General features: G+C 44.0%; 1 protein-coding gene and 4 long non-coding RNA genes across 6 annotated transcripts; 3 read left to right on the plus strand and 2 right to left on the minus strand.

The window, feature by feature from the left end:
- Nucleotides 1–15,342: 15,342 nt before the first annotated feature.
- Nucleotides 15,343–19,984, minus strand: SIX2 (SIX homeobox 2). The gene is made up of 2 exons (XM_041476882.1): nucleotides 19,110–19,984; nucleotides 15,343–16,543 (listed from the first exon to the last, which is right to left on the minus strand). Exons 1-2 carry the CDS (start codon nucleotides 19,667–19,669, stop codon nucleotides 16,240–16,242), a joined length of 864 nt encoding a protein of 287 aa, XP_041332816.1. The 5' UTR covers nucleotides 19,670–19,984; the 3' UTR covers nucleotides 15,343–16,239.
- Nucleotides 19,554–40,838, plus strand: LOC121358576. Of its 2 annotated transcripts, XR_005955908.1 has the most exons (8): nucleotides 19,554–19,670; nucleotides 26,152–26,388; nucleotides 27,089–27,144; nucleotides 28,491–28,667; nucleotides 38,143–38,458; nucleotides 38,687–38,803; nucleotides 38,964–39,096; nucleotides 40,208–40,838. It is a non-coding gene; the product is annotated as an uncharacterized LOC121358576 (long non-coding RNA). The 2 variants fall into 2 exon arrangements; XR_005955909.1 differs by lacking the exons at nucleotides 38,143–38,458; nucleotides 38,687–38,803.
- Nucleotides 20,159–23,070, plus strand: LOC121358578. The gene is made up of 3 exons (XR_005955911.1): nucleotides 20,159–21,281; nucleotides 21,404–22,013; nucleotides 22,477–23,070. It is a non-coding gene; the product is annotated as an uncharacterized LOC121358578 (long non-coding RNA).
- Nucleotides 23,224–26,134, minus strand: LOC121358577. The gene is made up of 2 exons (XR_005955910.1): nucleotides 25,550–26,134; nucleotides 23,224–25,165 (listed from the first exon to the last, which is right to left on the minus strand). It is a non-coding gene; the product is annotated as an uncharacterized LOC121358577 (long non-coding RNA).
- Nucleotides 31,055–32,502, plus strand: LOC121358579. Its single transcript, XR_005955912.1, has 2 exons — nucleotides 31,055–31,090; nucleotides 31,756–32,502. It is a non-coding gene; the product is annotated as an uncharacterized LOC121358579 (long non-coding RNA).
- Nucleotides 40,839–71,590: the final 30,752 nt, after the last annotated feature.

A 71,590-nucleotide genomic window follows, 5' to 3' on the forward strand; every position in this document is an offset into this window, starting at 1 on the left:
CAGCAAAAGATCTTTTTCCTCAGAACTCCCCATTCCCTGTTACAACCATCTCATGTCTCACCTCCAGACCAGAAAACCTGTGGTTTTGCTTTCACCCTGGTTTAAATGATGAGCAGCTCTGCTGGATTTGATTCAGCTGAGAAACTCAGAATTGGAGAAGGCGAAATGAGAACTGGAGGAGGCAAAATGAGAACTGCAGCCCTCTCATCTTCCTTTGTAGTCGTTTTGCTTCTCGCTGTTTCTACTGAGACACACTGAAGACACAAGGGGCATGAGCAATGTGTGAGCCTGAGGCCACCACGGGCCAGACCCCTGCAGTTATTAATCTGAGGTGTCTAAGTCATACAGGGACAAAGTGGCTGGAATGTGACACCTTCGCTACGCTTTGATGGATCCTCAAGTGTCATAAAGTATCATCATATCATAAAATTTGCGGTTTACTAACACACCAGAAGAACGGGAATCGCAAAGTTTTTCTTCTTTAGAATCCCACTAATAATCTTAGCTCCCAGCCGCCTGTCCATAAGGGTGTGGAACCCTCGTTAGCTGATCAGCGGCTCTGACAGCAGTGGAGCAGAAGCGACTCTCCGTGTCCCGCCGTGCCCGCGGAGCAGCGCGGGGGCGCGCCCGGGGCCGCGCCCGGNNNCGCCCGCAGGGAGCGCCCGCGGCGGGGAGCGCCGGCCGGGCCGGGGTGGGGGCACAGCGCGCCGGGACACTGCGCTGCCACCGCCACCCCGCCGGGCCACCGCCACCCTGCCCGGTCACCGCCACGTCTGGGAGCGGCCCGGTCGGGACACGGGCTGACCCCGCGGGCCAGAATAGGTGTCGGAGAAGGGTTTGCGGTACGCGTTCTGCATGAACATCTTCGCGGCCGCGCGTGTTGCTCCGTGTGAGGCCCTGCGGCAGCAGCTGTAAAAGGAGCTGAGAGGGAAGCGGAACGCCGCGGCCTGGAGGGGTCTCCTGGAGGAGGCAATGCTACGGCTCCAGGCAGCGCCAGAATCCTGGCACTGGTTCTCTCTTCCCAAAGATACAGCTGGAAACTATGGAGTAGCTCCCGACCCGGGGGACCCCAGCCCAGAGCAGGCTGAGCGTGAGGCGACTGGGACAGGCAGGAACCCCGCTGTAAGGGAATGGTCTGGGGAACAGCTCCACGGCTGCAGGTTCCAAGGCTAAAACCGGCTTGGAGACTGATGGCCCTTGTTAGCGTGCTTGGGGAAGTGGAGAAGGGGCCAAACTCTGGCACTGGAGGCCCAGGCCCCCTGACGGTGTGCTGTGGAAGTCAGAGCAGCTGCACAAGAGGCAAGCAGAAGAGGCTCATAAGAAAGCCTATTGACCAGTCTGACCTGTAACTGTGGCAAGTGGACTGCTATATTTTACGGCAGCTGAAGAAATTAAATGTATTTTTGTCAAATGATAGAAAGTGAAGGTGCTAGAGGAGAAGAGATTAGTTTTTGGTACTAGTAAAGACCATTTTTTTTCTAAAATGTGGTTGATAGGTGCAGAATTGATGTCTCCACTGACACACAAGCCAAACCGAATTAAAGATTTGGTTTACTTTGCTTTTGATGCCTAGATTTCATAGCTCCAGAGTCCATTCAAATCTCTGCAAGTACCCTGCTTATCATCAACACTTCTCCCTTCTTTCTAACCTAGGATTTCTAGTTACTCCAGGAGGCTTCTCCTAGCCTACTATAAAAGAGATTTTTAGAGTCACATCATTTTGAAATCAGTACATGAAGAGATAAACCTCTGATGTTGGGAGGAACAGGATTAGATATTCACAAAAAAACCCCAAACAAAACAGGTCTCATCGAGAATTTGTTCCCCTTCTTTCCCCAGGAATTTGGTCTTTCTTGATTAAATGATTCTGTACTTTCAGATAGAAAAATATTTTTATTGTGAATTCCTCTTAGTTTTGAGCACAAAGTTTTCCACTCTGAGGTTGCCTTGCTGACTGTATGCAACCTGCCATGGATGTGCATCCAACCCAAACCTTGTCCTGGAAGCTCCAAGTGTCTTATCCTCAATATGGCATTAGTCATGTGAGGGGGAAATGCTGAAATCCTCTAGGAAAAACAATGACAAGGAGTGGCCCACAGCAAAACAATTCATTCAGCCAACACACTCTGCTCCTTCCTTGAGCTCAAACTGTTCCAGGAAGAAGGAAAAAAAAAAAAAAAAAAAAAAAAAGAGAGAGAAATTACTTGTTTGGGAGTACACTAAGTTAATTATTCCTCATGACAGCTTTCCCTCACTGCTGTCACCCTTCCTGGATCCTCCTCACACCTGGGGCTTAAAGTTAGTCCTTGTTTTATACCACATGTGCAATAAATTCATGACTTCAGGGAAGCATTGGACCACTTTTACATGTGCAAATTGATTACAACAGGGTTGTCAAGAAAAAATCCTGACATTAAAAACTAATCATTCATTTTTCTATCTAATCACAAAACTGGATGTTGAAAGAGATACAATATGTTCAGGTTATTAGACAGTTGCATAGTAAAAGCTTACCTGGAAATTAATTTTAAATTCCTGAGAGAATGCATGAACTTGCAAAGGTGCCTGAATGGCTCCAAAAAAAAATTTAAAAAAAAATCATCAGGGTTAATGGTAGTGTATGAAACAAAGAAAGGAGTATTTAGTGAGAGCAGTATTTGACATCATCTTTGACATCTTCATTAACAATCAGAGAGAATACAATGCATATCACTGACACTTTGAAATGACACTAAGTTAGAAAGTGTTGCTGAATTGAGAATGAAGCAAAGAAATCCAGAAAGAAAAAAATGTGGGTAAAAATTAACTATATTAAATTTGTCTGAGGAAAAAAAAAAACAAACAAAACCCCAGCATAAAGATGTCTATGAAAAGTAATTAATAGATAGTAAAAATAAGGCAAGCTAGTGAATGTTGGGATGGATATCCCCCTTAATTTCATTGCTGTACAAATCCAGGCTGTGGTAACTCCTTTAGATGTTTGTTGATCTCATAATAGAGTTGAAATAGCTCTCATGTGATCCCACTCCACTGCCAGGTTATGTTAAATTCAGGACAGTATTATTTGAACTGTAGGGACAAACTGCCAAAACTTTGGGGAAAATCAACAGAAGCAGTCTGAGGTGTAGCAAAGAGATGGGTATGAATTTGTACAACACTACATAAAATATAAGATATATTTAAGGGGATTTATTCTTCAGCAGGGTCAAATCAGGATATGTGTCCTTTCCTTGATAAAGACAGAGAAGTGTAAAATATCCTATATGGATAGAACAGATACCTAGACAGTTTTCAAGGCTGTGCCAACAAGACTCACAATCCAAGCACTGGACACTATTTCTTCTAGAGCTCATTGTACCTTATGTTTATGGGTGCCTCCTGTTTAATTTTGGAGGTGGACAGTTCCATCACTGATGACACTGAAAGGTAAAGTATAAGTTTATAACAGGAGACTTCAGTCTGTAAATTCCATGCAATAAAATGAGAGAGGCTAAACAAATTCTCCTCAGACCCATATTTGTTTCCAGAAGGAATAATTCTATCAATAAATAAAAGAAAACGAGCACCCGTTAGAGACCATGTGCATCAACTGCAAGATTTTTTCATCACAGAAACGACAGCATTTTGCCACTGAAACTCTGCCCAAATCACCATTTCTTTGGAAATGGTGGGGAATTCTGGAAGAACAGGCTCTGATGAAATGTTAACTGTACACTGTGTTATGTCCTGTCAGATCACAAAACCTGCACTATTACTGCATTGTGGTAGAGAATGTTGATGGTAGTGAAAGGTAAAGGTAGGTAAAGTACAGGGTTTTGGCTTTGCAGTGTGAGAGAACAGAGCTGTGTAATTAATAGCAGCATTCTTCAGAGGTCACAGCAATGCCAGCCCCAATGGACAACACTAAACTTGATGGGCAGAGGGGGCAAGACTTGATGGAGCACATGGGAAAATGTGTCAGTGACACTTCTGCCTGTCTTTCTCAGATGCTCAGGGAATTTATAAGGCTGTTTTGGCTGAGAGTTCTCGTCTACAAGTGGGTCTTAAAAGGTGTTTGTGATAACACCGGGCTATCAGGAGATTGGAATTCCAGGCTTGTTAGCCAGTTCCCTGTCCCAGATTGCTCAGCTGTAAAATGCTTATTCTGCTTTTGCTTGCAGGTGCCTGTAGCCGTACCAGTATCCTGAAGCACACAGGTCACACTGTGTGTTCTTCTTGCTGACCTTCACTCTGTAATGGACAGTCAGATTAGCAGTTTTGCCTGTTTTGAAGAGTTGAGTGTGGGTTCTCAGAAATATTTTTTCTCCCTTTTTTTAAGCATTGTCAATTAGGTCTACACATCCAGTTAAAAAAACCCAACTCACTGTATTTGCATATCTGCCGTTTCAACACAACCATAGATGAAATGCAGCACTGCCTTCCACCACCCATTTCAACTGGATAAAACTTACCTGTTTGTAAATGAAAGAATATTTAAGAAATATCAGTGTCACTGACCTGCTTGTACACAGTGATTTTCTTTCTGGTTGAATGTAACCAGAGACTAGATACAGTTGCCACAAAGTTAAAAGGTGAGATTAATTGCTATTATGCCATAAATAAATGCTGTGTTCTATAAGCTCTATCTGGCTTTTGTCCTCACTTCTCCTCTAGTCTTCCCCAGCCAGTACTGCTGCACCAGCTGGAGATGCTAGTGATTTACACCTGAGCAGGAAGCACCGGGACCAGCAAACACAGGTTTCCAAGTCAGTATTTGAGAAATACATACAAATGTAGAAATTCTTCCCACCTACTCAGCTTTATTCACTCCTTGGACAGCAGGGATTTGCAAGAAATGAGGAAACATTAATTATGACATTGTCTCTTCTGGACATACATAAACACAAGCAAATTTTGCAGTTGAAATGTCAGTGACTGCTGGCGGCAGTGGGTCCATGTGCAGGTGTTGGTGGATAAAACCCAGCCACCTGTGTGTTCCTCCCTGTGGCCTCTTGACTTCCCTGGGCTCTGCTCTGGTTGCTGGGTCACTGATGGTGCTGCAACGCTGACTTGCTGACACCATTTCATTTCTGCATGACACAACAAAACAGGCCTCAGAGATTTCTTTATAATGCCACAGATAGACGTAAACAGATGCTCCAAACAGATGTAATCAAACACAGATGTGATCTGAAGAGTCCCAGGCGGGCTCTGGGGTCCAGCCAAACTGTACGGAGCACAGACTGACAGCAAGCTGAAATTGCAGCGAGGGACTCACCTTTCCCCCCTGCTGAAGCTGGCTGAGCAGAGAGAGACAGGTATGGCCGATAGGAACATGCACCAGCTGCTGGGGAACAGCTGGGGGCGGCCAGGCCGCAGGAGGGACCTATCATCCTCCGGTAGTGCCTGCCCTTGCCCGGTGCTGGATGAATTTTTGTCCTTGGAGAATTTGGCAGTAGATGGCTTTGTCAAAGTCAGCAGTTTTAATTACCAGAATCTACCCAAACAACCTGGTCTTCCAAAGGGACTGCATCCAAAGAGACCCTGACTCTTTCCTTTTAGTTGGTGAGTGGCAAGGGATGGATGAGTTTTCTCTAACTTGCAGAGGGCATTAAAGTACCTGACTTTTTCCTTTTAGTTGGTGGTGAGTGGCAAGGGATGGATGAGTTTTCTCTAACTTGCAGAGGGCATTAAAGTCATTCCTACTCACGTAAAACCCCTTGTCTGGGGCATATTCATTGAAGGGAGGTTGGGGAGATTGCAAAGTGAAGAAAGTAGGGGAGTTAATGCCAGAAATGAAGAATGGGGAGCGTGGGTCTTTTTTTTTCATGCCGTCGTGTCTGGTGCTGCTACTGGGGCTCCATTGACTCCCTGCATCTCCCTATACATTTGCTGAAGGATTATGGGGAAGACAGGTTAGAGGGCAAACAGTGACAAAAATAATGGGTTTGTGTAAGAGTGGTGCCACCTAAAGAAAGTCCCAAACTGGAGATGAGTACCTGGGGGGGAGAGGGTAGAGAGAGCTGGATCCATTTCAGGGAAATTCTTACCAAATAATTTCTTCATCTAGGACCGTAGAATATGGGGGTGGAAAAATCCTCAAGATGCAGTTATCTAAGCAAAGGCAATGTGCATTTCTATGAGGAAGAATTAATAATTTCTAAAATTGACTCATGCTATGGGCTTGATCCAACGTCCATGGAAAAACTGTGACTGACTTCACAGCTCCTTGGGGTGTAGGTGGGAACTTTGCCACTGTCTTCAAAAAGAACAAGGCCAGGCTTTAGCCCGTGGCTGAAAAACAAATCAAGGAAAAGACACAAATCCTTTTCAAATACTTTAGAAAGAATTATTATTTTAATTTCTGTAGCTATACTGTTACTAATAACATTAAGCATGCATGAATCTATGTTTTAAAGCATATTGTACCTAAATAGAAATTGTACACATATCCTCTTACATGTTTGTTGGACATGAGTCGCTTAATAGAAAAAGTAGCCATAGAGATTGTATAGACTGAAAGTAATATGTTAAATAGCACCTTTGAGTACTTCAGATTTAGTATAAACTGTTTTCTGCTTAGTGCAAATTACTGCTTTTAAGAATAGCTATTTTACTTAACTTCTCTTACAGAAATGAGCTGTGACAATAGCTATGATTTCAGCAGACCAGGCAGGTGGAGATTTCTTTCAAAAGCTTATACTAATAAATTGATGACAATGCAAAAAGTATTTATAGGAAATATTTTATATTTGTCAAAGTCCATATCACCTGCAGAAAAAGAAATTAGAATTTTAACAAGCTTTCTATGTAAAAACCTCGTGAGATATTGAAATGGTAGAAAAGTTTTGGAGATGTCTTTTGAAAAGAAGTAGTGATTCTAAATTTAGATTCAGATTAATATACAGTGTGCACACACAGAAAGATTTTTAGAAAGAGGTTGAGGTTGTGTTCCTGATTATGTAAACAAAGAAAAAATAGATTGACATTTGCAACACTTTCTGAGATTTTTGTCTATGTCCCGTTTCTTTAACTTCTTTTAGATTTTCCATATCTAAAAATAGGTGACACCAAACTAAACTGGTTTTGACCCGAGCTGCCCTTGCCACCAAAACCGTCCTCGGAAAGCACTGACTTTCACCGGCTCCACATTCATCTCGGGATGATTTGAGCATGTGGTTTGCGTTCAAGAATGCCCTGTAAATATAAACAACTATTACTACTGGAGTACATTTAATGACAAAAATGTGCTAACGCCGCTCTGACGACATTCGCCCTTGAATTACATTCCTTATAAGGGCGATGCTGCTCGGCCCGGCCGGGCGGGCTGCGGGGCGGCCCCTGCCGCACTACCGTGTCCATCCTCTCATCTTTGTCCGCAGTAAAATAACCCAAGGCAAAGGTGTGTGCCCCCACCCTCCGAGGGTACCCCCTCCCAGCGCCCTGCTGGCACGCTCACCGGCGGTGCCCCACGGTCGGTAACAGAAAATACGGGGAAAAGTGAGAGCAAACCCACCTCTCACTCTAAAACTCTTACTCCTCCAAACTGTGAAGAAATAATAAAATGTTTTTTGGGAAAAAATAATAAAAGAAGAAATCCTCGGCCGCCGCAGGACCGAGAAGGGTAGCTCGGGCAGCGCCCACGGGTGTGCGGACAGCGGCCACGCGTGTGCTGTCCTTCCGTCGCCCAGCTCGCAGGGCAGAGCCAGGTGCGGGATGGTCCCTCGGGCGGCTTTTGGGGTCAGAAGCCGTGGTCGCGCTTGGCAGCTCCCCACCCCGAGGTCCGAGCGGTGACACGGAAGGGCTGGGGAGGGCCCGGGGACGGCCCTCCCGTCCAACTCCCGGGTTAGTGCAAATGGGAGGCACCCGCCCACCGAGGAACTGCTTTTAATTAGGCGCGGTAATGACCTTCTCCTCGGCCAGGGGAGGCGAGTCAAGTGCTTTCGCACTCCCGGCCGCTGTCCTGCCTTCGACGACGGCTTTGCCCGAATTGCTCTGAAAGTTGCGGCAACAGAAGGGTTAAAAAAGCCTCCGGAGCCCCGGTGGCCGGAGGGGACCCCGCCGCTTCACCGACCCCCGATGGTCCCACCGGCAGCGGGCTGCGGCAGAGCGGGAGACAGGGGAACCCCTTTGTCCCACGTCTTTGTCACCCTGACGCCGCTTCAGGGCGCAGATCCCTCTCCTGTCTCTCACATCACTCGAAATGACAGAGAGGATCAACGGGTTTGTTCTCTTGTTTTCCCATTTCGAGGGAAAGTTCCACTTTTCCCGGCGTTAACAGTTCCTTCTCCCCCTTCTACGTCTTCCCTGATGGAAAAAGAATGCCGGCGAGGCCCCTGGGCCGGCCGGAGGCAGACGGGTGGGTTACAGCAAGGCCGCCGCCGCGGCTCGGGGCTGACGGTCCCTCAGGAGCAGCCCTCGCCGATGTCCCCGCCGATGTCCCCTGCCTCAGACCCACCTCTGGCCCGGGCATGCCGGCGTTCGCCCGGCCACAGAGCGCCGGAGCTAGAGCTTGTCCCTGCTGCTTGCGCAGCCCACAAGCTGTTTCGGGAGGTGCCCAGGGCTTGAGGAGCGAGTGGGGAACCCGCACCCAGGCGGGTTAAGCGGGGCCACGGCAGCGGTCGGGACCTGCCCCCGCCAACATCAAACCGGCACGCGGGGCTTTGTCGGCTCGACTGGCCCCTCTGAGGGGGCATCTTTCGAGAACTGCAAAGAAAATACTGTATTGCAGTCACTATAATCCACGGTTTTCATTTACTATTATTCAATCAGGATTTATCTCTGTTTTTTTTAGGAGGCTACTTTTCCAGGGCTGTTACTCGATACTGATCCATTAAATCATTCCAGCTGAGAGATTAAATGTATGATTTGCAACCAGCTGGATTTCTTAAATGATGTCTTCGCCTCCCTTCAGAGTATGAGCAGACCCGACAAGAAAACACTTCGCTTTGGCATGGAAACTCGCACATTTGCCCGAAAATTACCACACGGAGTTCATTCAATGCCAACAGTATTCTCTTCCTTTCTCTTCACTGGATTAGATTTCCCCCAGCCATAAAATGACTCCAAAAGCAGATACCATCGAAATGGCAACGCATGCCAGGCGAGAGGGTAGGCAGCCGGCTTAAGCCTTCCCTCGTTCTGCCGCCGCAGCCGCTCTCTGCGCCTCTCCGGGCTGCCCGGCTCCGGCGAGCCCCTTCAAGCAGCGCCGGCCCAGGGGAGGGGGAGTCAGGGCGCGGCTGGGCACTGACGGGGGGCTGCGATCCCCCCGCCACGCAACCCTCGGGGCCGATCGCAGGTACATTCTGTGCCCTCGCAGGGTGACGGGGATCAAGGGTAGGGTGGCGGGGATCAAGGGCAGGCTACGTCCCATGGACAGAGCTTCCCGTTGTGCCCCAGCGGGGCTATGCGGAGGAAGGAGTGGCCCCTTCCCACTGACACTAGGCCAGGTAATAAATACACTCGATTTAGGGTAATTACGGGAGGGCGACTGGCTGCCCTCCACCTACGGAGATCCCTCACGGGGACGGCATGTCGGAGACGGGCCATTAGATCTCAAATACCCGATACTGTAGGAAACACTGTCGCTGTGGCTATGCCAGTCTCGCCCGAAAAAGAAAAAAGAAAAAGACTCCTCTAAGCTAAAAGGGATCTGGGGCTTTTTCTCCCACCGAAACCATACCGTAGAGACAGCACACCTGGGGGGATTTGCCGCACCTATGGGGGAGAAAGAATTTTCTGGGCACGCTCGGGGAGACGGAGCCGGATCCGCACACAGCCGCAGCAGCAGCAGAGCCCCGTGTCAGTCAGCGGCTCCTCTTCCCTCTGACCGCCTTGGTTTCTGCTAAAAGTGCCAGTGAAGTGGGATCATCCACTAATTGGGGCAAGCAGTGAGGTGATCTGCTCAAGGACAAACCCCAATGCCATCCCACTCTCTCCGCGGCTACCCGTGGGGCCCGCGCCGCCCGGTTCCGCGCCCCACTCAGCGCTGCTAACGCATCTCTGCCCCACGTCTGGTTTCGTTTGGATCAGGGAGGTTTCCTAAGTTTCCTCCTGACTTTCCAGTTGCTGATATTTTTGTTGGGTGTGCGCTTGACCCGCTCTTAAAGAACGGTGTCCCAAAGTGTTCATAATTTTTCTATGTCTCCTCCTTTCCCCAGCTCCAGCCGTGGCCTCGCTCGGAGCGCGGTGCATTGGGCTCGTGGCTACCGAGTATGTCACGGAACGGAGAGAAACCCAGCCGTCCGTGGCCCTGCAGCACCGGGGAGCCCCGTTCACCGGCTCCAGGAGCCCCTGTGCCCAGGGGAGGCCGTGCCCTTCTCCGGTCTCCCGGCTTTGGCGTCGGGCGGCGAAGAGGAGCGGGCCAGGTCCTTGTGAAGGACAGAGTGTCCCCGCGCGGCGTGGGTCCACCCGCTGCCGAGGGAGCCACTTCCCCCGGGGCACCTGCTGCCGGCATGTCCAAAGTGCCGCGCAAAAGCCGGGCCCCGCAGCGGGGAAAACAGATGCTCACCTTCCGGAGGAGGTGGGAAAGAAAAGGAAGAAAAGTAGGGAGCGGGATCAGATGTCCCGTCGGAGCCTGCCCGCGCCGTGTTCGGCTTCGTGGACAGGGTGGTCGGGGTTCGGAACGGTGAAACCTTTACTGCTAAAGTGCTCTCTGATCTAGTTCCCTGCTCTCTCCCTCGACCTCCAGCAAGTCTACATCGCTCTGGAACGGCGCGGCTGAGAGTATCTCTGCCCAGACCAAAACTCCTGCACGTCTAGATATCGCTCTTCCAATATCATTCATTGGAATTTGTCCAACTTTGCAGAAAACTGTAGACTTGATAAAGCCCCTCTTTATAACTCTTCACACACCCTGTTTTTTTCCTTCCTCCGTGTTGCCAGTCAGTCTTGCCTGGGTTGACACCCAGACGAGCTCCTGACAGTCACTTTTCAGACTCAGATGTTCGTCTCACACGCGTTAGCTCCAAATGCTGCCTCGGTTTTCACGCTGCAGCCTATTCTTGGAGAGTAGGGCAAAGTAAATGAATATTCCTGATGAGGGTAGCTTTCAACGGATTCTTTACAAAATCTATTCCTCCTTCCTCCCTCCCACCCCCTGGGTACACACGCACCATACCGAGGTTTGCATTTTTCATGGCGGGACAAGTAAGTCTATAAAAGGCATGTTTGTTTTTCCTGGCTGTTTCAAATATGTATTTCCTGGAGGACTTCGCATCTGATGGGGTCATCAGAAGCACATGTGCGATTTTCATCTTTCCAAGTGATTTCTTCTCTCCTACAGTCCTTTCCTTACCAGCACTGTATGCTGATTTGACATTTTACCTGTTCGTCCACCTTATTTCTACTAAAACCACCCTCTCCGTCCCAGACCCATGGTGAGGTCCCAGTTTGTTTCGGTGTGTCTGACTTGGTTTTGTTTGTTTGTGTTTTGGTTTTATTGTTGTTTGGATGGGTTGGTTTTTTGGTTTTGTTTTTTTTTTGGTTTTGTTTTTTTTTTGGTTTTGTTTTTTTTTTGGTTTTGTTTTTTTTTTGGTTTTGTTTTTTTTTTTTCGTGTGGGCTTTTTGGGTTTTTTTTTTTTTTTTTTTGGGTGGGGGGGGGTGGTGGTGTTTAAAAGTAGTTCTTTTTTTCCCTACACGGCTTGGGCTGGAGGTGGTCTGCCGGCCAGCTGCACACGGAACTCCGAATAAAGGTGGATTTGATATTAGACCTGAAGATGGAGTGTTGGTACCCAAACCAGGGGAAAAAAAAAATAAAGGAAAAAAAAAAAGTCGTTAATAAACGATCCCCTCCTCCAGTTTATTTGAATAGTAAGGAGATGGACCTTCTTCCTGAGCAAGGAGGCGCCTCCTCGATGCACGGAGGGGAAGCTTTGAGCACCGCTCCCCGCAGTAAAATAGGAAGAAGGTTATCCCACAGCCCAGCTCCGAGGTTTATGTATTTTTTCCAAATCCCAGAGCTACTCTCCTTCAGACAAAACCCTCACCTTTTCCTTGTGTACTGAAGCACTGAAAGTTCCCTTCAGTATATTTTTCTTGGCTGCCTGAGCCTCAGCGTTTTGATTCACTAAGCAGAAGTTAAAGAAATCTGCAGTTAGGGCCAGTGCCCAGTGTTTTCATCACCACCCCCCTACATTATTTGTCATGCTCAAGTGAGGGTTTGTTCAAGGCAAAAGCCTGCTTGCTCATACTGGGCTGCATTTGTTTCTCCTAAAGAAGGCAAGAGATTTTGTTTCCGGGTCTGGTAACAGGAGCTCCAGTGCCTTACACAAACACGGCTGGGCAGGCAGGGGCACTCCCAAGGCTTTTGGTTCCGGGGCTGCAGCAGCCCCCCTCAAACACATTGAGACATTGGTTAGGCCCGAATGCTGCACCGGGTCTGGGGAGAAGAGGCAAAGGAGCTTTCTCCGGGGTAGCTCACAAAAATATGCCAAGCGGGCGACTTTTCTCGTGTAGATCACGTCGAGTGTCTCCAAAATGGCTTATATTATCCAAAGGAAAATGCAGCCACTCAGCCTTGTAGATGAGAGTCCTGATTACCCCCAAGAGCCTGGAAGGGCTCGCAGATGGAAGGTGTTCAACCAGCAAGTTTGGCATACGGTCTCCTATTCATAGGAAAGGCTCTTCGTCCTATAATCTTGCTACCTGTTCCCAGAAAAGTGGCAGAATTTGTGCCGCATATGCAGTAGTCTATCGGGATGCTCTCTCATCGCATCCATCAGTATTTCCCCGTCAGAGTGATGAGCTGCACCTTGTCAGGAAGGACAGAACTGTCTTCTGTCTCAAATGAGCTATTTCTCTCATGGCTCTCCTCAGCACAGCACCGTGTCCATGAATGCTCACACAATAAAATACAGCAGAAAAAACCCTCTGCCCTAGCACATGTAAATATTCAGCACCCTGTTATCTAAAGGACTGACTCCATTTACATTTTAGGGGCCGCAAATGCTGAATGCATTGTGTAATTTGGTAATACTATATTTTTAAGTCAAACACTGCATATATATATTTTACATATACACATACCTAGATGTATATGGGTGTGTATGTACATATAGGTATGTGTGTGTTCCTATATGAGAGAGTGCCGTTCTTCCCAAATTGTCCAAGCTATAGAGCATCTGCCGTGCAGTTTGCCTGCCACATCCTGGCCTCAGTGTGAGTGTAGCCAGGGGAAGTTTCATGGATAAAATCTGCCGGAACCGAACTGTCTTTTTATTTATGCCCTGAGACCCATGCGGGTACCCCAGGAACAGCCAACCCTGAGATATGTCCCATGAAACCTAATGCTAGTGAATCATAACTAATCTGTTTAAAACCAAGGATTAGTCACGTCAGTTTCGGCATATTCCTCTATCGGGAACTTTTTTTTGTGCGTGGAAAATTGGAAGGATTTGGGCTAATTTACCAAACATCAGTACTAAGGCAAGTACGGTCTGATAAAATGAGTCTTAACATGTTCAGGGTTTCAGGTTGCATTACACACGTCCCATCATAGGGGCTTTGAGCTGTGTGCATCCTTAATGCCAGATTGACCTGCAGAATTCTTTTCTTACTACAAGATTTTTGTTTCTAGCCATCTTAAGTGGCTTCAGCCACTCGCCATCTCTTAATTCATCCATATATAAGTGATCCTCACTGAAATGTGCATGAGTTTTCACAGACCCCACTCTCTCAAAGGGCCTTTCTCACCGTGTCAGCTCTTCATTTACTTTCCCCGATCGAATTCTGCCTCCTCTGTGCAATATGACCTTTTATTAATCACGTAAACCCCATCCTGTTTTCATACTGCCTCTTTAAATATTCCCCATCTTGGCTTTACTCTTTCTCATTTTTTCTTTCTCCAGCGGGCAAAGCCTTAAAGCTTTATTTCGATTTCGAAGACATGTTTTATTAACCCGACATTCTGTTTTCCTTCCCAAACTCATTTCTATCTACAAAAATATAAAATAATTACCTATCAAATTAATTAATTCTTTGCCATATTGCACCACTGTGTGTGTTATTTTACAGAGAGCAGAGATTTTCTGTAGCTCTAGGAAGCAGTGATTCCACTATTTGCAAAATGTTTATTTTCAAAGAATTAAAATCCATAGCTAAAATTATTAGATGCCTCTCAGCGGAAATAACAGGATCCTCTGTTTAGACCCTAATGCACGTAAGGTCACACTGGTACGCTCCCACAGCACAGGCATCAGCCGCATCATCTCTGCTGCTGATAAAATCACCCCTAAGTACAGAAGCGGGGGAAACATAAACCCGAATATATCACGTTGTCTCCGATAAAATATTGTACCCCGCTGCACCCCAGCGTAACGAGAAAACTGGATTTGCAGCCGCGTCTAAGGGAGAGCTTTTTTCGGAGACTGAACCTCCCCATTACCGGCATCCATACACTCCCTTCTATAGACTTTTAACGGGACCTCAGAGAAATGTGCTTTTAGCGGACACCCGCAAACGCACAGAGGCGCTAATCCAGACCCAGATTACATCAAATTAGGACACTGCCCGCACAATACTCCCACTGATTGAAATTTCATCCAGCATCTGAAACCTGGACACGATCTTTGCTGATCTACACATTTTTCTATGCCGCTTGAAGTCAAATCGTTTTCTCGGTTTATTTTTCACAAGAAAATCATTCCAAAGAAGATTAAAATAGATCAAAAATGAAGATATAAAGCTGTTTGTAAGTACTGAGAACACTTTAAACTCATAACACATTCGGCTTCTAGCAAAGACGAACAGCGAGGGTGCAAGTGCAAGAGTCCTGAGCTCTTTTAACTGGGCAAACTGGAAAGCAACCTGCCTGTCTCTTTGGCCACCCGGTGCTTACAGGAAAGGAAATTTAAAAGAGAGAAAGAAAAAGGAGAATAATAGAGAAATCCCTTCCCCAGCATCCCGCAGGCGCCGGAAAGGCGTTTGCAGCCCAGCCGTGCTGGATCCCGGAGCGGGGTCTGGCCACCCTCGGTTTGCCCACCCTCCTTCGGGACACGGTGGGGGGAAGAGGGGGCAGCTTTTTGCCGGGGCAGGCGAGCACCGGGGCAGAAAAGCCCGAGGTCGTGCCCTCGGGGAGCAGGTGGGCGACCACTCCGCTTCCCTCAAGGCCCGCACTTCCCGTCCTTCCCCGTGCCCGGGCTCTCCGCTCCTGCAAGGTGACTTGGGCTGCCCGTGGCGTTCAGCGCTTCCCCGGACCGGGCCGGCAAGGGCCCCGGCGTGCCCGGGCCAAACCGGGACGGGTGGCGGGGCTCTGGCCGCCCGGCACCGCCTCCCCCGGCGTCCCCACCAGGACGTCCGCTCTGCTCCGCTCAGGACTGAGCCCGAAAACACCCCGCGGGCGAGTGAAGCAACCATACACCGAGCTGGATTTCTAAATTTTATTATAAAATAAAAGCAGAAATATTTTCCAAAGAATGTATTCACATAATATAAACAATAAACAAAACTAAGGTGAGTGACTTGCGGTTGATACTGTCGTTTAGGTCTAAACTTGAGCAGCAATTCCTGTTTTCTTTTTAAAGCCCACTCCAGCCCGCATCGCACACCGAGGGGAAAATCTACCTCTGCCTTCCTTCGGGCCGGAGCCGGGCCATCATTTCCTTTCCCACCCAGCAAATGGCGAAAGCACCACATGGACAAGGCCAAAGAAGCTGTTTCTGCATAGCATCAGCTACAAGAAGGTTACAGAGTCTGCCTAGAGCGCGTGTTGCTGCTATATCTTGACTACAACTTTTGTATTCTTAGTTGGAATTGTACATCGTACACCTGCCACGGATACATAACTACAATAGAATAACGGGAGTGATGTGTAACTTTCAAACAGGCATGGCAAGAGCAGCCTTGCGTTCCCCTTTCTTCCCCACCCCCCCAAAAATAAAAATATTACGATGTGCCTCTTCCCACACAGACCGGCCCGATCGAGTGACAACACTGAGAGATTTGTGAAGTTAAGGCTGGAATGAGCTGCTACACCTATCAGCCTTACAGCCTGCCGTGAAAATCACGGCTCCTGATCAACAGTCCTTACACGCCTGAAAACGCCTGTAAGCAACCCTTAAGGCTTTTCACAATATCAGCTACCCACAGCGGAGTCCACGACCTTCCAAACCTGCAGCCAGCCTGCTGCCAAAGGGCACAACACTTCCACTAAGGTGTTTGTCATTGCTTTCAAAGTCCCTCGTAAGATTAAGGAAAAAAAAAAATAATAGGAAAAATTGAGGAAAGGAGGGCTGGTGCGAAGGAGTGAGCGTGTACACGGTTTTAAGAGCCCAGATCGACCAAGTTAGATGACATGGGGTTGAGAATGGAGTCCTGCAAGCTGTGGTGGTGCATGGGGTCGGCGCTGGGCACGGGGATGGCGCTGGGGCCCTGGGGGTGGCCCAGGCCGTGCAGGGGCTGCAGCCCGGGGTTGGAGCTAAGCAGCAGCGCGGGGCTGGAGGAGGTGTGATCCGGGGTCCCTGACGGCGTCTTCTCGTCCTCTGAGCTCCCCAAAACTGTCTTATTCCCGTTCATTGACGCCGAGAGCGGGTTGTGGCTGTTGGAGTTGGAATTCTCGTTGTTTTCCCTATAGGAAACACAAAAGAGGGAGGGAAATCACCATGTGGCCGTCGCTCCGGGGTGCGCACCGCGGGAGCGGGGGAGGTGGGAGCTGGCTCCAGGGAGCAGCGAGCGGAGGGGAGTGCAAAAACTGTAGGTTTAAAAACTCTGCCAACCTCCAAGGCCTCTTCATCTGGCGCTTAGGTCTAAGGTCCGCTGAGCTTGTAAACAGTCTCCCACCAGCCCAGCGGAAAGTGTCACTTTGCCAAACCGTAATTTTCTGCATCCAAAGAGTTTGCACAGCGTGAGGAAGGGGGCGGAAGGGAAGGGAGGAAGACTTTATATTAAAAAAAAAACAAAACAAAACAAAAAAAAACAAAACAAAAAAAGCAAAACTTTTTAACTTTAAAACTGCTCTAGGAGCTGAAGAGATGTTCAGCCATGATTTCTCCTGAGAAGGCCGAAGCCCGGAGAGCTGCAAGCTCTCCAAGGATGACTCCGTGCAGCAGAACAGCCTCCAGGGCTCACATCAGGAAGGAAAGTCTTTTGCTTAAGTAACTGGACATGGTTTTTTCCCCCTCGCCCTGAGCTTCAAGCTCAAAACATAGCCCAATATGGACGATAAGGAAAGCGAACAGAGTTAACCCGCTGCTTTCCCCGGCCCTCTCAGGAAATGGTCCGCATGCCCGCCGCTGCTCCTCCGTGCCCTCCTGGAGCGGCGTGGGCGCAGCCAGGATGGCTCTGGCACGGCTCCGCGGCGGGGGCAGCCGGCACCACCGGTGCGCCTGCCGACAAAGGCTCGGAAAGTCAGGACATAGTTTCGAAATTCATCACCTGGTAAATACCAAGGAATCGCTGGAGGCGGGCCAAGCCCTTGCATATGTATCTATATATTTATATATCTATATATGGGGGTTTTTTTTCGGTAATGTGAGTGACAAGAAGGGGTCGGGGTTGCCGTCTAGGCAAGGCTTACGCGGCCTACATAGCTCTCGTATAAATACTTTAGACACCGTTCTGCCTGAAATACTGAAGGCAGTACAAGCCTATTTAAAAGCTTCTGCGGAAGTTTTGTAACACGCTATCTGGCAGAGGGGTCTTATCCTGCAGGATTTGGTCGAGAGAAGTTAAGCTATTGCACTGACGGGTTTTCCTCACTAAGGGCTGCATGATGTGGCTGGAGACACTTAGTGCCAAAAAAATAAAAATATACAAGAAAGCTCTGTTTGAACAGGTTTCCTTGAGCGGATGGCAATCCCATGAACGGTCTGTTTTCCAACGCCTGGAGTGTAATATTAAGTTGAGTGTATTTTTCAATGTCAAAAATATTATTTGTCTCTGGAGACCTTTAAAGTTTGATTCCTCGGGAAAAAAAAAAAAAAAAGAATAAGTGTAACCTTCATTTCCTCTGGATATTTGAAGGTGAGTCCCTGCTATCAGCAATAAAAAGGATCTCTAACATCTCGTAAAACCAACACTTGTGAGGATTTGAAGGAAAATTAAGGCGCTAGCACAGTTTCGGGAAATGAATAGAGCAAATCTGTGCCCGAATGTGCCGGGCTGCACAGCAGTGAGGCCGCGGCGCTGCCCGTTTCCAAAACACAGTTGGCAGAAACCAAAGACAGAAAGAATTCTCCTCGGAGGCACAGATCTACAGGATTCTGATCCACTCATTAACCGCGCAGATCGTACGATCATACGATTGCCTGTACGGACCGGGCAGGTCAGTGAGCTAGTGAAGGCAGTAAGAGACCCTTTTTACTTCTTCGACCGTCTTCCTAAGGCACAGGGACTGCTGATGGAAAAATCATCCCGAATAGCCAGGGATGTAGGCATTAACCTCTTCGCGGCCATTAATGGTCCCCTTCACTCCACTTAGGGTGAAAAACACAGATGCAGAATCATATTCGGCCTAAGAACACACACCTATTGACGTGCGTTCATGAGCACCTTGCTGGGCAGCGAATAAGAACTGCAAGGTCATGAGCGAGGCAGGAAATTGCTCCGCTCAGTCCTTGTCCAGGTCTCCTGCCGCACGCCAGGAGCCCAGGACAGAGGACATATTTGCTACCACCGTTCAGACCCACGCGTTGTCGGCTGCCCCTTTCTGCGCCTGGATAACCCCCAAGGACGCGCTCTGAGCTGCGCGGGGCGCGGAGCCCTTGGGCCCTCCGCCGCCGGCCTCTCCCGACGGGCCGCGGAGCCGCACGGGCACCTCCGGCCACGGCTCCTGGCCGGGCTCCACGCCGGGTTGCGGCGGAGAGGAGGCGGCAGCGCTGCTTAACCAGGAGTCGCCGCAGGCCGTGTGAAGCGTCCCTGGCAGCCGGGGCTGCCCCGGCGCTGTGCGGGGAGTGGGGTGTCGGCGGGGAACGGGTCTCGGCCGCCTCTCCCGGGGCTACTTTTGGTGCACAGACGCCTTCACCGCGCGCCTAGCTCGCTGGCCTCTGAGCGCCCCCGAGGCGGAGAGCCCTCGTCCCCTCTCAGCGGGCCTTCCGCAGCCGGGGCTGGGGCAGATAGAGAGATTCAGGGTGAGCCCCGGGGTCGGAGAGCCGCGGGCGCCGGGGGAAACCGTGGGAACCCGTGGGAAGCCGTACCTTTCCTTGGCCTCGGCGGCGCGGTCCCGCTGCCGGCGGTTCTTGAACCAGTTGCTGACCTGGGTGGTGGTGAGGCCGGTGGCCTCGGCCAGCTCCCGCTTCTCGCGGGGGGACGGGTAGGGGTTGTGGGCGTACCACTCTCGGAGGACGCTGCGGCTCTTCTCCTTGAAGCAATAGCTGGTCTCCTCGCCGTCCCAGATGGAGCGGGGCAGCGGGAACTTGCGGCGCACCCGGTACTTGCCCACCGCCCCTAGGGGTCGCCCCCGCAGCTTCTCCGCCTCGATGTAGTGCGCCTTCAGCCAGAGCTGCTGCAGCTTGGGGTGGTTGTGGGGGGAGAACTGGTGGCTCTCCAGGATCTTGTAGAGCTCGCGGAAGTTGCCCCGGTGGAAGGCCACCACCGCCTTGGCCTTCAGGACGCTCTCGTTCTTGTGGAGGTGTTCGCAGGCAGGGAGGGACCAGAGGAACCGCCCCAGCCGCTCGATGTTGCCGCCTTGCTGGAGCACCTCGCAGACGCAGGCCACTTGCTCTTGGGTGAAGCCAAAAGTCGGGAGCATCGACATGGTGAGCCCTGCCGCGCCGCGCGCCCTACGGCCGCATAGAGGGGAGCGGCGCGGGGCGGCGGGCAGCGCCCGGCATGCGGGGCCGGCCCCGGGGCGGCGGGGGCGCGGGGGGCCGCGGCCATCGGCGGCGCCCGGCCCCGGGGCGGTCGCGGGAGCCGGGGAAAAAATGCGAAGAGCGACGAAAAAAGTCTCGAGAGCCCGAGCGCGGGCGGCTTTTCCCCCCGGCCGCCGCCTCGTTTTTGTAAGTCCAAGTTGCGAGAGTAACTTCGTGCCTCTTTTGTCTCCTATCTGCAGCGCTCGCAGCGGCCGCGGCTCTCACACCCCCACCCCCCTCGGCCGCCGGTTTGGGATCTCCCTGCTTCCCCCCCACCCCCCACCGCCAGATCCCACATAATATAGTGGTAAAGCCCTGCTCGCTCGCTCCTCTCTCCTTCTCGGAGTTTTCCCCCCTTTCTTTCTCTCTCTCCCTTTTTTTTTTTTTTTTTTTTTTTTAATAATATTATTCTAAGCTGGCATGAAAAGTGATTATCCGCGCTGTGATTGGTCCGGTTATCTGACCCGGGGACTGCCAGGAGAAGACAATAGTTTTAGTCAAATTATTTGCCATGGTGACGCTGTCAATCAGGGGTAACCCGATCTGTTTTGAGGTGGCTCCCCGGCTGGGTTGACAGATTGCTCAGATCCACTCAGAGGCGGCCCCGAGAGCTGAGATATTAGCTAGCGAGGGAGAAATTTCCGTCGTGATTGACGCTGCAGGCGCCCGTCGGGGGAGAGGGGGAGCGCGGTGCCCGGGCCCCTGCTCCTCGCCGCGGGGCACTGCGGCGCGGCGGGACGGAGCCGCTGTCTCGGCCGGGCTCCGCCGTCCCGTCTGGATCCCGCAGCCCCATCCCATACCCGCTGCTCGGGACGGACAGCGGGCTCTGCCGTCCCTGGCAGCCGCGGCTGCAGTGGGAGGAAAAGCCCGTCTCCGACCCTTACAGAAAAAATTCTTTCTAAAAGCGTTCCCTTGTAGCCCCTCTCCCCAGCGCCCAGTAACCACTGTTGGAGAGTTTTATAAGGAAGGGGCCTCTCATGTACAATGGAGACCCTGTTCGTGACCTGGGATCCCATTTCACGCTTCTCGTACCTGCCCGGGAGCGAGAAGAAGGCACGATGATACGGGGCCGGAGAGGGATTGCCTCTCCATGAATCGCCGGCCGTGCCCCACAGCGCTCCAGCGTGAAGGGCGCTGGCATTTGTGATCCCCGGACGCCGGACATTTACTTATACTCGATTTCCAGAGCGTGTCGGGGTGTTTCATCCAGGAGAGGAACACGTGTAAAAGTCAGAGAGACTTCTCTTGATTAAACGGACCCTTATCACCCACGCGTGCCCTTTGCACACCGCGTTTTAAGTTTACCGACTCCGCGGGGCAGGGACCCGCATCATTTCCCGTCCTTTGTCGGTCTACACAAAGTGAAAGGCGAGGGAGAGAGGTAGTGCAAGCTGCAAGGTCGAGGGAGAGGGTGCGATGAGCGGCTGAAGGGAGCCGCGGTGCCTTCTCGGGAGCGGCGCACGGGGGGGCGGCCGAGTGGGACCGCCGGGGCGGAGGCTGGCGCCGGGGATCGCCCAGGTGAGGGCACTCGGGAGGAGCCTCCCGGCCACAAACTCAGGGTAGTTTCCATGGCCTCTTATGTTCCCCTTTTGCTGAGAAATAATAATTAATCCCACAAGCTCCTTCTACGGTATTTGCAGTCCTGACAGGAGAGGTCTCTGCAATTGTGGGTTCCTGCCACGGTACCTTTTTAGCCACCACGGCGCGTCAGGGATTTAGCGAAGCCACAAGAGACCGGACTGCGGCTCCCCGCCTCGCAGCCTGAGCCTCCGCGGCCGACGCACCGAGCCTCCGGGCCGGCCCGAGCGGGCGCAGCGGCCGTTCCCGGGGGAAGGCGAGGCTGGGGCGGCGGCGCGCAGCCCGGCGGCCCCCGGCGGCGGCGGCTCCCGGCGAGGAGCCGCGCCAGGGCTGCGGCCGGGGGAAATGCGGCGGGGGAGGGAGGCAGGAGGAGGAGGAGGAAGAGGGCGGAGTAGGGGGGCAGCGGATCAACCGTGTCCAGCTCCCAGCATGTCCGAACGCCTGTGTATATCCGCGGCGTATGCCCGTACTTTCTCGAGTGCACTCTGCTGAGGAAGCTGTCCTCCTACCTGTCCGTCCGGTCTTTTCACGAGTGCTGCCATAGGGAAACAGTGGCAAGCGGGCGGTTCCCGCCCTGGATCCTCCGGGAACGGAAAATAGAGGCTTCTTTTTCAGATGGAGGAAAGAACAGCTCAAATTCGTTTAAAACAAAATCGGGCTTGTGGGTGACAGGTCGGTAAAGTCCCCTCGCATGATGCTCCCTCCGTTCTTTTACAAAATGAGCTCTCAACCGCTTAGTGCCTAGATTCCGGCCGATCTCTGCAGGATTCAAACTGTGCTTGTTTGTAAACGAAAGCATCCCGATCCCAGCGCTTCCTAGCCAACCTAGGCGGCTGGATAGTTCATAGCCGCAGCTGCAGCCAGCAGTGGCGGGACGGTACAACCGCGCCACTTCAAAGGTTGCTCTGAGCAGAAAAGGCAACAAAACCACAAATCCCCTCTCCCGTCCCCGACCTCTGCGCGCACACACCGTGTGCCTTCCGCTCCCTCCCGCAATAGGGACCCTGGAAATAATGAAAAGTGCTAGCGAGGTCTGAGCTGTGTCTCCCGCCTCCATGCCACCACGCTCGGTCGCCCCACGTTTATTAGGGATATATCTGACTCCTCTTCCTCTCTTTCTATCTCACAACCACAGTGGTTAAATCTGAACGGGAGCAGCTGTTAGCCCTAGTTGGAAAGGAGATGTCAAAACCTGTTGCTTAGATTTAGACCTGAAAAAGTCTTCTTAGCATCCTAAAATGTGAGTACAGAGTTTACACTCCAGCTCCTCCATAGGCGCTTTCACTTTAGGCTGCCTTAGCCAGGCTGCAGCTTGCATGTAATGTAAGTTCACTTCCCGGAGAGCTGGGCAGAGGCAGGGCTACCCCCTTCCCGGGCACCCTGTATCAGCTTGCGTCCTAGAGCTATCGTAAATTAGTGACATCTGGATCCAAATTCTGCATAACTGCTTTTATCTTTAGGGAAAGAGAAAATTTTTCCTACGTGCGAGAAGCAGATACTGGCTGCACAGCCGCGGCGCTGAGCGAATCGCATTGTAGTGCCTTGCGAGCGAAATAGGCAATCGGGAGAGGAGCTTTTTTTGGCATTTGCGAAGGCTCTCGTTCCCTGACATTATATTTCAGAGCAGGAGGAGCGAATCGCCTGCTCACATTTGCCCCTGGACCGACGAGATGGTTTCGCCTGGCTACTGCCAGCTGTCTCCCGTTTAGCTGTCGTGGAAAGTTTTAGCTGAGCCGACCCAAATTTTCGTTCGGCTCCGCTGCCGCCGGGCGGCGAAGGCCGGGGTTTCACCCGGTCCGGGCCCGGCTGTCACTTTGCCTCACCCCGCTGCGCAGCAGCGTGCGGGGCCATCAGTGTCACAACAATCTTTGGGAAATAAGAGTTAAATAAAAAGGTGGTTTTTATTGTGACTCTCCTTCCATTAGCTGTGACACAGTCTGGCTGAGGAACGGGGTGTGGGCGGGCGGTTTTCTTCGAGGCGCCTTTTCTTGCGTGGAACTGTTCCGTGCCCTCAAATGAGTGCTGAAGTAGAGCTGCAGTTGTCTGGAAATCGCCTTTTCGGCTCTGCCTTCCCCGTCCCTTTGTAAACAACAGCCTGTATGGGAAGCTGCAGGCCCGCATTGCTCCTGTCAAACACAGGAGCCGATTCGCCCAAGCTGCCCGACACCTTTCCCCAGCCTCTTCGACGGCTGCTTTTGCGGAGCCCCTCATCCTTTTCACCGTGTTGGGTTCGGGACAAACCTGTCACCCACTCTCACAGAGCTGCGGACACATCCGCTCCTGCCAGCCAGCCGTGGGCTCGCCAGGGAGACAGGGCCACCTCCAAGGGCGCTTTTATCGGCAGGGGTAGCGAACAAATGATAAACACTACAACTTCCACGTGCCAGAAAGAAACACATTTCCCCGCAGATGTCCACTACCGTGGCGAAGACTGTAGGGAGAGCAACCAAAATGACAGGCAACTCCAAGTTTTTGTTTGTTTCTTTCTTTCCTTCATTTTAAAATATTTTTTAAAAATTAAAAAAAAAATTCTTTCCTTTTGGTGGGACTGCAATATGCTTTCCCCTTAAGACCTGTGGGGTTTACTGAGACCGAAAGCTTGCCAGAATGAAGCTGCTACTCCGGCTAGGTTTTTCTTTTATTTATTTATTTTTTTAAAAAAGGCATCATAGCTACCTTTGCAGCGATACTGGGCCTACCTGCCCCATACCGTCCAACTCTGGGGCTCACTCAGTTTCCCCGGGCTCACAAGTTTTTATTTTTTCCGTGGCGGGACTACGGCTTCTTTAGGCGGCAAAAGCTCACCCGGGATTCCCAGAGGCAAATTTGCAACCCGGATCCGCGGGTTTTTCCCTCCGCCCTCACGTTATTTATTCACGCTTTTATTTATTTTTCAGTTTTGTTTAAAACCCGAATCTATCCCATCAAAGATGGCACTAAGTTCCTGTTTCGACTGAAAAAAGAAAGCACGGCAGACGATCACTGCACACAACTAAATTAAGACAAACAACAGTTGCTTGTTGTTCCCTGGTTTGGGGAGAAAGGAATAATTCAAAGCTTTTGCTGCGCGCAATGCACCGTTCCTCAAGGGGACGGGTCAAGGATTTCAGATATGTAGCGGGTAACTCGATTATGCTAACAAACTCCGCTTGAAAGAGAACGCTGGTGGGTGCGGGGCGCGGAGCGGGTGCTGGGGACTGGGGCACTCTGCTGGGAGCCCAGGGGAGCGGAGCCTCTGCCCCACGGAGCCGCCCCGCTCCCCGCTCCCGCAGCTCCGCCGCTCGTCTCCAGCGCGGAGCCTTTTCCCCGCCGGCTAGACCTGAGATGCTCGAGTAACACCTTCGAAAGAGATGTATTAATCAGGAGATGGGGGCCTGAAGGGACGTGACTGAGTCGCCCTCGGTGAACCTTCCCGCCCCCCGGCCGCCCCCCGTGAAATGGGACTCCGGGGGCGGCACTGTGTCCCCAGCTCAAGGCGCTGTAACCTCCGGAGCCTCCCACGAAACAAGATGGCCCCCCCAGACGATTAATGCGGCCGGTCCTGATTACTTTTATATTATTCTTTCTCAATCTAGGGCGAGGGGTTGAGAGTTTTTACCCAGTTCTGCCAACAGCACCCTCCCGGCCGTTAACCCCAGCATGGATATTTATTTGGGGTGTTCCCACAGATCCCACGGAGTCCACAATCGGCTGGGGGGAGGACCAGGGGAAACAGAAGGGGGGCCCGGGCCGGTGGCCAGTCAGCCTCCGCCCCACTCCCGGCTGCGGGGACCGCCTCAGATGCTCCGCGGCGCGAGGGAACTCTCTCGGCACACAGTGTACAGCTAACAGACAAGACAACAACAACAACAAAAGGCACATATGGTTAAAATAAAGCGAGAGAGAGAGAGGGAGAGAGAGCGAGAGCTTTCTGCCTTAGGGGATTGGCAATAACTAGCCAGAAATGCAGGGTATTGAATCTAAACTTCTGGTGGGCTTCTGCGGGATTGACAACTTAAATCACACTACAAGCATCAATTTGACAATATTTGTAAACTTCTTGTTTCCAGGGATCTTCTTGATCAGAGATAGTCCAGGTTGGTATGAGCTCCAGCCACGAAGGTCTCTTTCCCCCCCCCCCCCCCCCTTTCCCCTCTTCCGAGTTGATGAATAGCGATCATGTTTCTTTTAATGGCTGCCCCCTATTCTCACAGCCTCCCACAACTAACCCAAGAGCCTGTTTCCTCGACCTCAGTTAATTCCGCTGATTATTCCAAGATGATGAGGAAAGCACGAAGATTGTTCACTGTTCCTACCGATTCAGAGCATTTTTGTTACCATCTCCATCCCTGGCTCACAGGAATTTGACCGGGGAGTATTTTTAGGAAGAGGCAGCCCTCCCTTCGCTCCTGCCTTCCCTCCCCAGGCAGCAGACAGCTCCGGGGGCTCGGCCACAGTCCTGTCGCCCCGTGGGTGCGCGATGCCCGCCGGGGGGACCGAGCACAGCCCCCTTGGTGCAGCGGCAGCGGCGGCGGCGGCCGGGAGGTCCCGGGCCAGCGGCACCGCCGGCGTCTCTGGGGCGCTCAGGTGGCGGCGGCGCAGGTGAACCCGAGCTCCGGAGGGCCTTTTCCCAAAGGGAGCAAACCGTCCACCGTGTCCTGCGGCACCAAAGGGAATTTCGGATCCCCCGAGGAAGGAAAGAGGCTCCTTCGGCCCCACGGGCTGGAGGCGGGATCCACTCCGAGAAACCTCACTAGAGGGCTCTAATACTCAGCTCCAATGGCTGCTGAGAGGAAACAAGGCTCGTCCTTAACATCCTTTAGTCTTCCAGATAGGTTAAACCTGGAAAAGTCTTCCGCAGTCTGTCAAAGGTGATTCAGAGATGTCATTGCCATGGCAAGAAATGCCTTATCTGAGAAGCAGCCACCAACTACCCTGCTTACCTGCAAGTGAGTGGAATTCCTGTCCCCTTCCTGGTGCATAATGATACAAGAGGATTTGGGGAGCCCTTCTTTTGCTGTATCCATGCCAAGGGAACGAAGCACAGCCTCTAAAGACCCAGACACAGGTATCCTTGCCAAGATTTAGGGACAAAAGATATGTCTACATACACAGATATGTAGACTTTTTTTCCCCTTCACTGTAGAAAGAGCTTGTGTAAGATCTTCCATAGTCTGTGCTATTTAATATGTTCATAAACAATCTTTTAATTCTTGCAAGACTGAGGCAAGCTGAAATGTAATGTAGTGTTAGCAAGTAGCACACAGACATTTATGTCAAATGCTGATGAATTTAGCTGCAGTTTGCTCAGTTTTGGGATTTTTTTCCCTTTTAAATAATTGTAATGATTTGCCATTAGAAAAAAAAAAACCAAATGAAACAGTATCAATCAAAACTAAAACAATTATTTGTTGTAAGGGAAAATTAATAGAATTTCAGAATGCTTGTTATAACACCAAATAGCTTTTGTAATAAATAAGTAAATTGCCTTATTTGCAGAAATTAGAAAGTGCAATTTATTTGCTTGTCATGTTTTGTAATTTTTCTGGTAAGTTTTGTGCACAGATCAAAACTACAGGAACAGCTTTATGGAAAACTCGATAGTTCATATAACATCAGTTTAAAAGTGATCAACTTTCCTGTGGAAAATTTGCTACTTCTGAACATGTGACAATGTTCTGTATTTTCCTCTATGGTTTGTTTCAACCTCCTTTTTGCTGAGTTAGTTCTGCTCTGTCCTTTGATGTCTTCTCCGCTTTATTTCATAGGTTCTTGAATCAACTCGAATACGCTGGGGACCTTTTACTTCCCAGAGAAAAACCTGGTATCCCTTTTCATTCCTTTCTTTTTTTTTTTTTTTTCATCAGTTTTATTCTCCATATAAACAAGGACTTTATTACTAGACTAAGATTGACTTTGTTGCTTATTTAAGATATAGAAAAGGCCAACCCAGTGAACACTGAATTGGTTTCAGTCAGTTAAGTCACTTCAGCAGGCAGCACTGTGATTGTGTGCTGCTGGGGTACCATACCCCCATCAAATTTCCTCCAACAGCCAAGTCATGTGTGCACAAGGTGCATAAGGACACAGAATCTCCCCTGGAAGCAGATGCTGATGGCAGCACACACTGATGCTGCACAGTGCAAGGAGGGGACATGAGCTAAGCACACCATTTGGCTGCCATGATGCACCCAGGCACAACTTTGGTTGTACCAGATGGCACCTGATTTGACTCCCTCTGTCCTGCACTATTCTAGTCCGCTAACACTCTTCCAGAAGTTTCTGCTGTCCCTTCCATGCTCTCTGTCTGCTCCCTCCTTTGGCTTCCTGTTGTGAAAATATCACTTGAACAATTTGCAATGCATTCCCTTATATTATCTCTGATACTCAGAACTAGAAGCTCACAAGAATTTTTTTTTTTTTTTTTTTTTTTGAACCACAGAGGCACCAAAAGGCCCAAAGACCCGGTGACAAATGCCAAATGCCTCAGGAACAGAGAGGGGATCTCAGCACTATTTTAGTTAGCAATAGACATAGTTCAAGCACCTTTGCAAAATGGGACTAAACATCACACCACCTTGAGACACAGAAATTCTTTGTCCTTCTAACAGAGTTTATAGTCACTGCTGCAGTAATTTTTAGTTGGTTCATTCACACCATAGCTTGCTGAAGAAGCTGATACCAGGCATAGGGCTGAAGATTTCATTGAGTGACACTGAGCTGCAAGCACGGGATTCTTGTGCAGCTACAATTTTTCTATGTCTGCTACCTGCTCTGGATAAAAAACAATAAGGAAATTACTCTTTAAAGTGATTAAATATACACACACACACAGACACACACAGACACGAATTTATGTGTATTTATGTAGTTTGTCTGTTTTAATTAACTTTTGTTTAATTTTAATTAATGAAAAAACAGATTGCAATTTATTGAAATCCAAAACTTTTCTTAAACTGTAAGATAACCACATCAGAGTGATATAACCTGGCAAAAATTACCTTAATTTTGAACTCTTTTTCATTTCAATCATATAAGAGAGGTGGTGGAAGAAATGAACAGAACCTGAGACAAGCTGGACAAAGTCTAGGAAGAATTTTAGAGAATAAGATTATTTTTCTCTCTTTCTCTCTCTTTTTTTTTTTTTTTTTTTTTTTTTTTTTTAATCAGCATCCTGAAACAAATACAGTTGTGGGTGAGGGTGATATGTTCCTGTTTATTTTGAAATGGAAGGAGGTTAGCAGCAACATTTGGCATGCACTGAAGAAGTCTGAGTACTGGGCCTTACAGTCATCATGAAGTGAGCCTCAGCTTTCAAGAAGAGAAGAAATAAAGAAGTGTAATTGGGTGAGTTGTGTGAATTATAACGTGAAAGCTGTAATGTAACGAGCATGTTTAATGCATGTAAGGGAAGGAAATGTTCTCAGTGCCAAACTGGATTAGTGGCTGGCAGGGGTGGATGAGTGGTATGAATACATCAAGGAGAGGGATGTGCCTGAGGATGGTTTTCTTAATCCATCAAACTGTTCTTTGAGACTTTTGGATATAGAGGACAAAGGTGGGGCCATTAATTTAAAGGATTAGGGCAAAAAGATTGAACAAAGAATGCAAACTGAAGGGTCCAAGTGTGGTCCCATCAACATCCCAGAGGAGGGTGTAGGCATCACAAATGATCCAGGGATTGCTGGATGCCAGCCCAGGGTGGTTGCAGTGATCTCTGGCCTTAAATAAGATGAAGTCTTCAGCTAGGTGAGAGACTGTTGGAGGCTTGGAAGCAGTTGAAAGAGTGGAAAGAGTATTTGCCATGAGATAAGACATAGAAGGAGGTTTATGAAAGTGAAAGTTTGAAATTTTGTTGATGAACCTCTCTCAGGCATCTACCAATTATGCATCTGACACACAGAGTGGCAGACAGTCTAGAATGGCACAGATCTTGGCAGTGTTATTGGACCAGCATTGTCACAAGGAGGAATGGTTTCTGAAAAATGCATAAAACTTTTTCCTTCAGTGTCAGGCAAGCATTTTCGGAAGAGAATTCACATTATTATTAATTATTATAAAATTATGGCTCTTAAATGTCCCCATTCCCTGGGGACAAGAAGATGAACATTTATGTCTCTGGTTATGTCTCTTAGAGCTCACTAAAAGCAGCTAAGAAGTGCAAAATCTTGTTCCTGGTATATATTTCCTTTGTGCTAATCTTTCAAGATACTGAAGGTGTTGAGATATTGTTGATATTATGTAACCTTCATTAGTTAGGCACACATAAGTGTTCATTTTGGTTCTGACAAATTTTATTTGATCTCTGGAGACCCATAGTGTGATTCTTGCTCAATAATTTTGAGCATAAAGGGCACTTTTCTAAGTACTATAGAAGCTACAAAGTTTAAATGATCATGATCTGTAGAATTTGATGAAGCAGACATGTTTCCTGCCATATGTTAAACGAACAACTAGTTACTGTGTACTGTGTGGTGATACAGGTTGGTAATCTGATGCTGAATAATACGATGTCATGTGAAGACTTAAGCTATTTCCTTGTATAGTCCCCAAGAAATAATATTTTCTTTGTGCACATCTGAAAATTCACAGGCAAATATGCAACCAATCAAATCTTGTACAAATGTTAACACCCAGATGTGTGTGTTTCTGCATGGAATTAATGTACAGCTAGCAGAATTGTTGGATAGAGAAATCCTGTAAAAATACAGATTAGGCACACACAAGTTAAATATGTCTAACTAGTCCGCCAAGAATGTACAGTTTTATGAAATCTGTTTTAGGTACAGAACTCTCAATATTTCTTTTGAAAAACTTTCCATTAACATACAAAAAAGAGAGTGCAGATTTCTGTAATAATCAGCAGAACCTTCCCATTTCATGTAAACAAATCAAAAGAACCATATAACCTTACTTCCAAAGGTCAACCCTTGCCCTCCAAACTCCCATTAGAAGTTAGAACTTGAGTAATCCTATCTTTTAATGACAAACTTTACAATAAACACATTTTGTATTTAGTAATAATCATTAATAACAAGTCTGTATGTTAGGTAGAACTTTTTTGAGAGAGACTGTCCAGTATTTGCTATGCTAAAATCCAGCGGTACTTGATTTGACCATTTAGAGTGCCAGTTTAGATTAATAACAAAAATGGGAGTGAAAATAGAGAGAAAATACCCATGTCTGAGAAGACCTGTCTCTTGTTCAGGTTGATACACCTTATAGCCCCAGTAAATTAGAAGGAGCTATTTGAAATTTGGGAGCCACAGGGGATTAAAATCAGATAAACCTCAGAACTGAAACCCAGGGTAAATTGTTGCAGAAGTTCATTTCACACCTCACAAACTTCCATTTTATTCAATAACTAGTTAGCCAGGAAAATAAAGGAAAGATTTCTCTCTGTGTGCCTGTATGTGCTGTACATGTACAATGTATGCACACCTTCACACACACCTGTGTATCCAGACTTAATAATTTTATAAATATGATGGGAGCCTTCCCTTCATCCTCTTATTAAATCAGTGGGAAGTTTGCTGAAACGAAGTGTTCTGAATGTCTATTTGTTTCTATTTCTATCTATTCCTAATCTGATCTATTTCTTCCACAAATGAGGAAACATGCAGTAGAGTTGACAAGCTCATGCTATTGTGGGGTTTGAAGCCATTTGAAGCCATGCCATTTGAAGACAGCAAACAGAATATTCTCTTTTTTTGATGTATAAGTTAAATTCTTTCATTGTCACCTTGTTTGTTGAAAATTTTGGTGAAAAAGTGAGTAAGTACTGAATAGATTTTTCTGTACTATCTTCATTAACATGCCAACTTGAGCTAGAAGGCCAGTGAAGAAGAAGAAAAATCAGCAGGGAACTATATAATGCAATATACATTTGAAACGTGGACATGTAGCATGGGAGATTTTTGCACTTCCCTTAATGCTCTCTACTGCCATGAATTACATTAATCTAGTGTCAGTTTAGGAAAGATAACGAGTGAGAAAATTCTCATTAGTTAAAATTTATGGCATATACAGGGCAATTTATCTCTTCTTAAATGCAAAGTAGTAAGCATTCATGCTCACCTACATCATAAATGCAAGTTCCTTTTCTGCCTGTAGAAGTAATATACCCCCCAAAAATGGGAGAACCACCAGCAAATCCCGTGACAGCCAGTGGGAACTGGTTTTCTCCATTCCTTTGTGTATGTATTTTGAGTTCCTCATAGAAATGGACTCAGATATTAATTTCGTATTGAGAAGATTCATCCTTTTGGACATGTAAAAATGTAGTTTAATCTGAATTGATCCATTAATGTTAAAACCAAGCAAAGCTGCAGGATTTAAAATGCAGTCTAAACTCTGTTCAAGGCAGGTTTATTTCATTCTAATGATGTAACTATTCAGCATGCTGTTAGTGCTGTTTCATCTGTCTCCAATTCAGAGTCCCAACTTGATTACCTGAAGTGGTGTCATTTTTGAGAAAGGCTGAACAACCCTGCCCAAGAAATTTCCCGTTTCTGGCCTCACTCCGACGTTGCATACTTTTCATGGACAGATGGTCATTGACTGATCACAGTATTTTCTGGGTATCTTCTGATGGCTGCTCAACCCCAGAAACAAAAAGGGAAAGTTGCCAAATCCATTTGCTCTATGTGACTCCCCACTTCAGTCACACAGGAAAAGGCCTTGCCTCTAACCTGGGCAGTTGATGGCTGGGTTTTCTCTTCATGTGTATCCTCTAAAACTGAACTGTGGATTTGAGAGGAAACAAGCTTAATATGCCATGTGCTTCCTATTTGTTGGAGGCATCAATGCTGAAGCTCTGTTGGCATGCTAAAATGTGAACATTTTTACAATGTAGCAGGTTATGGAAGCTGCTCTTGATAAATTCCAGTAACGGCATTTTACACTCCATGTGTTCCTTTCTGTGAATGACAGATTGCACTATTATGTCTCTAAAGAAGCTCTTGACAAGGGTGATTCAGGCACAAAGAAAGTGGAACATGTGTCTAATTCAGTGTTTCTACATTCCCTAGCACATTTACACAGGACTGTGATCTTGTTCTTTCTGATACACTAGAGCAAGCAAAAACACTGTTTATTCTAAGTTAGACACTCCCTAATAACATCAGAGCCTCTGCTGATGTAAACCTAAAAATAAACCTATGAGTATGTTATCTCTTCTTCACTCTTGACTGAATCTGGAGCTATATGTAGAAGTTTACCAGATTTTTTTTCCTCTTAGCTGGGCAGTAGAAGGGACTGTGGCAGACAGACCAGAGGTAGATGATTTGACTTGCTGGATAGTAGGGATTAGAGATTAACCAGTCTACTTGAGTAACTACTAGAAGTCTTTGTGTTGAAAATAGAGTCACTAAGTAAAAATAATGACACACATTCTGTATTCTGAAAGTGCTTCTTGCAAGAAGATAGTTCATAATCTTACCCAGTAGGAATCTTCCAGGCATAGAAATTACTACTGGTTTTATCCATTTGGTGGAACTAATGGGAAAAAATTTCAAAGATATATTATTGTTTGTGATTGACTAAATACTTAAAACACATATCATTAACCACTAAGTGCTCTCTAAAAACAGCACACAAATACAGTTGTAAATACTAGAAACACTGTGCCTGATTTGGAAACATTCAGAATAACCCCAGCATTCCTCAAATGCATAGTTTTAACTTTGCTCAGGTCTGTTTTGTGGTTTACTCTTCAGCCTTCTAGGTGGATACATGAGTTTCCATTTCAAGTTTTAGCTTAATGACTTCACATAAGAAACAGGAGAAAAGGAAAGCTGTATGAATTAAACATTACATAGGATTTGGCAAAGCACTTACAGGAATTCCATAAGGAAGGGTAAAAAAACCCCAATCCCTACATAGCTGCACAAAGTTAGCAGTAACAACGAATAGTGCTGTTACCCTCTTAAAGTACACACTTTTCAATCAGACTTGGCTGGTGAAATGCAGAAGCTTCATGTGGATTACACTTTTTAAAATCTTTCAACATCAAAAAATAGAAGAACTGTAGTGTGTTTTTGTTTCAGAGTACTTTGCATGCAATCTCAAGATAAATTGGAGATACTGATTGTGTTTGTACCTGTGCCAGACATTGTCGTTAGATATTTCTGGTTTGTTTCATCAGCCAGATGAACTTACCCAGGGACATTGATCAAATACCTACATTTAAAAGAACACACTGTCAAATTAGTGGATAGAAAGAGCACATTATGAGAGAGAAATTATCTGGTGAAAGATTTAAAGACTGACTCACTTGTGTTTTGTTTCATTAAATGTGGGGTAGTCCCCTTTCATTTTCCATTTAGCATGAACATACTTGTACTCCATTACAGTATCAGCCTTATAAGAAATTAACTGGCTTGGGACACACATGAGCCTCCTTGGAAAAAATATGACTTCCCATATTACAGATTCTAGATTACCTTAAAATATAGTGCCTGGAGTAGCTTATCCCACAGGACTTCCTGGAGACATTCCCATGTACTGCAGTAGGTCTCATGGCTACAAAGTGCTGTGGTTTTCCTGCAGGAGCCTGTCCAGATGGCCAGGGTGGTGGCTGCTTCTCCAAAGGGAAGGGCTTGGGACAGCAAAGGGTACATCCACCACTCTCAGGGACGCAGAATATATTCTCAAGAGGAAAATACAAAAATCCTTAGGAAAACTTTTGGACATTGTCTTTCCTCTCCTCTCTCTTAGATGCTCTTGGAAGAAAATCTTGATCCTTTTAGTTAGTGTCAAGGGAGCAGCTCATTGTGATAATGGAGGGGTGAAGATGGGGCTGGAGAGTGAGCACATGTGAGTTAGGGGAGATCCAGACAAGCAGAAAAAAAGAATTAAATGGATTGAAAAAGGCTTCAGAAGTTACAGCTGAGAGTATTTTATCTTTGTTTTGGTAACACTGGGTAATGTCATTCGGGTTGGCTAAACGCCCTTGCTCTTCAAAAGAGTTGTCAAAGATTTATTTTATAAAAATGTAAGCAAAAGACACACCAAACACTTTGTGTTTCCTGTTTTTTTAGGTCTTTGTGTCAGTGGGAATTTCTTGCTGTCTTATTTATTATACACTAAGTATTTCTAGATAGAAAATACTTCTATCTTCTGATTGATACCTATATGATACCCAGCTATTTCTCTCGGTATATGTTATCTGTATAAATGTACAGAACCCAGTGGACCCTGGAGCCCACTCCCATCCTGCACAGCAAGAGCAGGTCATTGCTGTCCCAGGCGAGAATTCAGACACCTCTATTCATTTCCATCTTGGTGGCAGATGACTGAAAGGCCTTTGCCTGATGTGGCAAGGAAGCCCCAAGGTGGGAAGAGGGTTACAGCCATCTGGCTGTAACTGAGGCTGTTCCCCATGTGTGCTTGCCTGCTTTCTGCCCTCCAAATGTCATAATGTTCCTACTTTGGTGCAATATTGTGGTGCAAGGCAGCAACATGTCAAGCTTTGTTTGCTCTCTGAAGCCATGCTCACCCTCAAGCCCCACACCTCAGGTATCTTGAAGCTGAGCAAGCAGGCAAGGACAGGGTTCACAGCGGGATTTCATGCGGTAGAATCCCAGTGTTACTAGTCTTACACTTAGCCTGTTAGCCCTCACAGTCAGTTGCACTAGTGTGTGCTCCTTGCTGCGAGAGATCCTTCCTAATCCAGGTAGTACCCAGAGAGCTGCCATTCCAAAGCTAGACTTCATGGCTCAAACTCACAGTTCACAGAGAAAGTGCCCTGTATAAATTGTCAGCCTTGAAGCCAAACCCTTCCCCACTCAGCTTGCATGGTAAATCAAGCTTTGGTGCTACTTTCCATCCAGCTCCATTACACAAGTAGTCTGATTTAGTTTTATGGCAGAAAAGTGTTTCAGCTAAAATGGTATTTTTCACAGAGTGGGGGATAAACATGACTATTTTATTTGTAAAGTGAAAGGCTATGAGATTGTAACAGGCAGTGCAGGTGCATTTTCAAATCCCTGCCTGGCTGTCTCAGTACTGGGCTTGGTGCCTGAATTCTCTCATGCTCAGATCTACAGCAGCACCACAACAAATCAGAATCTTCCATGAAAGCTTTCACTCCCCATATTCAAAAAGACATTTCCATTAATGCCTGTGAAATTTTGCCCTGTGTCTTTTGGAAGTGAAAATAGCCAGCCCCCAGAACTACTGTACCATCCTTGTTCCCCAGAAATGTTAATTCATCATTAAAATTATTAAACAGTAAATGGCTGAGATGTGTTATTACAAGCTTGAAGTATTTCCTTGGATTGTTTAAAAAATCTCTGTTTTAATTTGAGTCATCTATTTTTTTTCCTTTTACAGTTTTGAGTGCTCTATCTTACCATATGTGAAACATTTCTTAAAGGTGTCAAAGTGACTTGTCATGGGTTTGGAATGAGAACTAAATTAAATGTCCATACTGTAACATACTTATATAAATAATGAGATATTCCAGTATAAACCATTCATTTGGCAGTCATTTCTACATCAGCAAGTACTAAGTGCTATAGAATTCCTGCCTAAATTTGACACATGCAGAGAAAATCAGGAAGGAAAATGTGTGTGTGTGTGTGTGTGTGTGTGTTTAGAATTTTATAGAAAAAGACAGCCCCTTGTATTCTGTTGCCATGAAAGTATTTCTAACATTTTTGGAAATAGTGCAAGGAGTTTTACAAAATACTTTGGATTCACAGCAGAATGCTGGAGCATTCATCTGTCTCCTACTGAACTCCAAAACTTTCCATAATTTAGAAACAGAAATGAATAAAAAAGACATTAGAATGACAATAAGAGTGATTTATTATGGACGACATAGTGTCACTGCTTTTAAGAAAAACTACATTAAATAGAAATTCTTCATAAAATAAAAAATGCTTCCTATTGAACATTGCTCAGAATTTGCTTATTAGTGTATTATATCACTGAATTGCCAGGTCTGGCATTTCTCATCCAAATAATGTTTCAAAGTGCCAGCAAGGCTTGTGGGCTGCAGAACAAACCATGTTAGGAATAATGCATGTACAGAAACATGACAGCAGCAAAGTTAGTTTTGCTGGGATTCTGGAAATCGCCCTGGAGGGCCCTTTTTCTTGCATCAGCTTCACTTTCATGGCATCAAGCTAACAATAATCAAAAATGTATAATAGATATTTAGTTCTAAGCTGTCTTTTGAACTGCCTGGCTGCTTTAAGCAGTGTTTTGGCTAAAAGTCTTTCTCACTCAAAGGTCCATGCTCATATACTTTGACAGTATACATGGTAAACAAACCTTGTACTCCAGGTGAATTTTATCTTCAGACAAATGGCATCACCTGTAGGTTCCAATGGTGTCCTGGTTTGAAGGCAGCAGGTCCTGCACCTGCTGAACAGCATGTCCCAGACCCCAAGTTTGACAGAGATGGGCAGTCTGGCCCAAAGGAGCAGCAGAACTTTCTCACATTTAACGACGCACTTCAGGTTCAAGTCTGAGATGTGCTGGTTGTGACATGGATTTTTCGCTGGCACCAGGTGTGCCATAGTCTTTATGTTTGTCCATGATTCATGGACAAATCTGTCTTTATATTTGCACGTGATTCATCTCCAAAAACTGTGTAATTTTGGATGATCTCTGAAATCTCTCTGGATTAAGAAATAAATTAGTTACCCATTCTACTATTTGTTTATGCCTTAGTGACTTAAAATATTCAAATAGTTTCACACTTGGAATCAAAGTTCATAACTACAGCTCTTAGCTTGTAGCTTTTCAGAGATTGCTTCATGTAAATGCAGAAGTGTTTCTAAGTAGTTTACAGATGCATTTTAGTTATCTTCAAAACATGGCTAATTACATGAATGCACAAGCTTCCAGCAAATAATTTGATCAAGTGTTAATCTTAATTGAATCACCTAAAACAAGATAATTTTTTGTCTTTATCGCAACCGACAGCTGAAGTTTATGGACAGGAAGCACAAGCCTTCCACTGCACTCTTCAAAATTGTGTCCCCTGCCTGTCATGAAGAGAAAAAAATCTATCTGTGGTGGAATTTGCAGAGCACAACAGTCCTAGCAAGTGTAGTGGTGTGCCTAGGAGAGCTACCCACAGTCTGGGTTGCATCTGTAGCATGCAAGAGCTCATGATGGCACCAGGCACCCTGGGTGACTCCAGAGGAGATAAACAGTTGGTTAAGTTAGACTCAAGAGGTGTATTGGGATTGGAACTTTTAGCTTCTTTCATGCACTTGGTGCCCCAACACACTCTTGCAATAACGTTGCAGGACTTTTTTTCTATCCATTTACTAGGAATAATTTAATGACAGTTCATTGCTTACTTGTCCATGGGTTGTACGGATTTCATTAACTAGACACTTATTTTTGTAAAGATTTTTGACCTATATAAAGCAACAGAGTTTCTGTGAGCTTTTTGCTTAAAATCCTCTCTGACAAGAATCTCACTAAATATTTGCTGATCTCAACTATGTTCCTATGGCTTGAAAACCTGTATCAATAACTCAAGGGTACAAATGTGTCAAGTGGTCGCAATTATCTTCTAAACAAACATTGGAAAAGAAAAAAGGCACAAGCTAAGCCATAGAAAAACATGGTTAATGCACTCCAATTTACCTTGTCCAATAGTGACTCCATCACATAATGATGTATTTATGATGAGTGCATAGCAGAGTCTGAAACCTTATTTTTTTAAAAACTGCTTAGCTGTCTTTTTTTTTTTTTTTTTTTTTTGGATTTTTTTTTTTTTTTTTTTTTTTTTTTCGGTTTTTTTTTTCCTTTCTCTTTCTCTCTTTCTCTTTCCCCTCCTTAATGGTCATGAGTCAAGGTGGAATTAAAAGACAACTAGAGCCATATTGCACAAATAAGTTTTAAGAGCATTTGCTACAGAGTGTGATACATCCCACATGGAAAAAATCCTCTCAACTCGTGCTGCCCACTCTGCACTAAACTGCATGAACACACCAAGTGGAATAGCTTTGGAAAGTGATTGTTGTTGGTACCAAAACACTTAGGACCTCAGCTCCATCATCACATTCTCTGAACACTGGCCAGAAGATTTCCTGCTTCAGAGACCTTTGGGGTAAAGAGATTAATGGGGAAGCTGATTATGTATTGGCTACTGATTCCAGCTCTGCAGAGAGGTAAAAGTCAAATAAAATTCATTATTTTGTAACATTGTCACAGTCTTTTAAATATATTATACTCTGAAGACTTCTGAAAGTCCCAGAGCAGTATTTTGATATGTTAATTTGAAAAAAATGCATTTTAAGAGAGTTCATGGAGACCTAATATTTTCTTGTGTTAGTGTTTCTATTTTTACATTGCCTTGCTTTCCCCCAACTTTTTATTTCTCCATTAATTTTAATTAGGTTCTCACTGGATTTCAAGTACAGTAAAAGTACAGAAATAGGAAAGGTTTCTTGCCAAGACTGACCAAGATGCCACAGACATATAGTCCCACATCCTCCCACTCTTCGTGTCTAAGGGTTTGTATTTTCAATCCAACACATGTCCCTCTCCTGCTCCTCTGCCCCAGCTTCAAACACTGGTGGAATCTGTAGTGTCTTGACAAGTTCTTGTATTAGTAAGACAGCTATTTATCAAACTGCAACACAGGCACTCAAATTTCCCCTTGTCTCTTATTAGGTTGCATTGTGCCGTTTAAGAAATATTGGTGGTGTCAGATTCTCAGTGCTGGGAGAATGGCACAAAGGGGCACTAAATCAGTGTCACTGGCACCTGGAAACAGCTGGTGGAGGAAGCAGCACCCTCCAAACCAGTGAGTATAGCCCCATGAGCCAAAGTGTGTTTCTGGGAAAATCTGGGCCTGGGAATCTCTGAGGTGGTTCTTGTAGCATTGTGTCCAGATTTGCTGGTCACAGTGCTTGGGAAGAGTGAAGGTGATAGTGCAGTATTTGTGCTCCATGGACTTGGCTTTGGACTAAGCAGGGTCATGCTCATCAACACAGGCGAGTCCTTCATGCATTTGGGGTTCTCACCATAGCCAGGCAAACTGTTGGTCATGTCCAATGGCAAATACATGGGGCATTCTGGAAAGATACAGTTTCCATCAGTGATGTGGGGTAAGAGTGGATCCTTAAAGTTATACATTTATTTTAATTACTAACAATGTGTTCTTCTGCATGAAATGTAAGGAGATGCTGTTTCCTGCAGCTTAAATCACAGCCACAATAGATTGTCATTTTAAAGGGACAAGGCAACCCTTTTCTGCCTGAAGCTGTGGTGAACTGGAACAATGCCACCTTCATGAGGCTGAACTGAACAGTCCTTGGGTTGTCCAGAGTAGCACTTTAAATTTCTTTCCAGAGCCCCAATGAGGGGATATGTAGGTGGAGGAAGTTACAGGAAGGTGGCTCTTCCTGGCTGTGTACCTGTCCCTCACCTGACTCTTGTGGGGTAGCCCCCTCCCCATCCCCTCAGCTACCCAACAGCATGCTTTCTGCAATGGAAATCCCACTCAGAGGACTTCCCTCCTCTTTGCTGACCAGGGTTGAGCTCCAGGGCATTTCCCCTTCTCCTCCCTTTCGGTAACACCTGGCCAAGAGAGGAAGAGAAAGAGAGGAGATGAAAAGAGAGAGAGGAGAGCCTTGTCTGTTACCTCATCTTTTCCCACCACCTGATCAGGGAGAAGGGAAAGCAGTTGGAGCTCTGCTCCTTGGCAGCACCCCTTCTCCAGCCAAGTCTGGGGCAGAGGCTCCAAAAGTGTGGTTGGGACTGCACACGTGACATGGGCAGTGGGACAAAACTTTTTCCTGGTAAAAATTGCTAAATGGGAATGATATCTCCTTTGGGTGAAGTTGGTTTTAATGCTAGAGAAGTACTGTATGCCTTTGTCTCAGATGCTGAGAACTTTCCTATCTCTTTGGCAGACCTTAGAGAAGAAGTTTACCGCACAGAAATGCAACCTCACAGAGTTCCCCACTACTCAAATGTCCTTGAACAGGATCCAGAGGATGTGGCTCATGAGAAAGAGAGACTGAGCTATGGTTACAAGTTCAGGTCTACTTCAAGATCACTTCTACTCAGACAAATATTTACTTCCCACAGACATAGAGCTATACATTTTGTAAGACATTGCATTACCTTCCAGTATTTGGAACCACCTGATCTGTGTTTGGTTGATCTGATAGCTGCCTGAAGTATAGGTCACAATGAGTTATCACACTTTTCTGGCAGCACTGAGTGGAAGGAAAAAGCTGTAAGAGAAATGATCTATTGTCCTCAATTGCATGAACTTGGAACGGCAGATAAGAAGCAGATCCATTATTTCCATCTGCAGGAGGCAGCCATCTTATATCTCCATGATCTTTACTGTAGATAAAGATGAAGTAAACCTCTTGCCTTACAGAAAGCCCTCTGTCCTTTTGGTTTAGACCATAAGCTCCCCTGGCAGTGTAACAGGCATAACAGCAAAAAAAGCAGACTTATATTAATACCTCCCAAAGAGAATATGCATTTAATCATATGCTTCATTTTAAGCTTGTGTTTGAACTTCTATCACTTTTTAATTTTGGATGTTAATAAAAATATTTTGTGAGAGCGAGTGAGTAATTCATAAGTGTATTTATAGCTATTATGTCCCAATTCATTCAATTTCCAATTCTTGTTGGCAAAGAGAGGTGTGGGGTTTTCTGTCCATGCTAGGTTTCCACAACAACGAAGGTCTCCTTTCAATCTCTTTCCAACAAGATTGGATTGATTAACTATGCTACTGTTTATTTTGCTGTACCTGCCAAGTATATGGCAACGCAGAAATAGGAAAAATTAGCCTAATGTGAATATGTGGACAACAGAGAATGCCAGAACAAATATCATCCCTGAACATGCAACAATTCCCATTTGATTTCATTTCAGGACACCCATGATTCAGATGCACCATCCAGACAAAGAAAACATCAGCTTCTAATTCAAGTTCTTAATTTTGTAACAAAATCAGCTGAGAACATTTACCAGAAAATTACATTTCTTCTTTTTCTTTCTTTCTTTCTTTCTTTCTTTCTTTCTTTCTTTCTTTCTTTCTTTCTTTCTTTCTTTTTCTTCTTTCCTCTCTCTCTCTCTTTCTCTCTTTCTCTCTTTCTCTTTCCTTTTCTGTTTCCCTTTCCTTTCATCTTGTGTTTTTTCCCCCTCTCTACAGAGTCAGACTTACTCAACAAAAACCCTGATGGGAAATGGAGAAATGTGTGTTCAGAAAGGTAAGGTAAGCAAGGAAAACTGGAGACACAGTACGCTTTCAGAGCCTTAGGATCTTGTTTTAGGATTAGGATCCCAAAACAATGTTCATCTTACATGAAGTAAGTAACAGTGACAGGAAACTGCAAGACAAAGAAATCTTTCTGCTCCTCCTTTTCAACTTGATGTTGCACATGGAGAAACACCGAAGACAGGTAATGATGGAGGGGAAGAAGATGGTCTTCCAAGCTGGAAAGCCAACCCTCTTCTCATGTTTCCCTTTCTTCTGTCCCTCACTGTAATAACCCATCAACAATACTCTGGATATGTGGCTGGACACTTGGGCATGAACTTGTCATGATGCCCTTCAATTTCAGTGAAACTTTTCTATGGACACACTCAAAGAATTGAGGCAAGAAATGACAGGAAACAGAAATTCTTGCAGCCATTTCCTTGCAGATGGAACAGTGATCATTTAGATAACATTTACAACAGTTTTTCTTCTGATTGTAATATCAGTAGCATTCTCAGAAAGCCGGACTGAGGTCAGAGCTGAGATTCAGGATGTGTACTGCATAGGGAACATAATTACCTATTGCTATATATCCCAACCTCACACACAAAAAATCTGAACATATTTATTTCTGACAGAATTTTACTAAGAGTTCATATCAAATACTAAGAGCAACCACTGGACCTTGAAAGGTTTGGATCAGAGCTGGGAGCAGTATTTCATTCTCAGTTCTTACAGCAAGAGTGGATCAAATCAAAAGCCTGTTTCACATTTTCTTTGAATTATGAGAGTTCAAATTCCAGATCATAGCTCTGCTGTTCAGTGGATATATATTCATTGGCATTAGTGTTTCTGAATGGATTAACTCAGCCATTGTGGAATACAGATCCTACAGTTTGCTTCAAGATAAGCATGAGCAGTGTTAGAGCAAACACTTTGGATCCCTTCCAAGAGAAAAGGCTCGCTCATGGAAACTAAATGTTCTGTAGCGAAGTCGTGAATTTGATTAGTCTGTTGAAAGCATTCCAGCAGGCGTGTGACCAAAACTTGACTATTTTTCAGTCACCTATGTTCCTTTTCCCTCCCAGGCTCCACCAAACTCCATGGGCTGACACAGCCCCACAGAAGAACAGAGAAAAATCAAAGGCAACTTTGGGTTTCTGGGGAGCATATTTTGGACTACAGCTCCAGAAACCTTTACAGTGACAATACTTGACTGTCCCTCAGGTAGAGTACTCCAGGAGTTTTGTTTACACTTTCAACAAGAAACTCTAAAAATATCACTGTTCTCCCATGAGAGGAAATTAATTCTTAACATGTAGTTTTGTGTCATCGTGCCAATCCACCAGAGTTCTGCCTCAGCAATCACTCAGGGATGTAGAAGCCGTGTCACTGTGATGTCTTTGCCACCAGGAGCAGACTCACTGGAGAAAGTGAGGCTAGCATATGCTCCAGCTTCCCACAACATCTGGTGGGAGTGGAGCTGTTCAGGCCTTTGGGCTGGTACTAACTCCTCTCCTGATTTATCCTATACCCAAAGAATGTTTCAAGTGCAGCATCATGGGCTTTTTTGTGTACCAGAGAGAAGAGATCAATAGAGGGTGCCAACTACGTCCAAAGAGCCAGCAGATGGAAAAAAACATTGGTAGTTGCAGAGATATGACCTCATTACCCAGAAAGGGAAGGCTTTCTATGTAAACCATTTACTCAAGTAAAATTATGCCACAAGAAGAAATATGCTTACTTTCACCATCTCTATTTATTAAAAGCATTGCTAACATGTTCCTTGATAACTTGATTTATGAAGTTTATGACAAATTGCTTTCTTAATTGAAATATGCCAGGTTTCTAAATACTGAAGTTAATTATCCCTCCTTTTCTAGTTGAAGGCTGACCTTTAATTATACAGTATTAATCCACATATTGTACGAATTATGTGAAATATCCATTTTGTATGTAGAGGGAGACATGTATGTATTATTGTAGTGGAGTACAGTTACATAATTATTTTTAATTTAGGCTATCAGCTTAATTAAATACTTGCAGAAACCAAGCTTTTTCAGGAAATTTGCAATTACAATCAATTTGAATGTACAGCTACATTAATATGGTGACAAGCCCAATAATAAAAATGAACTAAGTAATTATGGGCAGGTGCTGAACAGATGTGTAAATAGAAGGTCTCTGCATGGAACATTGTTATATATCATTTTGAAAAGTGAAAGAAACCTGTTATCCATAGCCATTCGTATATGCAGTTATAATCAGTCACAAAAAAGTTGGTTCTTTCAATTTAGATAAATCACTTAAAAATGTGTATGGCACTTAGGCTTTCATTTTCTGTTTCTGGAAAGAAAGTCGAGTTGATTGAAGACTGCTGCTCTACTGTACTCAAAGAGTCTGCTGCACTATTGAAATATATTCTTCTTTCAACACGTTTATGATGTGTGGGTTTTCAGTTTGGAATGGTTTAACAGTCAAAACAATTCACATTCCATATTACAAGTTGAGCTTTATTTAAAGAAGGGGGGAGGTTAAGACTAGTTTAGAGTTGTTTGCTCAAGTTATCAGGTTGCCAAAGGCCCAATTTAACCTCCAAATAGTGGGGAAACAATTACATTGCATTACTACTGTGAATTGCTTTAGATATATTTACAGTGTATTTTTTTTTCCTGCGTCTTTTAGGTTTTTTCCCCCAAGCCAGTATATTAAAATTTACATTTTCAAACCTTCTATTTTTGTGTGATATGTGAGAAGTAATTATATCTGTGATGTAAGCAAGTAAGCTAAACTGAAATGGTTTCTATAGCAATCGTGTAGAAAACCCAAGGAAAGACTGGCATCTAAGGAAAGGTGGATGTGAGCTATCCCCTTGTATGGAATGGGATGCCCTAAGCTGTCTCTGGAAGATCACAATGCTTAAAGTAGCCATATTTAAGCAAGGGGCATGTATAAACCAGACTCTTTAAGGAACTTACATGCTTTACTCCAAACTGCAGGAATGTGCCTTCCTGTCCCTGGTTTATCACTCTGAAATGGATCCCAGTGGCCAAGCCAGAGCCTTCTCAAGAAATACTGGAATAGCAGTAATGTACTTTTCCTCATTTTCAGAAATAGGCACTACAGCTGTTGGCACTGTGGGAAGCTGTGAGAGGCAGCTGGAGTTGTGCACCATTCTCTTTCTTATCCCACCATGTGGAGGGCCATCGTCTTATCCGGAAAGTGAACAATTGACATGTCTGGAGAGAGATTAATAATGGAGCAGTGCTGCTGCAATAAAAACTGTCTGGACAGGTTCCACTCATCTATTTCGTTGGTAAAAGGCCAAACTTCAAAAGTATAAATTTGTATTCCAAATGTGCTACGAAATATTTCGGGTGGGGAGGGTGAAGTGAGAACCTCACAGTGCTGCCTCCTAGAGTCCTCTGCAGCTGAATAGTCCTCATGGATGACATAAACAGCAGTGACTTTTACACTGCGCACTGGTATAGTACTCTTCCATGACCTCCCAAGGCCATTCTCAGCCTGTAGACTGTATATGAAAGCAGAAAGATGACAACATTTGGTGTAACAGCCTTTCTCTCAATTCCAAACTCCAAGATATGCCAAACATTGTGTGTAAAAAGTGAAAAATGAAGCAGTAATTATTTCCTAGGAAGAGTGAACAAATTCAAAGCTGAAGGGAGGACAAAACAGTCTCAGTTTTGAAGAGGAAGTCCTCAGGATGCTTACTGACACCATGTGCCCTCCTTGCTACAGGATCATGGCTGAAAGGATGGGCAGGCTCTTCATCATGCCTCAGCTATTGGACAGATGTCTATTTTAATGCAATATTTTGTGTTTTCAGTAAGAAAAGCTGAAACACAGAGTTTGTCTTTGTCAGAGGAACATCTGAATAGACTTTGAATAGGAGTTGTGAGAAAGAGGAGTGAAGTATTTGGCAACATATGGTATCTGGATTTTCATTCTTTATTCATGGGGTCCAGTAAGGTGGGATATGAAAGAAACCTCATGCATTCTGGCATGGAATGATTTTGCTTGTCATTTCTAAACCAAAGTGGTTTGAATTTCCTGCATTGCCACAGTTAACCACACATGCCTCCTCCTAACTCTGCTTGCATTCCCTTTCCAGCTGCTCCCATAATCTCCCTGTTCAGCCATGTCTGAGGAGGTAAAAAGGGAGATTGTAGAAGAAGTTGTGGAAGATCCGTGCTACAGGTTCAGAGAAACACAAGCCAACTCACACCCAAGGGCAGTGCAGAGATAGTCCTTGTGACCCACATGAGTTAGTGCCAGCACCAGAAGCAAGATTCCTGCTTCAGGACCATGCTGAGCAACCAGGCCATATCCTTCTCCAGCTTCACTAGCAGCTGTGCCTGACTCCACAGCACACTCTGTTAGTGTTAGGGCAGCAATCTTTGCAGAGTACTTGGGGCACTTGTGGCCTCAGTTCCCTTGTCAGAGAACCTAGTGCCTTCAGCGGCATTTTAGCTGTGTGGGAATTGTTTGAACTCACTCCTATTGCCACAGCTGCTTTAGGAAAACATTTAGTTAAAGATGAGGGCAAGCACACATTATAGATGTAAGCATATGGCTGTCACACTGCTGCCCAACAGCTTCTATAGATGTGTGGTACATTACTCCAAAGCACTCGGAGTTTTTCAGACAACAAAAGCTAACGAAGGCAGCTATTACAGCTTTATGTGGCACTTGCTTCCTGATAGAATTGCCATTCCAGTGCTTTGAATTCTGTGCCAACAGCTTTGACACAAGTGGAAGAGCAAGCTGTGCTTTTAACAGATGTGAATGCTTTGGTTGCGGTGGTCACTGCTTTTTCAAAATTGTTATCACATATGGGGAACTGTAGATGCATACTTTTTCCAAAGTGACAACACTCAGACAATTGAGGTAACTTTTGTTGGAATAATTGGAATAACTTGCAGTGGCAAGCCTTCAAGAAGCAAAACCAAGTGGCATCATCTAGCAACTATTTTACTGTCCTGCAAATGCTTGTATTGAACAGACACACAACATATGGCAGGCATGGTAAGCAATGTCCTGCACTGCAGCTGAAGGGTTACACCAGAAGCAAGTCATGCTGCTGAATTTCAGGGAATCTGCAGTCCTTTCATGACTACAGAATGAAGACAAACACAACAGCATTATACATTAAATTACTGGTTAAATAGTCTCAATTTGAGGATAGTTCATCCTCTAGTTTTAACCTTTCTCACTCTATTTTTCCGTGTCTTAGCCTAAGAAACAGCTCCTGAAATAAGGTGATATTTCTTGCTCTGCTTGAACAAGGTTGTCACAATACCCTAAGAACTGGATACTATTTATTTAGTTCTTTTAATGGCAATTTCAGCAAAGAAATGGCAATTTTTATGTCTGTGAAGGTGATGAATACAACCTAGAGGTACTGGAATGCAGAAGACTCTCTTCCACGAGAAAAACTCTTCAGCCAGGAATGCCTGAGGTCCCTTCAAAATGCTGGGGCCAACAAACAGTTCTTTTGCAGAAGGTTTGCTCTGGCTCAGGAGCTATGCCTCAGGCAAAGGTGCTACAGGAAGAAGTGAACAGGCTATGTAGTAATTGAGCAAAGGAGCAAGAGATAGGCCAATTGTTTTCAGAGACACTACGGCCTCAAGGCTCTCCAGGGACTCAAACCTCCTTTGTAGTGGGGAGGCTGATGGACTTGATGGAGCACTACAGGGTAACTAGTCAAGGGACTATTAGTCAAGGATCTGTTAAAGATGACGGCTGGATATTAGGAAAAGGATCTTAATCCAGAGGGTGAATAAACACTGGAGCAGGCTCCCCAGGGAAGTGCTCACAGCACCAAGCCTGGCAGAGTTCAAGAAGTGTTTGAGCAGTGCTCTCAGGCACATGGTGTCACTCTTGGGGTGTCCTGTGCAGGCCCAGCAGTTCAACTTCATGATCCTTGCGGACTGGATGGTCCCTTCCAAGTCAGCATATTCTGTAATTCTATGATTCTGTAAAGTACATTGTCAATTCTAAACCTTTGCTTCATGTGGACAGGATGTAGCAAATCTTGGCACTGTGTGCTATTTGTCAAAGAAAAATATAGTCCAGACTTCATAAAGCCTTGACCCTTGAAGTGTTTGTATTGGGCTATGGATGGCACATGGTGTGCAGTCCAATGCAAGTGAAGGTTGGGCTGAGGAACCAGTGAGGTTCCGCTTTGAGTCATCTGCTGAACAGAAGCAGGTCCTAGCACAATTCTTTACTTCAACAGATTCATCATTAGAGCAGAGTATGATCTGAATGAGAAAAAACTATGCCAAAAATTTCAGGTTTTTGGCTGACTGGGAAAAATAATTTTCCTATCATCTTTTTTAAGCTTTATTACAAATGAGAAAAACCCATATTTTTTAAAATGAAACCTTCTTTAAGGTAACTCCCCCCCCCCCCCCCCCCCCTTTTTTTCTTGACTTTTTCTTTTTCCTACAAGCTTTGCCACCTTTTAGGCAGTCAAAGCAATGTAATGAACTTAGCACAGATTCTCCAGAAACATACTGTTTAGGAGGAAAAGAGACAAAGAGACTCAGGAAGATTTTACTCTACTGACATGAAAAGCCATGTCACACGTAAAGAGACTGAATCTTCAGATAGAGACATTTAGTCTGTGTCCTTTGTAGAGTAACCAAGGAATTGTGCTCTCATCAGCTCCTGCTCTCCTAATCTTTCTCTTTCTTTCTTCTTCCCTTCTTCCTCTTTCCATTAATGTATTTTTTAATATTCAAGCTGTCATTTCTGAATGTGTGACTTGCAGATTAATGTATAAATTAACAGAAATGTTAGTCATGATCAAATTCTCTCTGATCAGAACACTTCCTTATTAACTGCTCTGGGTCAAGTCAAAAGCAAAGTACAGAAATAGTTCCCTCTCCTTGTTTGTTAAAAAAATTACAGAAGTTGGTCTGCATATACAAGGTGCAAAGTAACTCCAACAGAACAGGAAGGTTTCTCCCAAGAATAAAAGACATCCTTTCTGAGCATAGGTTGTCTTTGAGCTTTGTACTTTTATGCTGTCTGTTTAATAGAACCAGAATCTTTAAAAGGTTCTCTTTTTTAATGATATCACCAGGTGATTTAACATCTTTTCTGTAATTTTCTTACTTCTGTCATTTCTCTTACTGCAGAGGCCAAAGACTAATCTGCTATAATAGTCTATAGAGGGATCAAATGGCAGCTGCTATAGTGCACTGACTCTGTGGACCGGAGTGCCGTTGCTCCCTAGCTGCACCTTGTGTCACTCCTGTATCATGCAGGACACCTTTGAGGAGATGGCAGCGTGTTGAATGTAAGTGGCAGGAAGGAGACCGGCTCAGGAGCAGCCAAGCTCATCTTCTCTCAGCAGAGGATGTCTGTAAGTTCACATTGGCCAGGACAGCTGCACACTTCAAGCCTGCAGAACCTAAAGTGACCTTGTAATCAGGGCACTCACATTTAACTTAAAAGTGTCCTATCACATTTCAGTGATGAACAAGGAAAAGACTTTATCTTGCAGTTCCTCTTTTCAGTGGACATGGTACCTTCTTTGAAAAATGCAAGGAGAGGCATGAAAACTCTGATTGCAGACTTACAGTGGGTTTCCACATAGACATCCATTTTCCTCGATTGCACAGATGCTTCTCACTTGTTTTTGTCCATAAATGACACCACCTACTCAAACATGCCACTTTAGATTTTAACATAAGGTAAGATTTGGAGTGCCTAAGACACCTGGATACCAAGGCTACTCAGAATATCCTTCCTAAAATATCCTCTGAATACCCTTCCTGCTAGGGCTCTCTCTTCCAGTGCTCCAGAAGTCCTTGCTCCCAAACTTTCTCCTAGGGTATTTAGCTATAAACCAAGACAATGCACTAAACCATTGTGTAAACCTCTAAAATGTTCAATATGTATCACAACACGGAGATATCTGGCATTAGGCAAGGCTTTCAAACTCCAGAGGATACACAAAGTCCATTATTAGATTGGTTCTTCATTAGCCCAACATCTGGCTCTCAGCTTCTCTCATGGTAGTGCTGTGGTTGGGATGCTACCTCAACTTCATTTTCATAAGCTACACTGTTCAGTGATTTATATCAGTCTGCTTTTAATCACATCATGCCAAAATTAACCAACTGTAATTGTCACCCAGGGTAGGCTGCCTTCTGGAAAGGCCATAAATGAGATTAACTATGAGGGCAGGATGCAGCTGCATGGCTATGAAGTGGAAGAGGAATCTGTGCACTAGCTTGGCCTCTACCCCATAATGTAAGAGAAAGAGCATGGCCCTAATGGGAAGAAAGGAAGACTGAAGTATCTGTTACTTCATGCTTTCCCCACCTTCTCCCCACAGTTTTCCTTATGTATATTTTTCAGCTGCAGACAAATGAAAACATCTTTATTTTTTGTTTCATTTCTCAATCACTCTGTTTACAAGATCAATTCAAATATTTAACTCCAAATCTCAAAGTACTTCCCCTCTCTTCCTCACATAATTTCAGTTTGTCAGCAAAAATGCACCCATAAACTCATCATGTTCACACATGTGTGTACAGTATCCAAGCCACATTGTGCTCTGCAGCACAGTGAGAGCCTTTGCATAGCTGGAAGGAGCAGAGGAATGGGATCTGGAAGGTGGGAAACCTCTAGAGCATAACTCTTCCCTTTTGGTGCTTCAGATCCAGCACTGACTGAAGTCATAAAGGGATCTTCTAGCAGCTTCGGGCTCTAACAATGGTGTAAGCAGAAGATACATGGTTATTACATCAGCTCCATACTAGTTGCCAATATTTTTTTAAATAGGAAATATTAGGAAATATTAGCAAATGCGATAACACAGTGAAATGTGGTGACACTAGGAATACTGTTCATATCTTGTTCATTCAAGTTATGACACAAAGTAGAAAATACAATTAAAACCATGTGGTGATCTTTAAAGTATCTGGCTTTGTTTAAAACTACCCCTTTTAACAAGATCAAATGTAAAACAAAGATTTTACAAATAATTTTGTTAATCAGACAATCGTGGCACAAAGGGGAAAGGGAGCCTGGCTTTTGTCCTGCTGCTGCAGAAGTAGAGGAAAAACTGGTTGGAGCACAGAAAGTAGGAGAAGAGCCTTCCTCTCCCTCTTCAGTGATCTCTCTGCAGAAACCAGCCATAGCAGTGGACACTTGGAGGTCTTTCCTGGAGGGAAAGAAAGAGGTTGTCATACAGTCTAGCTAACCTTAGAGCTAAAAAGAAAACTGCCACATGAGCCCTGCCTTGAAATACAACCAATGTAGCCAGTAATCAGTAACAGCTTTCCCCTTCAGTGGAAGATACAAGAAACCCACAGCACGTTCTCAGCGACAGTTTTGATGCATGCCTTGCTATAAAGCTGTTCAAAGGGAAACTTAGAGCCCAAAACTGTTACAGCTATACTCTTTATTCTACAGAGCTAGATCCTATAATCCCATTATGTATCTTCTTTTTCTCTTATGGTCAAAGGTCTGGCAGATAAAGACTGATTTATTGTTTATACTTCTATAATTACCTCATGGAATATAAGCCCTTAGATCTGGTGAACACCTCTTCTTGTAACATCACACCTATTCTTTCCTCTTTCTCTTTTCCTGTGTTCTCACATCTTTGCTTCTCGTATCTCGATCCTTTGATGTTCAAACCACTGTCATAATTAACATGTGCCAACTGGTCCCCATCCCCATCCTGCTCTGCTGTGAGCAGGAAGGCAGGGAAGCGTCGCCCATACACTGTTCTTACCCCACTTGTGTCTTTTCTCCTTGATGTGCAGAAAAGGAGTGAGTGGAAGCCAGCTGGTGTTTCTGCTTGTACATGTTCATGGATGAATGGGAATAGTCAATAAAGGTCAGATGGAATAAAAAGTCCCAGACAAACCCAAAGCATCCCAACAGAGTGTCTAACAACAGGCAAAAGCAACCAGCAGAAAATCTGTGTCTACAATTTCCCTGAGCCATTGGTGGCTCTTCAGTATAGAACAGCAGCAAATGAAATTGCTGAAGTCACTGTTAGTAATATGCCTGCTATCTGGGATGTATCTTTTATGGTCATTATCTAAGGCAGCTCTAGATTTTATTGTATGAGGACCAGCAAATGAAACTTTGAAGGAGCTTCCTTTTTTAGATGGAAGGAGAGACTCAGTACAGTGGCACTTGGGAGATAAATGTGTTAACTGAAGATCTGTCAAAACAGAATTGAAAAATAATCTCCAGAACAGAGTAAATTTAATTTAGGCCTAATTCAGTGATGAGGAAATTGCAGATAGTATGACTTTAATGAAACAAAATTGTGATTACTAATTTTGTACGTATGACATTGGATGCAGCTTAGAAAATCATTTAATAGTGTTACATATCTGTACACAGGAAAAGTCCCCATCACTGAAGCCCTGAGCATTCATACACTATTGCTAAAGGGTATAGCAGGATTTTCAAGGACCCTCAGCATCAGATTAGCCCTGGTTCCTTGGGGCAATTCCTGCTGACTTCTGCTGGAGTAGAAATAGGACAATGCAAACCAATTATTGGAAGAATTCTCACATATTCATGTTGTTGTTCTGGCTTTACCCAGTGAGAACTGCCAAAGGGACAAGTACTGCAAAGGGACAGCCAAGCACAGCAATCCCAGGCAACAATGAGCTATCATATATAAATTGAAAGGCAGACTTTTAAGCCTGAAGCAATTGAGGTGTCCTTATTGCTAGATAGCTTATGTAGTGTTTGGCTCAGGAAATAGCTCCAGGCCTAAGACATGTAGCTGAGATTTTCAGACTAACAAGTTGCTGAAACATAATATATATCTCTATTTGAAGCCACAGAATATCTTTGGCTTAATTTGTTCAGTAAAAATGGCACACACAGAGACAGTCACCAAAACTCTTCTGAAGTGTTTTTTCTTAATCTAGTCCAAGTTAAAGCTGGTGCACACATAATTTCTGAAGCTTTTCTGGCCCAGAAAGCAGTGTATATTTGGCACACATTTGACAAGCATCTTGTATGGTCCAGTCAAATTACCTTTTGAAACAGATCTTAATTCCAAGAGCATGAGCTTACACCACATGAGAAGCACAGTTTACTGCATGGTGTTCAGGATCGTCTCAGCCAGTATTGCTGAGAAGGTTAGGGATAGAAGGTTAAGGATGAGAGGGAAGATGGGACATCACCCAGTCAAACCTCCCTGCTCAAGCAGGGTCCCACAGAGCATGTTACTCAGGATTGTGTCCGGAAAGCTTTTGAATATCTCCGGTGATAGAGACTCTACATCCTCCCTGGACAATTTGTTCCAGTGCTTGGTCACTTGCAGAATAAAGAAGTTCTTCCTCATGTTCAGGTGGAATTTCCTGTGCATCAGTTTCTGTCCATTGCCTCTTGTCCTTTTGTTTGGCACTACCAAGAACAGCCTGACTCCTCCTGACCCTCCCATCAGATACTTACAGACACTGAAGAGGTCCCTTCTCAGTCGTCTCTTCTCTAGGCTAAGCAGGTCCAGCTTCCTCAACCTCTCCTCATAAGGAATAGGAAATATATTCAGGGAAAAGCATGTCATAATTTAGTGAATTTCTTCCAGTTAGGACTGTCTTTCACAGGTAACGAATTTATACTGGGAAGTCCTTATTTCCTGACACTTTGCTAATATTTTTCTGTTAGAGTGTTTAAAATATTTATATAAAGTCCTCATCTTTATTATCATAGACTCAGCTGTCAATTGAAAAGCCTCCTTTTGAATAGGAAAGCTCTACTAATTATGATCCACTGGATATCTACAGCAAAATTTATTGGTGAGGCTCAAGAATTGGTACAAGTTGGTACAGAGCACCTGGAAGTAAATCAACCACAAGTCCTCCAGGTTCTGGCGCAACTCTTGAGTCAGACTAATTTTCTCAGCTGAGAATTGCCCCCTGGTCAAAAATCCAGGCTTTGGAGCAAGCACAGCAAAAATATTACTAGCAGAGAGATAATATCTAAATCAATGATGAGTGCCCAGCATACATGATCACCTTATAGTTAACATATGAAAGACAGGCTTTTATTAGTTTAACAGTTGTGAGTAATATTTTCAAGTAATGCCAAATGTGTTACAGATGTTGATAGGAACAACTGCTGACTTCAGCATGCTCCAGCACAGAGCTGAACTACTTTGGAGAAATCCAGATCAGAACTTTGCAGCCAGCCTCCCTGTAAATCACAAACGGCTAAACACTGTAAATAATACCAAGCCAATCCAAGATCCTACATCCAACTCAAGGTTGTGGGAAATTTGCTAACTTTACTGACAGCTGCTTGTGAAGGGCTGAAGAAATGTTCTCCATCTTAAAACAACACAACTTGACGAAAGTCCTGTCTTGGAGCTGCGTACAGAAGAGGGAACCTCATTAATGTGCTGGCAGCATAATCAATGTGACGTAATAGATGTTATGTACTGCATTAAACTGTTTTGCACATCAAACACTGACTCTATGGAAAAGAGGACACATCATATTCCAGGCATGATGAAGATGATGTCTTAAATGCAAGGAAGCAAAGAGTGAACACTAGTATAAAATTTACCATGCCTTCTTGAGCTAACTTGAGAGACCAACTGGCACTGCTTCAAGAAAGAACAGCTTGCCAGCTAGGCACAGTAAATGTGACCATTATGATGGGAGGCAAGACTGTCCCTCATTCTCTGTAAAGAAGACTTAAATAGGATATATTTTTAAGTGTTTTGAACAGTTTTACTCTGACCATCCTGTCCAGGATATGTCTCACCAATTCCTCTTGGGACAAGGCTCCAGAGACCAATAGAGCTTATTCCAAGGAAATAGTTTTAAAAACTGAGTCCAAATTTTCCATCTTTCCATCTTCAAAACTGACCTCTTAAAGTTCATCGTAACATTATGTCACATGCATAAATTTTTAAGCAGTCTGTTGAGATAATACATTTTTGATTATTGAAGTAACTTGTGAACTGTGTAAAAGTGACAAAACTAAAACCTAACCTGCCTTCTACACATCACTCTTGCAATGCTACTTAGAAGTCTGCTTTTACACCTCTGTATTTTCAATCTGATTTTCAGCTTATATAGAGGCCTGGAAATATTTTGCTTCAGAATGGGAGAATTGTAATGCACAGTGGAAATTCTTGCTTAAAATGGCACATGCACACCTCTGATCCAGATTTTGGGATGCGGAAGGTTTCTTCATAGTCACTTATTTTAAACTCTCAGCAATATATCCTACAGTCTGATTTCTAGGCATCTCAGCTTTGCCACTAATAGCATTTGTTACAGTTTTCATGTAAGCCAGCTCTAGTATCAGACACATTCATATTTTCCATTACACAAGGGAAATATCTGGTGGAGATTGGGAAAGCTTAGATAGATGTCTTGCTAGTAAGTCAGACTCTGACACTTACCAATTTTCCAGGCGAGTTGAGGAATGATTAAGAGCATAGCAGGACTCAAAAAGGATTAGAAATGTAAAATAATAACACAATTATGGCAGATCAGAGTGAAAAATAGATGGAAGAGCAGTCATGTATAAACCCATGAACTGTTTTGGCCTGCAGTCCTCCTTAGGCTCAGCGGCTTATTGGCGCTCCAGGCATCACCAGGTGGTTCAGGCCATGCAGGACACACTACGGGGCTAAGACTTTGGTCTGGGAAGAAACTTCTCTCTGGAATGTCTTTTTTCTGTAAAGATCTATTATGTGTGTTTCTTGGGCTTACAACATCTTGTCAAGCCTAAAAACAAGGTAGTGGATGTAGCACCACATCAGGTCATGAACAAAAATTAGCCATGCTGGAAGCGTCAGCCTGTAGCAAGAAGCAGCAAATCACCTATTTGGTTGTGACTGTAGAAGAGGAGGTTAGCTGATATCTTGTTCAGCTAGCTCCACACTTCTGGGGAAAGGAGAAGACTTCAAGGACAAGGGAAGCTATTCAGAGCTGGGAGAGCCAGCCCTTCAGGCTCACACTCAGCAAAGTGATCTTACATTGCAAAACCCATTGTGTTTTAAAGATAATTTCTCTGTAGGGCTGGCTAAATTCTGCTTTACCAACAGGGCTGAGAGACTCCAAACTGGATCTGCTAGGATAAAATAAAATCATAGGTTTGACCCAAAATCTGTGTGCTGCATGTATCTAAGCAAACTTAAGATGACATCTGCACTTGTTACCATGGGGGATGGCTTTCTTCTCTCAGACAAACTGTGGAATTAATTTATGTGATATATAACTACATTTACAACAAGAAAGGAATATTACAATCATCTTCAATGATGAGGGAGTCCTGTTTTCCCAGTTCTCTTACAGTTCCAAGATGAAAAATCCAAGACTCCTTACAAGAAAAATAACTGTTATTTTGTTTTGTTGTTGTTGTTGCTTTTTAAGGGAACTTTGAGTTATTCAGTGAAATTCTGCTGCTGAATAAAAGCAGTTTAAAAGTATGAAATGTGAAGTCCTAAACTGCAACAGTTTAGAATTCAATTTTAATGTTAAATTTTCTCTAAACTCCTATTTATGACAATGAAAACCAGCTCTGTAAAAGGATATTTTATCCCATACTCACAAAATTAATATTTATGTACATTAAACAGAATAAGAAAAGCTAATGACACAGGAGAGAGTACAGAATTACATAACAATTTGGAGGTCTCTAACACTCTATCTTATTATGCTCTAAAGAATATGTGGGATTTGTTGATCTTTCTGAAGATGACAGGCTTTATTTATCTTACAAAAATACAGTACATCCTGACAGCATCTACTATGTTGTCTTGTCCATTTCGTGCTACACCATTAACATGGCCTCATCCTGCTTAGGGAGACACGGAAGACAGAAAGAAGCATTAAGGTTCTGTGCCCTCTCATTTGTGAAGGTTTCTAGCTATGACAGAAGCACCTGTCTTCTGAAAACAGGAACGAGAATAGCTCCTCACGTGCATGCATGGGAGTGCACACACACACATTTAATTTATCAACAGCACATCCTACTGCCATGTCCTCAGATAAATATTAGAGACAAATTCAAATAATTCTGCTGAATAACTGAACCACCATGTTGCCAGTGATCTAATCAGTGTGTGTGTGTCTACATGTACATTTCAGAGAGAAGAGAGCCCTGAAAGCAGGATTCTGCCACACAAGATGAGCAGTAAGGATGTTGCTCTCTGAACCATCTAAATAGCAGGATACTTGGCAGACATATAAACAACTTGAATTTTCATGAAAAGAGAGCAAGGAAGGATGAGAATGATTTCCAGATTATGGAAATCCATCCCTTGGTTTGGATTCAGCCCCTCTTGGAGAACCTCTCCTGTATGTTAATTTCAATGACATTTTGGTGGCTGCTGATACTGGGAAGATAATGAGATTGATACATTCTGGTATGTAGATGCATATACAAAATTTGTTTTCCTTCAGGAAATATTTATTTCTAAAGAAGATGTAAAAACACTCACTGGGATTATCATGCAATCATTTCCAACAGTATTATGTACCACACATGCACTGCCTTTCCAAACAAACAGGAAGATGTGATATTGCCATTTCAACGTTATCCTTGATATTCCATTTCATAGTCAGAATTTTATAGTCAAATTTTAAATGTGGGGTTTTCCCACTGTTCAATCTCACTGTAACCATACACAGCTACAAATATCTCTTAAAATCTTTTAATAAATATGCAAAAGAAACAGGCCTGAATGCCTGGGGAAGATTGACTTACTATAAAGTCTTGAACTACTATATTTTCACAGGCAACATCAGCAGATGGTATCACTCCATATAAGTGATCCTGTCTTGAATTCAGAATGCACAGTCCTCTCCCTCTCTCCCTTGGGCTCCCTATCTCCAAGGGATATTCACCTGTGCTGCTCTTCCCCTGCACTTTTGCTCAGTGCTCTGTCTCCACCCACATTTATCCCTCTTCCAGATAATGGAGCATGATGGACACCACTACTGTGGTCATTGCCATAGTGCATGAGTTACTGCTCCGAATTTCATCTGCAGCCTTGTGGTTTTTTTTTTTTTTTTTTTTTTTTTTTTTTTCTTTTTTAGGAGATTTTGGCCTCTTTTGCCTCAGATCCTACATAGTAATAACTGCAGTTTTAATTCAACAGCCCTGTGCTGGTTAGGAAATTTTACAAACTGATAACTAACTGCAGCTACTCCGTAAATACCACTGCCTCTGATGTGAAAGGCAATAATCCTCAAGAGGACCAGAAGAGAGCCTGCTGCATGCAGCAAGTCCTTGCAGCAGGCAGAGAAAGTATGGGAGAGCTTTAGGTAAGTGGGATATAATTAGCCATGTTGGAATTTGACCAGGATATCAGGGTTAACACCGCTGCTCCTGTGAGAAGTGCCTTGGGAGTTCCTCAGCAGCAGGCAGCCAGGACCTCTTGTTTTCATCACATTCCAGGCACTACATGACAGCTACCCAAATACACTTTGCTTTAATGAAACAGAAATGCACATATTATACCTACAATTTGGAACAAAGGTATGGACTTCATCCCAGAACGGATTCATTCAATTTTGTGAATTATTCAGAGTGAAAAAGAACTTCTGTATTTTGGTTCTGGACCTTATCTGTTGTGAAACAGTAATGACAAAATCAGTCACTGGTGAAAGTGTAGAGCCCACAGGCTTCTTGAACAGCTCAATGTGCTTGTGATTGACTGATAAGTCTAGAGGTGAGCATTTCTTGCATTGGGCTTATGCATTTTCTGCAAAATCTGTTTGGAAAGAACTGTGGTCACGGGCATTATCCAGTGCTCTGGGCTGTGCATGGAGATTGATGTGCAAGCAGAAGTCCCAGTACTTACAGCATCCCAGAAGACTCACACAGCTGCTTCCTCTGCATGTGCTTTTCAACTACTTATGTTTCTATCTTAAATGAGCTGCTCTAGCTCTTGCACTATGAGCTAGTTGCCTTCCTGTGGCCTTTTCTAGCCCCAGGTTTTTATTACTTTCCTGTGAGTCATGCATACCATGGATTGATGCAGCTCTGCCCTGCCCAGGAAGACTGCAGGGACAAACAGCTGCTGGTGGTGGGAGGAATGAAGCTTCTTTAATTCCTACAGTAAATCTCTGCTTGCTACCAGTGGCCAAGAATTTTGCACTGATTAGTGTATGGACAAAGAGATTTGCTGTATGCCAATCTTTTCCATAACCCAAAATTATTCAGTTGGGTAAACTGTATTCACCTAGGTTCAAATAAGTACACAGGTCACCAGAAATTTCCAAACAATTCCATTATTCCTCCACAGACAAAAGAGTGTGAACATTGGCAAAGTTTAGCCCTTCTTATTTCTTATACATGTTTCCATATGTTGGGCATGGAAGAGAAACATATCATTTCCCTCTCAAATGTATTCCCTCCTGTGTAATGTGAATGTATTAAGTGTACTCATATTGCAAGACAATGAGATTAGACAAATTACTGTACTTTAAAAAGTGACATTAAAAATTGCCTCTCCATCTCTATTAGCTTACTTTTTCTCAGTCAAATATGTTTGGCTTACAAGAAAAACGATGTTTTTCATTCTGACCTCAGACTTCCCAAATTCAAACAGAGCTATGGGTCAATAGCTGAATGAGAAAAGGTTTGTCAGAATGATTCAGATGCTTTTTGACACCTCAACATCTTCAAATTACTGCTTATGTCAGGCATTGGTTATGCCTGACACTGAAAAGCTGGGAACAAGCACATGGTTCAGATGATGATCTGTGTACAGGAATTCAGATAATCTTGCGGTAGCTCTGTTCCACTCCATGTGAAATGAAAAAAGAACATAACTTTTTTTGTCACTGTAGTTAAAGCAGAAGAGTAAGACAAGAGTCTGCCAATGTAATGAGTTAGAAATGTTTTATATTAGCTTTACATAGCAGAATGAATGTGAATCTTTTCTTCACGTTTTGTGCCAGCAAGTGTTGTGGAGACTATTTTGCTACATGGTTATTAAAAACAATACTGCCACAATTGCTTGGCTAGAAAGGGCTGTACAGAAGCTGTCTTCTTTCTGATGGCTGTGGACAGCAGCAGCAGAAGTCAGGGATTCCACATGGGCTCTTGTGTCATTGCAAACTCTCCCTCCAGCTGGCAGGAGCCCAAGAGCAGCTTCCCAGGTCTGTCTAGACCCTGAAGAAGGATGGATGTTTGGTAGAAAAATGAAATTATCTCCTTTTCAGCTTCATGGTAATTTTAATAAAGTGTTAATAGAGCTGAGCATGTAGGCTTTGGCCTTTAAATTACCATTGGCCACAAGATGAAGACCAAAAATAATATATCTGTAAAGTGGCGCATCCAAGAAGATTCACAACAACCCACATCTGCTTCTGCATTTAGAGACAGCCATCTCCTGATGTGCTCGAGCTAACTTCCCATTTCTGGGCACAGTGTGGTACGTGTGGTTGCTGCAGCCTTGCTGCAGAACTGGGGACCCTTCATGAAAACTGCAGGTAGGGGACATCCTGATCCGTCCTCTAGTTGTGGGGCACTGGGAGCTGAAACTGTGGCTACAGAGAGAGATGTTTGCTCTGAAGTTTGGAAAAAGAACAATTAAGGAAAAGTCATATTGAATGAGAGGAAACAAATTAGCCAAACTACAGCAGCTCCTGGTGGAGGAGATGGTGGCCAGTTCACACCACTGGCTCTGCACTGCTTTACACTGTGAATGGGCTGATTGTGCTTCTTCAGGCTCAGTGGCTTTGAACAAGAGGCACAATTGCAGGGACTGTTGCTGGCAGGCTTTAGCTGTGGCTGAAGGTGATGTCCAGGCTGATGGAAGACACCGGGTAGGTCAGAGCAGTGGAGCAGGGATGTGTGGGTGGCACAGCCTGGCTGCCATCGCTGCTGCTGGCAGGTGGGCTGTGCTACAGCTGCCCCTCCTCACACTGCAAATTCAGCTGTCTCACAGGCAATCAGGTGATGGCAAAGTTCTCCAAGCTGGCTGGAAATGGCTGGATGGCAACCCTTGAAGCAGACCATAGAAATGCTGCTAAGTAGAGGCCATGTGCTCTATTCTGCTTCATAGCACATGGCTGGAACTCAATAAGCTTTAGCTAACATGAGCTGTTTTGTGCCTTCCATCAGGACTCTTTCTCTATGCTTTGGTTTTTCTTTTTTCCATCTTCTGGGCATTGACAGAAAGCTGCAAACGGGAGAACCTGGGCTGAACACCAGACAGGAAAACAGGCTCTTCAATGGTGGTCCATGCTCTCTGTTGTGGCCCAAGGTAACTCCCTCACCATGACATCATATCAGCTTCCCCTGGTGAAAGTAGGAATAATACTCACTTCCCCCTTCCCATAATAAGTCTATTTTCACAGTGCTTGGAAATTTTAAAATTGCTTTTTGAGCTTAATGACATTTTTTTCCTGGAAATCCCCCAGATGACAGTACATCAGCAAAAGAGTATTGACATGATCTGGGCATCCGCAGATGGATGTGACAGGAGGCTGCACTGTTGATGGTACTGTCACAGCCCAGGTAACTGGCACAGCAAGTGCAAATGAACAAAATACACAGGGTGGGGAATTCTTTGGTTATTGAGTAAATTGGAGAAACTCAGTCCACAGAACTGATTTTCTTTCCAGGAGGAATATTGCGATGTGGAATTTTGTTCCATAATTGTTCTATGTAAAACATTTGTTGAAAATTAAAACAACTTAATTTGAAATAGGTCACAGGCAGTCTGGGCAATTAAGTGAACTGTGTTTTAACAAAGTGTAATTACATCAGCTCACAGATGGCATTCTGAATTTTGGAAAACTTGTTCTGCTTTAAGGTTTAGCGCTTGGGATTAAAGACAGTACAGTAAAACTTAAAAGATTTAAGAATTATACTCTAGGAAGTAATGCTGTAATAAGCTTTAGATCAACAGTTCATATAGCATCATGGGACTCTCAGACCCCCAAGAGAAAGGGTTCTAATATACTGTAACCTACAACTTTCCCCTTGAAATGTCTTAGTTCTGCAAAGCAATAAACCAGTCTGGACTAAGTTACTGAAGGTCTTTGAAGTACTGGAAGACCCATAAATAAGGTGAGTACTTTGGAAGGGGGGGCTCATTTTGTGGTGTACATATACAACTATTTCATAGTCAAGTTGATTTGTAGCTGCCTGTATGTCAGTTTCCTGGGAACAATAAATCTTCATTCAAGCAAAACTAAAATGTCACCAGTATTTATTTCATGCATTTTTTACCCCATCAGGAGAAGAAAAAGTCAGCATTCATGTAAACTTCTATGCCCAGCTTGCAGCTTTGTGCTAAAACTATGCTTCATAGTATGAAATTTTTATAAATTTAAAATGTAAACACTGGGTAACAGATGTACCATTGCATGGCCAAAAAAGAGTGGTAACTGTCACTGGAGAAATAAAACTGAGTTATTGTTTCCAGTTTCAAAAGAACAGCAACAAGTCTAAAAAACTATATGTGATCTTTGTCCTTTTTTCCCCCTCAGACACCTGCACTCATCTAATGTTTCACTGAGCCCTGAAAAATAAATGCATAGCTTCAGTCTCCTAATCCATGTGGCTCCAGAGACCACTGTTACATGAGAACTTAAACTGATGATGCTGAGCGTCCTAGGGGCAGCTTAATCTTTTTTAATTCAAATCAACTGAGTCCCATGTGGCGCTAGGATGATACTCTATATGCTGCAATCAGACTGACCTAGACTTCTTGTGCTCTAAATGATTAATGAAACTGCCTCCTAGTTTGTTTCTATGGTGATCCGAAACTTGACACGATGTAGGAATCTGCCATTCACGCTGAATGAAACGAGGAGGAGATAGCCCAGGAACAAAACTCCATCAGTTGCATAGAGTAGGCTCAATTTTAAGTCATTAGTCTCCTTGTACTTGGGTTGTTGACTCTTGAAAATAAGAGTGAGATAAAATATCCAAGTTAATATAGCTTTAATTGGGTAGTTTACTAGTAAATTGTTTCAGTATTAGAAAAATGAGTTACTCTGAATAGAGCTTTCTAAGTTTTCTTTTGATGGGCAAATGTGGGACAGTGCTAGAGCACTAGCTACAGAGTTTGCAGTTTCCCATAAAGAAGATAATTCAACTGTGAAAGCCCTGCAATGCCTTTAAATAGTATAAATAATGCTCTAAGAAAAAATAAAAACAAAACTTAGGAAAAAAAAATCTATGTTCAGGTTTTATTGAGTCCATGAAGAAGACCCCTTGTATCCTGCATTTTGGTACTGCCCTTTCAAATAAGGAGTGATTTACTTCACTACAGTGCTTTGAGGCTTTCAAAGCAAATAAATTACTTTCATTTCCAAAGGGAGCACATTACCAAACTTTTAAATATTTTAGATAGTCCTGGAACCACTGATAAGTGTCTTTAGTCACATTTAGGTCTATCTATAGTACTAAAGTAAAAAAAAAACAAACTCAAAAAGTCATCAGAAAATTAGCGTAGCTGCCGCACCAGCCACAACACCATGAAGCCCAGATCAAAATATCCTCCTGAATTTTTACTCAGAGAGCCAGGGTAGCAGCCCATGCTGGATTCCAAGAGCTTATTGCTAAATTGTAGGCAGTGCTGGCATTAGTTAATTACTGAAGCTGACTTGGTTGTTCTACTGCTGTAGCTTGAGTGCATTTAGAGCAGGCCTCATCTTGCTCCTTTCTACTCCCAGGCAAACACATTTGAGCTCTTGTTGAGCCAAATCTCTAAGACCATCTAAAGATGTGCAAAAGCAAAGGTTTTCTGAAGATAGTGCAGTGGAGCCCTAGAAGCTCAGAGATAATTTGGAGTGTTCTTTCTGTCTCTGTCACTTAACCCTGCCTTTATTGCCTCCCTTCCAAACTCCCGAGCACTGAGCACTGTTTTTTGTGCTTTCACCAGATCCTCTCCACCAACACAGTGAGAGATGCTGCTGCTCTTTTCCCTTCCATGTCTGTTTAAAGGGAACTCTGTTGGCTGTGTATTTGCCTCTGGCGAGGCTGGCCCAGCACTGATCTCACTGCATCTCTCAACAGCTTTTCAGGAGGGCACAGCACACCCAAATCATCTCATCGCTTCATCTGGAATCAATCACAGTAGGTCCACTGATGTCAAGAAAACTATGCTCATTTGCATCAGCACGTGACCTGGTCCTATCTCTTTGTGATCTTTAGATCAACAGTGCTCCCATTGGGATTCATGATCTCAGAGGCATCTAAACCGGCTTTCTAATGTATTTAACCAGTGTCTGCCATTTTCCTTTCCTATAATAAAAAACATTGTGCCTACTGACCCCAATTCATAACAACTCAAATTATTTTGATATGAATCTGGGGCATTTCTCTTAATATTGGAACCCTGCATGCCGAGACTTTAAGGATCCAGACTTAGCAGAGGGTCTAACTGATACTATACTTCTTAATAAATCAGTTACCTTTGCAGATGTGCTTAATGTCCAGAATTTTGAAAGGAATCTAAAGTACTTAGTATTTTCAAATATGACTTGATAGACATTGCCCCTATATTTCTTCAGCTGTTTTTGAAAATCCTTGTTTATGTAATAGCCACATGAAGATATTACGGTGCAATGGTTTGCATTTTCACTAAGTTTTATTTCCTGGGATCAGAAAATACTGTAAGTACTTCAATTATCATTTTCATAAGGAAGGGCAGAGAAAACAGAAATTCTTTAGGATTCCCTCAACAACAAAATCTACTGTGCTGCACCCAGATTCCATTTTTAAGACAATTCTTATTTGAGGGAAGAGCTTGAACTTGTTTAGAATATCTTTGATTGGTAATAATAACTCCATAAGTACATGTCTCACTGGGGTTCTTGGAAAGATTATTGGAAAAACCAGGAAAAAATCCCACCTTTTTGTTTGTTTTTGCAAGAAACAGTGGGAAAAAGAGTTCAAACAGAACTAGAATATTTGATGGCTGTACAGATCTCTTTGGAAGTGTGTGAGACTATGATCCTGTGATGCCTGTTTGGGAGAAGCTTCCCTTCATGGGTTTCTGCATACTAGGCCTTTGGATTCTGTTTATTTTGCTTCACTCTTATCAAAATAATTTATCAGACCAGTGGGAGAGGAACAGTGGCACTCTTCTTATCAGGCATCTCACCTGGGATGCAGGAGACCCAAGTTCAACTCACTGCTTCAAACCATATGGGCCAAATTCCTGCAGTTTGTGTCTGCAGGACAACCCTTCTCAGATAAGGATTCAGTGACCATAATGATTACTGTCCCTGTCTCTTTTGTGTATAAAACCAACCAGGAAGGAGGTGAGAAACTGAACAGCATTGTGATCAATTATTTTAGCTCTGTCCTTTTTTGGGGGTAAGTGTGCATGACAAACCTTAGTGTCTGTCTGGCCCCAGGAAGCAGCCTGCTGTCTGTGTTTGTGTCCTTTCCAAGCAATTAAACCTGAGCCTCTAGGGCAAAAATTAAGAACTTGTTTACATGGGTGAGCAGCAGAATCGCCTTGCTGAGGATTCTGCGGGGGCAGCCAGGTGAATTTGATGCCACCTGCCAGACACCACGCTGACAGAAATTTTCATTCTCTGAACTTAAGGCCCAGGATCATTTTGGAACAAAACAGTGCATTGATCAAGGTATCAGTGGGACTCTGCTTCTTACATGTGGCACATTTTTGAGAAACAAAGGCTTTACATCCTCTCAGGCAGGAGAATGCTCACTCTCCTGGCAAATGCTTCACAATGCAGTGAGAGCCACAAACTCTCCTGGGAGACTTTAGCAACTTCATGCCAGTGTTCAAAGAAAATTATGTCCTGTGATCTTCACTGGGACATAAAATACCTGTTTCCAGTTCAAGGAGACATGAAGAACAAAGTCCAAAGAGGACTCTAACAGTAATGCCAATGATCTCTTAAATCTTCATGACAGGAATCTGTCTTGTTACAATGACTCCAGTAATATTTTCTCTGGGATAAGGATAATTTCTATAATTTAAATGCTTTCTTCTATATCCTCTGAAGACTATGTATGCAGAGAGGGAGGGCAGATCTTCATTTTCGGGAGATGTGGCAAGTGTTGAGGTATCAGTTTGAAATCACTCACAGCTGGGGTACACTTAAAATCTGTAAATCTGAGCAACCAGTAATCACATGTGAGTACAGAAGCTGGCAGTCTGCAGGAGGGGGCATTGCATACCCATTGGATACCTTTATTTTTGTACAGAGCAGCTCCTGCCTGCTCCCATTGGCAGCTGAGGGATAGCCTGTGTTAGCACACGAACTTACAGAGCAGCAGTGAGGATTTGTGGTGACTAATTATTTGAATATGAACCAACAATGCAACGCTGTGGCAGAACAAGGCAAATGCTCAGCATTGAGTCACATTAATAAGAATGTCACGCATAAAAGAAATGAGGTAATTATTCTGCTCTACTTCACTTGATAAGCCTCTGTTGGAACGCTGCGTGCTGTTGTGAGCACCACATTAAGAAAGAAATACATACTAATTGGAGAACTCAGAAGAGAACAACAAAAATGAGAAATTATTTGGAAAATAGCACTTGTGTGTATGACACATGAAGTGCCATTAAAAAAAAGGAGCAATTATTCTTATTATCTTAATTCTATACTGATACAGTCATTAAATAGGGAAGAAATTGAAATGGGCAATGCCAGGGTTACAGGATGAAATGCAACATAGAAACAAGACTTTCAGAGCAAGAGGTCAAAAAACCTCTTGGCATCACCATTTGTGGAAACAAATTGAACTAGCATGGGCTGCAGAACTGGCTGGAGGACAATCGATTTCATTCTTCAAATGTTTCTGAGGTTACCAAATTTAGCTTCATGTCAAATCAGAAAATGTCTAAATTCTCTGTAGAGGAAAATGCTATGAAAATGGCACATTAAATAAAAGTTTTCTGTTTGACAAAATGTCTTTTAAATGAAATTATTTTCTATTTCATGCTATAATGAAAAGTGATGTGGAAAGGAAAAAACCAAAACAATTACCCCAAAGGTGACGAAATGGAATATGTCCACAATATACTCAAACATAAAAGGAGATTTAAAAAGAATTTAAAACCATAAAATAATTTCAACTTTCAGTAGAACATTATAGTGAGTGATTTATTTTATTTTACTTTACCTTATTTTATTGTACCTTATTTTATTTATTTTTTTAAGCCAGCTTTGTGAGTCACATGCTCATCAGGGAAGATTTAAGAAATGTATCTCCTGTTTTGAGACTTGTAAAGTTATTGTATAGAAAGGGAAACAAAAGAAGGTTTCTGAAGCTTGCTCTTGAAGTTAGAAAGTGCTTTTGGAGACTGTACTCTCCACTTCCAGTTTTTAACAATTTATTTCTAGTACTTGTAAAATACCTGAGAAAGCACACAGATCTAAAATTCATGCAGTGCTGTTGATTAAATGGGCAATTTAATGTACACTGTGTTAGTTTTCAGCAGTAAAACTGTCCAGTTTAAAATCTCACTGTGGCTTTTTACATTTGTGTAGGAAAAAGCTGATTTTTAGAAATATCCACTCTAAGCTATTGGAACAAACAATGAGGACAACATAGCTGTGTAAGACTGGATGCTGCTTCTGGGCCCTCATGGTTATGCTGCCCGTTCTTGCCTTCAGATTACTACATTAGCAAATTGCCCGTCAGTTCTGAGTGTGGCACTGGGCCTTTGCAGCCCTGGGGATATCAGTAACACAAAGATTGCCCCTTGCCAGCTGCAATGACCTGCGCCCTACAGCTCTATCTATCACATAAAAATGCACTGCTCTGCTACTGTCACATTTCACAGCTCCATCTCAATATCTCTCTTCAGGTTTCCTGCTGACTGACAATGTCAGTTACAACATTTCACACAATTTTTCTTCTCTATGTGTGAAATTACATATCCAAGAACTGTGAAAAGAGAATCAGCAGGTTTCTGGTGCTTTCTCTCCGTAAGGAAGAAGAACTAGCCACCATCTAAGGAAGCAGCACAAGGCAATAGCTCCAGGGGAAAAAAATCTATGAATACTTGTTCACATTTTTAAACACATCTGCTATGGTTCTCTTCAAACTGTTTGTTTTCAGAAAAGAAGGCCCACAGACACTACTTACCTTGAGCAATTTTAAAATATATTAGCAGAGATTAATTCCTGAATTCTTAATTTTCAGTATTTTGATTGGAAAGATGATTCTAAGAATAGTGTTTATCCAGAAAATTCCAACTTTTAAATACTGCTTACTGACAATGTACAGACTAAGAATTATTTGCCTGGTAATTTCAGTCAAGTAAATATGGCAGGTTTATAAACAACCCACAGGACAAAGAGGAGAAAAAGTGTATTTACAGACGAAAATTATCTTATTTATTCTGCTCAGCAAAAGTAAAGTAGGATAGATGTTATAGCTGCAGACCCATGGCTTTTTGTTCTATGCACTGACTTAGGCAAAATACATTAACTTGTTCACCAAAATACAGTCGACCCATTTTCATTATGTTTGGTACTCATTGCACAGTATGTTTATCCTGACACCTGGGAGAGAGCCCAGGGGAGGGTACTGAGTGTGGTGAAGATATGTGGAATCCCTTGCCATGTCCTACACCTCTGGCTTGGCTTTTTTTAGTCGTTGAGATTATGCCCTTTGAGCCACAGCATCAGCACAGCTCCCACTGATGGGGCTGTGGAGGCTTACGTAGTGAGACGTGCAGTCCACAGAAACATTTTCCCTTCACAAAAAGTACCCCCAAACAATCAACAAAGAAAAGGAAGATCAACACAAGCAAATCTGACTTACAGTAAATTAGAAAGATGGAGCAAGGACTCACTCCAAAAACTTCCTTTCTGCTTGTGAAAAAGCAATTAATTTCCCACTTAGGAGGCATTCATGCCATCTACCTTGAATGCTTACACAGAAACACTAATGGCAAGAAGGCATTTTGTGTATTCTTTTTACTCCCATTAATTGAGCATGTGAGAAACAAGGATGAGGCAGCTTCTTACTGGTGGCAAGAACTTATTCTAGGGGTGTTTGACCTAAATCTGAAGAAAGAAATGTTTGCTCAAGGAGTACGGTGGAAATGGAAGTGCCTGTGCCGTGCTGAAACCCTATCTGTAATGCATCAAGCAAGTGAGGTCATTGATAAAAACGAGTGCCACATAACAATTGCTCCACCCTGCACTTTAAATAATTTTACAATAATTCATTTCTATTAATGTAAATTTGATTCTGTGTAAGTTTTAAAATTGTACTTCTTGATAGTGTTTGTACTTTTCTTTGCCCATTACCTAAGCAGTCCCTGCCACTAAAATAATGCTCTTATGCTTAAATTATGCTGCTCTTAGCATCAAATTTCAGGCAGTTTTTAATTATGAAACATTAGATATGTAACTTAGAGCTTCCCCAGGATAATCTTTGCATATGTTACCAGGACTTAACATACCAGATCAAAACAGGTCTTGCAGTCCTTGGAAAAGATCTGTGGGCTATATTTTTACATGAATAAACTGTTCTTGTACACTTTCTCCAGTCCATTAACATGAACAGTCTCTTCTTTAGAATTAGACACAAATGTCCTCTCTGATTTTATCTGATTGTCATGGTGACACATTTAATACATTGTGTGCTTTGTAACAGTTTATGCCCATCTCCTACAAAGTGGTAAAGAGGATTTTATTTTTATTAGCAACAAACACAGTTAGTGGGGTTTCATATCATACTGTGGGTTTTTTCCCTTGCAGGTAACTGAAGAGTAAAGCAGAACTGCAGGACAATTGATACCCTTCCTAAACATTCTTGTGTAACTTATTGCCCTCGGGACCTTGAGCGTTCAACTGCCACAGGCAGCACTTGAATATCATTAGAAACAAAGAAATATTTTAAATCCCAGGGACCCATTCAGGTTACAGATGACCTGACACACTGTACTGGTAGATTTTCAAGATTTGGATCTCCAAACCCAGTTTAGCCAGGGCTTGTACCCAAAAGCCAGTCCAGGAAGGAAAGGTGTGCGTCAGTCTTCTTTTCTAGCATGTCCTAGTCACTGAAGAATTTTTCTTTAGCCTTTTGAAAACAATGAGACAATGATAAGTTTTAATTTTGTATCTATTCACTTTTATACATGGGTGTCCAGCCTTGAAAGGCCATTCTGTATAACCACTAATATTTCATCTTTTAAATGTGAGCTTTTGCTGCAGACTACAATGCTTCTGTGCTGTGTAGGATCAAACCACTTGGCAGGGCAGCAAATTTGATTTGCACTAGGAAAGGGATATTATGCATATAAAATTTCACAGTTCGTTTTATATCCCAATCATCAGAAGCCCTTATTTGAGGTCTGAACCAGAGGGATTTGCTGCTCAGAAAATCAGTGTATCCAATATCAAAATATTTCAAAAAGTTAATTTCATTTCATTCTTCCAAAGTCAGTTAATGAAAGGTGCAATTCTAGTGAATAGTCTTTAGTCACAAAACTCTCTGGGTCCTCTTTAGTTTCATTAAGAGAGCGAATTAATGTAATGTTAGATGCTGACATTTAAGGGTCACTGCACTCCTATACATTGCAATAGAATGGATATCCATTAAAAATATTATAAGGCTAATCCTGCAATGGGTGAATCAGAAGCTGAGGACGCTCAGGCCTCCTTAGGGGCTACTGATTTCTAGACAGATCTCTAATGACTCAGCTCTGCTCTTCTGATGCCCATGTTCTCCATCTCGTTGTGACTGGTGCTTGGTCCTGGCTCACTGTGAGCTTCACAGGTATCAAAACCCTGCCTTCAGGGATGTGCCTGAACCCATATTCATTTCCACTGAAGAAACAATGCCTACTGTCAGAAGAACCCCTGCTTCTCAAGATTAGGTGAGGGAATGCCCTCTTTTTCCTTCGTTGAGGTAGTTCAGAAGGAAAGTGATTTGCACAGTCTGTGAGGCAGACCTGTCAGCATTTTTCCTCACAGTTACAGACAGCCAGGAAAAAAAGAGCAGAGTACTTGGATGAGATTAATCTGTCATGGCAAGAGTATTTTTTTATTTTACTGATGTAAATCTTGGTTCTCCCACCTCTTCTCTCTACAGCTGTGGGCCATTATTGGTATATATTTCTTCATTTATAACATGCTGAAGTAAAATATCTTTAACGTTGCTGATTCTTGGAACTAAGTTTGGCTGAGATGCTGTGCCACTGGCAGAGTACAGGTTGGTCTTCTGGTAGAACCCACGCAACTTCTGGCTCAGCAAGGCTTAAATTGCTGCACCCCCACACTGGGTTCAAGGTGCTGCAGACCTTAAGCCGATGCAGAGGATAACAAACATAGTCTCAGGTGTGTTCTTTTGCCCATATTAGTAGGTGTCTTCACTGTAGCTGCTGAGCTCATCCAGTCCTCAGACTCCCTCAATATCTCACTGAGAGATGTGCAAAAGTTGCTGGAAAATATGCTTTATTTTTTTATAAAGAAAATATGTAGGTGCTCTTCTCATGTGTTACTCACCCAGCGTGAAGTCAACAGTTCAGGGTGCTCAGGCTGTCTTCTGGCTGCTGCTCACTGCCCCGCAAACCTCCTTCCTTGTTCAGAGCTCCCCATACAGATCTGCAGAATTGAACCTCTGAATCCAATCCTTAGTTAGAGGCCTCTTAAACCGTGCCCAAAATTGCAAGGGGATGCTGAGAGCTGGATGCTGGCCTGAGAGTCAGCATGGACCTGCAGTAAAATCACAGGCAAGTCACTTCAGATTCAGTTCCTCTATCTGCACTGATTTCTCTCTGGACTCTGAAGACCGTGACTGAGAAATGAATGCAGGAACCAAACCTGAATACCAGCCTTAATAAAACCCTAATTAAGAAGAAAACCATCAAAACCTAACTAATATCCATACTTTGACAGATGCCTATGGAAAATTTTGATTACAATAAGCTACTTTGTGTTTTAAAACAAATAATAAGTCAAAATAATATTTGATTATTATGATTAATTCAGTCTTAAATCACAATCCAGTTGTGACCCAAACAATGTGGGTCTTGATATTGCCATTTAATAGGGCAAGATAAATCCTAGATACATTCAAAACTGCAAGTTACAGGATTTTTTTTTAATTGTCACATCTAGTTCCA

This window comes from Pyrgilauda ruficollis, unplaced genomic scaffold (assembly GCF_017590135.1).
Source record: "Pyrgilauda ruficollis isolate IOZ18807 unplaced genomic scaffold, ASM1759013v1 scaffold4, whole genome shotgun sequence".
NCBI classification, from domain to species: Eukaryota; Metazoa; Chordata; class Aves; order Passeriformes; family Passeridae; genus Pyrgilauda; species Pyrgilauda ruficollis.

Excerpts from the sequence above, each read along its gene's own strand:
- SIX2 (XM_041476882.1), bottom strand. The coding sequence starts at position 19,669 with ATGTCGATGCTCCCGACTTTTGGCTTCACCCAAGAGCAAGTGGCCTGC. Across the intron at positions 16,544-19,109 it reads GCCGCCGAGGCCAAGGAAAG|GGAAAACAACGAGAATTCCA; the intron begins GTACGGCTTCCC and ends TGTTTCCTATAG.